At 43.0% G+C, this 71,727-nt stretch overlaps 1 protein-coding gene across 1 annotated transcript; it reads left to right on the top strand.

Annotated features, from left to right (window-relative positions):
* Window positions 1-7,035: 7,035 nt before the first annotated feature.
* STIL (STIL centriolar assembly protein) lies at window positions 7,036-56,311 on the top strand. The gene is made up of 17 exons (XM_051999762.1): window positions 7,036-7,238; window positions 9,667-9,721; window positions 13,580-13,687; window positions 14,985-15,097; window positions 18,761-18,948; window positions 21,663-21,910; window positions 23,735-23,818; window positions 26,006-26,092; window positions 27,930-28,080; window positions 32,087-32,196; window positions 33,267-33,384; window positions 34,001-34,999; window positions 37,682-37,844; window positions 40,193-40,424; window positions 51,259-51,481; window positions 52,086-52,330; window positions 54,545-56,311. Exons 2-17 carry the CDS (start codon window positions 9,711-9,713, stop codon window positions 55,353-55,355), a joined length of 3,891 nt encoding a protein of 1,296 aa, XP_051855722.1. The 5' UTR covers window positions 7,036-7,238; window positions 9,667-9,710; the 3' UTR covers window positions 55,356-56,311.
* Window positions 56,312-71,727: the final 15,416 nt, after the last annotated feature.

Below are 71,727 nucleotides of genomic sequence, written 5' to 3' on the forward strand. Positions count from 1 at the left end.
CAATAACACCTAATTTACTAATTTAGTGCCATGCTAATTAAGCTACCAAGTATTATTTTATAGAACTTAGAAGCATCAATAACAAAATTTCTTTAAAGACAAAAAAGTCAAGAATCTCAAGAGAAATAATGAAAAAAAAATAAAGTAGGATCAGATCTCAAAGTATACTACAAAGCAGCAATTTCAATTTGATTTTTGTTAAAAACAAAAACAAAAACTTAGCAGTGAAATAGATTAAGCACATAATATACAGAAGCAAATGAGTTAGGTAGCCTAGTATTTGATAAACATAAAGATCCCAGATACTATATTAAGAACTCACTATTTGATTAAAAGTGCTGGGAAAGGACTTGTTGGAACCAAAATGGCAGCATAAAGACAGGAACTCACCCAAGTTCTTCCCCAAACCCCTCCGAATCCCTTTAAATAAATGACGTTAAACAAATTTTAAAGTGTCAGAACACATTAAAAAAATGGAGTGGAACAATTTTTCAGAGGAAGACAACAAGGAAGGTCAGCAGGAAAGGTCTGTTGCACCAGGGTGGAAGTCCAGTGAAGCCCCAGCATAGGCCCCACCAACACAGCTCCAGCCCAGTCCCAGCAAATGAGGAATGGGTCTTGGGATTTCTAAATCAGCAGCACTAATGGTTTCCAGCCAGACCTCTCAGCCCAGAAACAGCAAGGGTGACTTGGAGATGGGCAGGAAGGGTTTGTTTCACTAGAGGGAAAGGGCCTTGGGAAACCATCAGCAGTAACAACATGTGGTAGCCAAGGGACTTATCTTCCAGAATTCTTAACCCATAGGCCATAAAAGGGGTTGATCCGAAGGAGATCTTTTTAGCAATACTGATGAAGGACTCTGTTGTTTTTGCACCAGAACTTACAGACCCTCCTCACAATTCCAGGGCAGAAAAAAGTGCTTGTGGTCACTCAAGCACACTTTTTGGATCATACCACCTTGGAAGAACTGAGAACTTACAGGACCCTAGAAGTGATGAAATACAGGATCACTAGGTGGGGCTGGCTGAGAAACCCTTAAGTACTGATAAGATTATTTCCTGAGGCAAGCTGGAAGAGGCACTGATGGGGATCAGCTCAATTTATATAGTCCCACCCTCTGTGGAAATTTGGGTCATCCTACTTTACTATCCAATTAGAAAACCAAGTTATATCAAACCTTTGAGGTTAAATTTCTCCTATGAATCTGTCCATAGCCTATGCCATCTTTGTTTTTGAGTTAGCCCACCACAACATTCTGTCTCATGGTGTCTTTCTCCTTGTTATAGTCAGCAGAGTATTCCCACCTCATGGAATATTCACTATCTCCTGGTAATTATGAGTTCCATTAGGAAACTTGTCTTTTCCAATCTTAATTGTTAAAATCTCCTTCCTAGCTCTCCCAATTCTATTTCATAATAACCACTCCTGGTACCTATTTTACTTTTTCATTTGTCTGTAACTTCTTCTCATAAATAAAACTATCTTTTGCCAAAAAGAATTCACTGTGAATTCATCGAACCCTAACAATAGGTGCCAGTTGCTTTCCTCAAACGGATCAGAAGGATCTCTCAAACAATTGCACAAAACCCATGAAGCCTGGGACTTTAAAGTGACAAGGAATGTGAGGGATGTAGAAGACCCTTACCCAAAATGACTACTCAGAGATCACTCAGTAGAAAGCAGAAAAGTCATTTATTAATAAATTCTCATGAGAATGAGCAATTGCACTACAAGGAGGGAAAGAGAGAAAGCTGTACAGAGAAAGCTGAAAGATGTACAGTTTTTATAGGTTTGGTTACAAAGGATTACATCATAGGTTGGGGAGCATTGAGAAATAGGTACCCTCCCCCCTAATTGAATGTTAAACATTGGTGCCAAAGGCAGATTAGAACAGAATATTTTGTTTCTCTGATTCCAAAAGGAATCATCAGTCAGACCTTCAACTTCAGATTACTGAGCTGATGGCATTTAATAATCTAAATATTGATAACATTGAACAAGGATAAATATCATCATTTTTGGTTAAGTAAATATATCTAATTTTAAGTAAATATTGGCTTGCACACACCATACTTATGCAGGTCACAGAGACATAGAAATAATAAAAAAATACAGAAAAAGAATTTAAATATTCCTGTAAGTTCTTCACTTTATCTCTCCATTCCACACAGGAAGATCAAAACACACACTTAGAAGAAAACAAAGTCAAAGCTCCTACATCCAAAGCCTCCAAGAAAAATAAGAATTGGTCTCAAGCTATGGAAGAGTTCAAAGGGGATTTTGAAAATTAAGAGATAGAAGAAAAATTAGGAAGAGAAATGAGAGTGATGTAAAACAAAACAAAACAAAACAAAAATAAAAACAAAACAAAAAGCTAATGAGGAGAAGAATGTAAAATTGACCAAATGGGAAAAGAGGATGAGGAAAATAATTCCTTAAAAATTAGAATTGAGCAAATGGAAGCTAATGACTTTATGAAAAATCAAGATACAATAAAACAAAACCAAAAGAATGAAAAAATAGAAAATTGTGAAATATCTCATTGAAAAAACAATTTGATCTGGAAAATAGATTCAGGGAAGATAAAAAGTCTTAAGGATATTCCTGATATTCTAGACCTAAGGATGAAATAGAAATTGAAAAGATCCACCTCTTACCTCCTGAAAATAAAATATGCTCAGGAATATTACAGCCAAATTCCAGAACTCCCATGTCTCGGAGAAAATATTGCAAGCATCCAGAAAAAAACAATCAAATAGTGGAGCCATGTGGTATTTTTCTTCTTTAAAATATAATGGTTCTCTCTGGGAGCAGGTTTCTTGGGGAGGTTTTCTGGAGGCAGCCTTAGTTTCAGTTAAGAGTAATAATCACTCAAAACGCAGCCAGGTGCTAAAAGTTCAGATCTTTTATTGTCTCCAATATAGTCCAGTTAGTTTTCTTAGAGGCCTCTCTCTCTTCTTGGTTCTAAGAGCTCTTGCAGCTTTGTCCTTTGCTTCTGCCTCTGCTTTCTTCCAGCCAGCACCAAGGTGGGAGATGGAAATGAATCTCTCTTGCCGCCGAGAGAGGGCTTGTGGGCTTCTTCCCAGAGTGCTCCTCTCCAATCCCTGGCAATGTTCCGAAATAACTCACTAACCAGAAGCTAAGAGCTTCTATATGTATGGTCTCTCAAAGGTTGACTCCTCCTTCTGGAGCCTGCCTTAAAGGAGGTGTGAATTTGAATATCTCATACTAAATCCTGAAATCTCCCAAAGATGTGAACCCCAATGAGTACTTAAATACATTAGTGAGCTAGAGGATTTGCCAAGTACAATGCTAAATTAGCACTTTATAAGGATTCCAATAGAGCTATAGTCAGAACAATATAAGATTTAACGGCTTTTACATTAAAGGATCAGAGACCTTGGAATATATTTCCTAGATCAATGGACTAGGATTACAACCAAGAATCATCTACCTAGCAAAACTAAGTATAATCCTACAGGGGAAATTCAACGAAATAGAGAACTTTGAAGCATTCATGATAAAAAGACCAGAGTTGAATAGAAAATTGGGCTGGGATTGAAGGGGATTATTTAAGTCAGAGGGGAAAAGAGAAAGAGGCAGGGTCCAGAGAGTTAGGGAAAAGTTGGGGAGGGTCCTAGTCAAGAACAAACTTGGATGTGCATTATATCTATGTCAGCAACTGCATGACAGAGCCGGAAGAAATAGGCTGTGCTAATACAGGATAATGAAGTTGCTTTGGTTCCAAAGATTTGTAGGGGAGAATGCGTCTAGAGCGCCTAGTCACAGAAACTGGGTCCCTTCTCTGATTTGGTGAGTTGAGTATGTCTCAGTCATTCCAACAAGACAGTCCCAGGAGTTTGGCCTCCCTTTGTGTGTGTGTGTGATAAGGTTGTCAATAGCAATAGGATGGAACCAGTTAAAGTTTACATTATTCCTGACAATAGCTGCACCATATTCATATCAAAGTCAAATAAAAATGGGGAATCCTCATGAGGATTCTAGTCTAATAGCCACATAATAACTTAGTTTTAAAATGTAACATTATTATTTTTTTTTTAACTTTTTATTGATTGAACACATGCCAGGGTAATTTTTTACAGCATTATCCCTTGCACTCACTTCTATTCCGATTTTTCCCCTCCCTCCCTCCACCTCCTCCCCCATATGGCAAGCAGTCCTTTACATATTGAATAGGTTACAGTATATCCTAGATACAATATAAGTGTGCAGAACTGAACAGTTTTCTTGTTGCACAGGGAGAATTGGTTTCAGAAGGTAGAAATAACCTGGGAAGGAAAACAGAAATGCAAATAGTTTATATTCATTTCCCAGTGTTCTTTCTTTGGGTGTAGCTGCTTCTGTCCATCTTTGATCAATTAAAGCTCTTTATTGAAGAGATCCACTTCCATCAGAATACATCCTCAAACAGTATCGTTATTGAGGCATATGATGATCTCCTGGTCCTGCTCATTTCACTCAGCATCAGTTCATGTCAGTCTCGCCAGTCCTCTCTGTATTCATCCTGCTGGTCATTCCTTACAGAACAATAATATTCCATAACATTCATATACCACAATTTACTCAACCATTCTCCAATTGATGGGCATCCTTTCATTTTCCAGCTTCTAGCCACTACAAACAGGGCTGCCACAAACATTTTGGCACAAAATGTAATATTATTTATATTTTATTGTATTTTTATTTGTTTTGTCAAATATTTTCTGATTACACTTTAATCTGGCTGATTGCATTTGGTAGTGTTATTTGACCTGACAAAATTGAAAAGATGGGTTGGCCAGATGATTGAAGACCTTTTACTTTTCATTTTCATTATTAATCTGTTTGCGAGGTCCGGGTTAGCTCCCTGTTGACCTCAGGATCAGTCAGAGTCAGGATAAGCAAAAGTCCTTGGTCTTTAGGGGGAAAAGTAAAGGAGATGGATGAAACTGTCACAAGCTCTCCACCTACCGACCTCCCTTCACCTCCTTCTCCTCCAAAGTGACTCTGGCTCGTCTTATTCCACCCCTTAATCCCTCCTACAATTCTCTGATACACCAAAAGATCCAGGCAGCACAGAATAGTGGAAAGAGCCGTTTTCCAAGCATATGCTAATAGAGTATTGTCCAAAAGGTAATTAGCCTTAAGTGCTCGGTTGTCTGATTCTAGTGCATCTATTCAGAGTTTCATCCCTTTATGCCTGTTGATTACAGTTAAATATATGTAACACTTAGTTATAATAAAATTTTAGGACAACATTTAAACTACAAAATAGAGTTAAGGAAAAATTTATTATAGACAAGCCCTCAATTTGTAACAATCCTGTTACAATAATCTATTTTAAGATAGGAGGAAATATATTGTCTCTAAGATATATTTGTAACCTTTTCTTCATTTAATTTAGGTAGTTTTTGTTAGAATCAGGGGTGGACAGACGCCATCTGTCTACTTTTGTGCTGCCCAAGAGCTGGGGATGGTTTTTACTTTTTAAAATAAAGTTTTATTTTATATAAAAAAGTAAACTTCATTCATCTCATGACACACACATATATATGTAAAACAAGCAGCAGGATGAATTTGGCCAGGGAAGTAGTTTGCTCACTTCTGTTTTAGATGAGAAGTCACAATCACCCCGAATCGTGACCAAATTGCCAAGATCTTCGCCCGAGGTTGGGCTCTCTGCAAGGCCTAACTTCGTGTCTATTTCTCATGAAACCTTGGACTTCTTGCTGGTTGAGACCAAACTGAGTTTACTGGAAACATTTAGGCAGCAGCGGATGTATCTGCTATAATAGTGTTATGATATCTGTGGGTAGAGAGCCATTGATTGGGGGGGAATTTGGGCAAAGAGCAGAACTTTTCTTGGCACTTCCGGAGCCTGATCCCTCTCTCTAAGATGCCTGTAGGACTTATGACTGCCCTTGATATAACCCAATTCTATCATCTGTAAAGTTTAGTCTTTCAGTTCCTCATCTGCAAAATGAGTCCAGTCAGTATCTTGCCAGAAAAACCCCAAATGGGGTCACAGCAGGTAGGACTTGACCGTATTATTCCATTTTGTCCTCCCCACAAGAAGGGAGAAACCTCATTTGGGGGGTTTTACCGAGGACACACGTTGAGTGATTCGCCAAATCCAAGTGTCTGGTTCAAAGGAACGTCCAGAACTCTCCTTGACCTCATTCGGGGTTTTCTCGGCAAAGATCGTGAAGACGTTGACCATTTCCTTCTTCCGCCCATTTGGCAGATGAGGAACCGGGCACACAGGGTAAAGTGCCTTGCCCAGGATCAGTTACCAAATGTCTGAAGCTGGATTTGAACCTGGGAAGATGAATCCTCTTCGTTTCCAGATCTAGCGCTCTCCGCTCTACGGCACTACCCCGCTGCCTATCTCGTACGCAGTAGGTCCCTAAATCATGCTTGTTGGATGAATGAGCGAATGTAATGTGTCTGTTCGGCAACTCATTCCTTTCATAGCTCGTCATTCCAAACTTTTTTTAAAGAGTAGGGTGGGGAGAGCATTTAAACCGTTTTGTTAGCCTTGTAAAGATACATGACGTCAGGGGTGGAGTCATTCATTTTAAGGAAATCTGGAAACACAAACTTCCGGTCCTTGGAAATAGCCTGCGCCTGCGCAGAATTGTGTCAGGACCCCCTGCTTTGGAATGTTAGGTCAGTTCTGAAAGCAGACGCCGTTTCCTAGGCAACGCCAAGCTGGTTTCAACTTCCGGCTTCCTTTGCTAGGTCACCTCAACACGTTTCTGCGCACGCGCAAGGCGGTCCCGACCGTTGGCAGAAGGCGAGAGTTTAAAAAGCCTCGGCGCGCGGGGGCGGGGCCTCGCCAGAGAGCCCGTCTAGAGGGCGGGGCTGGCTGGCGAGAGAAGGACTCCGGCTGGGCGCGCGGGCCGAGCGGTCTCCACGACGGCTCTCCATTGGCCGAGGGCAGGACAGCCTTCAGCACTGATTGGTTAGCGTGCTCGGGGGCCCGCCCGCCAGCGCCGACGCCGCGTCAGTGTCAGCAGGGCTGTCGGCTGGATCCACTCCCTCCCGGCTTGCCCTCGTTTTGCCGCTACGGTTCCCGCCCAGCCAACGGGTCGAAGCTGGCCCCCCGCCGCCGCCGGCTGATCCAGCGACTGCCGGTCGGGCCGGGGGTGCCAGGAGGAGGGCCTCTGCAGACCGAGGGGGAAACTGAGGTGCGGGGCGGAGTGGCTGGCGACTGGCCGGAGGCGCTCAGCTCGGAGGTAGGTGGGGACGGCCGGGGAAGCGATGTCTCGCGAGGGTCTTGGACCCGGTGTTGCACTCTGCCTTTTTATTTGGTGCTTCCTGTGTAGCAGACCCCGGGCTCAGGGTCTTGCCGAGGAAGGCAAACTTGGGGCTCCTGCTCCCCGGCGGGTCCCTGGCTGAGTGAGGGGGTGGGTCGGGGACCCGGGACGGCGGCTGGGTCTGTGTGGAGTAAATGGGCGGTAACTTCGGGGGAAGCCGGGAGATGAGCAGGGAGAGAATCCTAGGCTTGGGGGACGGGGGGTGCAAAGGCTCGGGAGCTTGAGCACGGAGGCCAGGATCCCGGGACAGCACAAGGGGCACAAGAAGAGACCTGGGGTCTGCCCGCTGAAATGGGGACTGGGGGAAAGGAGCGTGACTAGCCTTTCTTTTTGTCTCCTACTGGATTGTTGGGAAAGCCTTTATAAAGGCATGGGGATTTTTGTATCAATCGGTTAGGGCACTCCCTCTGAGCAATTTCCCTCCACCAGTATCGATCATTCACCTTCCCTCCAGGCAGTCTCTGGCTCTTCCCTTCCTCTCCTGTGCCATTAAGACTCTGCCCTCTTTTCTCTCCATACCCTTTCTCCTATTGATCTTCTTAGGTCCTGTGAGGTCCGTCTGGGTGTAGACCTATATTTACCGCTCTGTTCTCTCTCCTCACTCTCTCTCTCCAAACACTTCCTCTTCTGAGCTTTCCCAGGCTGCAGGGCATCCCCAGCCCACCCAAGGACCACCCACCAAGCCCTGTTAATTCCACCTCAGCCAGGTGACCCTCATCCCCTCTCACTTAGGGAGTGGTTCCCCATCTCCCTGTCTCCCTATTGCATCTGCCACGGAGCCGCCAAAGTGACGTTCCCCTGAAGCTCACGTCTGAGGGTGTCGCTGCCCTGCTCGAGAAGTGTCCGAGACTAAACCCGGGATTTCCTTGCTATAAGAAACACTCAGGGGCAGCTCGGTGGTGCAGTGGGTTCAGCAGCAGCCCTGGACTCAGGAGGACCTGAATCCAAATCTGGACTCGGATAAATGTCAACTATTAGCTGTGTGATCCTTGAGCAATTCACAACTGTTTCACACACACACACAAAGAAAAGAAACTCAGCCAGTGACTTCCTCTGGCAACAAATACTGACTTTGGCCATATGGTCTTCCCCCTTGGGAATGGGGACAAATAGCTGCTTATCACTTTGTTGTTTAACAGGACCTAATATAGATCCTCCCTAGCTTTGTGCTTTGGGAGCTCACAAGCTGAGAGTACTCCTGTGCTAGTAGTAGTAACTGCATGTACATCACAGTACCCCTTCCAGGAGCTTACGTATCTTTTTAACTGAAGATGTCCAGAGATTCTCCTGACTGTCATCAGATTAATGGCTCAGAATCTTCGTGCCTGTCTACTGTCAATCAGTCCCAAGTATCTGATGCCTGCTAAAAATATGAAAAGTAGTTTTTCATAAGAGGCAAAGGGCATTGGCCCTATGGGGAAACCCTAGAGCCTACCCTGAGTTCTACCTGTCAATGTCCTTATGCTCACTGCATTGGACATGTGGAGTTAGTATTTAACTTGGTGTTAGTTCATGCCATTTTTCCAGTGTGGCGCTTCTGTCTTGTCTTGTGAATTTATCCTATAAAATGGGGTTAACACATGCATGTTCACTGATTTATTGGGGAGAAAATACTTTGTAAATCTTTAAAATGCCTCTTAAAAATGTGGAAGCTCCTGTTTCTAAGATGGTTCTATCAAGTAAATAAGAAATATAATAAATATAAACTGATGCTCCCATAAGCGGCATTAAAATCACAACATCTTCATGACATCCCGGCTCAGAATTCTCTTTAGTTATAATTCTCTCTCCCATATGAAAAAGAACTTTGGCACTCTGGCAGAGAGGGCTGTCCCATGGGTGTAAAACAGGGCTTCTTAAACTTTTTCTAATCGTGATCCCTCTTTGCCCAAGAAATTTTTATGTGACCCTATCTCAAATCTGAATTGAAGCATTCTGTTCAGAACTAAGGCCGTACTGAAGTTGCGTGATGCAACACAAGTAAGTGCTGCTAGAAACCTCTCGGATTTTGAATTTTTAGTCATTGTGTTTAGAAACCTTTTGCTCTTGCCAAATTTTTCGACACCCTCACATTTAGTTATGGGATCCCATATGGGGTTGCAACCTTGAGTTCAACAAGTTTGTGGATTGTTTGTGAAGTTTAAGTGATTGTTTATGAAGTTTGTGTGTTGTGGAATTTAGGAGATTAATAGGTTGATTCTTCTGAGTTTTTTTTTTTTTTTTCTTTTAAAAAGTCTTATGTAACAAAATGTTATGTAACAAAATGATGGTTTCATGGATGAGGAAAGAATATTTGTTAAGATGCATCAATGAAAATGAATATCTTGCTTTTTTTTTTTTTCTTTAGCTTTCAGACTTCTGCAACTAATACATGTCCTGTCAAGACACCAGATGAATCCCAGGTAGGTTTATGTGACAGTGCTGCCTGTGATGTTTGTTCTTAGATCTTGTGATCACTTGCTCCTTGTTTTGAGTGGTACCTCCATTTCTGTTCTGTTTCCTGAATTTTGTTATGACTATATATTAGTACTGGTGGGTTTTGGATTAGTTTAAATCTTGCTTTTTTACAAAAGTTTATCAATTGTGTGGGTTAATTCACTTGTACCTTTTCTGAGATTTTCTAAGTAAACCCTTGATCTATCTTTGAATGGGGGAGTTTGATTTCCTCTGCCCATCTTGATGTCTTTTTTTTTTTCCTCTTATCACTATCACTGACACATATAGTACTAGGTCAGATGGCATTGAGGAAGCAGGATGTCTTTGCCTTATTCATATATTGGGAAAGTTTCTTGTGTTTTCAGAGTAAGAGCTGGGGCTCCCTGCTGTGGGAGTCTGCCTATGAATAGTCTCTAGTTCACTGCTTTGGACATGTGAAGTTCGTTGCAGGTTTCTCATCTTGGTTGCTTTTTTGGGATATTTACCGGTATATGGGACTGGAGTTCAAAAGGGAGACAAGGCAAGATATGTAGATCTGGAAGTTGCCTGAGTATTAAACCTGTGGGAACTAAGGGAGTCCTCAAGGGAGAGCATACATAGAGAAGAAGGCCCAGGATTTAGTCTTGTTTTATATCCACAGTTGTTCATCTGCCATTTAGAAAAGGACCAAAGCATGATGTCTTGGCTTGTTTGTGAATCAGATTTAAGCAAGGCAGAGTTGCACGAAGTCACCGTCCTCATTCTCTTTTCTAGAGCCATCACTGTCCAGTGGCAGGATAGTCCAGTTGACTGGTCATGGCTTGAGATGCAGTGGATAACCTTGGTGACTTAGATATCTAACCAAACTCCAAGCGCTCCCCAGCACCTGCTTCATCTGCCTTCATGGCCGTTGGAACAAATTATTCTCATCCACCCATTCCACCAGCATTTATATGCCTGGGATACTCCTCTCCCCCCCCCACTCCCTCAAATAGGGTCTGAAACCCTTTGGTTGCCCTCAGTCTGGTTTAGTCCATCTGCCGAAATGGTTTACTGGGATGTAGCCGCTCTCTGTTTATGCTACAGCTTCTTAGACCACAAGTGAGAGTTAGGTGGATCAAGGGAACACCCCGGTGGAAAGCAGCCCTGAAAAGGGCTCAGCAGCCTTCACATCAGAGGCATTTGTCTTCCCTGACTAGAGTGAACACACTCTACACCCCACCTGAAAGCTAGATGTCATGAGTATGAGAAGTGAGAGAGACAGAATTGGGGGCCACATGGTTCAGAAAGGGAAATATGGAACAATAGCTCAAAGGAATGATGGAGTCAAGTGAAGATTTTATAAGGTGAGGTTGTAAATAGCGGGGAGTGAGCCAGGAGAAAGGGAGAGGCTGAAAATTAGGAGAGGAAGAAATATTGTGGGGACCAAATCAAATTGGTCTCTTGAAGGAGAGAAATTCCTTTTGGTGGGTGGCGAAAGGGGAGAAAGTGAAGGGCACTGTGTTTTGCCAAGTCTCACCCTCCCAGTGGATAATCCCATCTATGGACCTTCTATATTACATATTATCCAAAGACACAAAAATACACATTCTGGGAGAAGTGAGATGCCACCTGACTGCTCTGTGAATGGTCACATTTGTGGAAGCAGACAAGAAATGTCTTTGGACCCACCCTTTAAAGAAATTGAAATTTTAGGGTTAGCCTTGGAGGAAATAAAAGTTTGGGAACTGCCAAATAGAATAGGTTATGTCTGTTTTAAGGGAAAGAGTTCTAACTCTTGGGGGACATTATGTTTCCGGGATTTGTATCTTTAGATGAATGGTAGGAGGAAGACATTGTCTTGGTTTAGGAAGATTTTGTTGTGAATGTTCTCCCTGTATCTAGGCTGGAATTTTTTTTTCCCCTCTGTTTCTTGAGAAAGTAGACCTTTCTGGTGGTTGTGATGAGATTGGCTCTGTCTTACTTTTTTGGGGGGAGGGGGGGAGGGTGATCTTCATATCTATTTAGACCCACAGAAAGTCAGGGAAATACATATAAATTGTTCGTGTCTCTTCAAAAAATCTGAATCATGCCGTGTACTATATCATGCAACCTTCAATGTTCATAAAAGACAACTTATTCCATGTACAGACTTGGATTTTTTTCCCTTTTCTTTTTGTGGGAGTTTTTTGACCTGAATCCAGCTTTGGCTCCTGGACCCCTCAGGTATCCCTGTCTTTCTGGACTCTGCCATTAGCCTTGGGTGGGATGGGAGAGGAGGGAGGGGCAATGCCACCTGTCTCTTGATTTCTCAGTTTGTGGGAAGAGTCAGAGACTACATTGATCAGCTGGTTTCTGGCTTCAGATTCTCTTTGTGCCAGATGTTCTTGGTGTAAGATTGCTGAAACAAGACCCCAGAGGGCTGATCAGCTTTCTGGTGCCCCCTCAACCTCCAACTTCTTCATTAAAGCCCTAATTAGAAGTTCTTGGAAGGGCATCTTTGTGCAGCCCAATTTGTAGTCAATCCAAGCAGCTAATTTGTAAAACAAGGACACTGTGCCAGGTGAACTCTAAGATGCTGTCTCTTCAAGGGTCTAGTGCAGACTAGAAAATGGCCTCTGAGGTGAGTTAGAACAAAGAGAACTAGGCAGATTTGGGCTTACCTGGGTGAATTCTGAGGGCTTTATCATTGTTGGGTTCCTTGATTGCAACTGGGAATTCTATGGAAACTCCTCTGCAAGAGAACCAGAGTTGTTTAGTGATTAGGAAAACTAGAATATTCTGTTGATGTCCCATTGTTGAAAGTAGAGATAGAAGAGCTTGTTTATGGTTTTCCATGTTTTTACCCATTGATCTTTTATAGTCTTTTGATGCTAGCAACTCTTCATCTCACTTTGAGTAACTCGTGGTTTTTGCAAGATTTTTTTTTTAGGAGTTTTATGGGGAAATATCCTACAGACTGAGCCTCCTTATTGCATGTATGGGGACTAATAAGGGATCTTTCTGCTGAAAAGCATTAAAGCCTTAAATGGGAACTTGGTTTATGATAAATTGTGTTTGGCTTGGTCCAGAGCTTGTTTTTGGGGGGTTTCATCCGTTTTAATATGTGAGAGTTGTTTTTCTTGGGTCGGTCAAACTGACTACATCTGAAGTCCTATTTAGAGAGCTTCCCAGTATGAGATTGGCCCTTGTCGGACTTCTCCCACCATGCTTCTCTGCACTTTGCTGTGAGACTGCTGAGAGGAGTTCCTTGAGGGATTCAGGACTGTAATTGTTTAAAAATACTTACTAGGAGGGACAGCGAGGTGATACAGTGGATAGAGTACCAGCCCTGAAGTCAGGAGGACCTGAGTTTAAGTCTGGCCTCAGACACTTAACACTTTCTGAGCTGTGTGACCCTGAGCAAGTCACTTAACCCCAATTGTCTGGGTAGAGGGCAGGAACAAAATTTATTAGGGAAGAGAAAGGAATAGGTTTTTATCAAGAGCCTACTATGTTTCAAGAATGTACAAATACTATTTCACTGAAGCCTCACAAGAACCCTGGGAGGAGAGTGTTGTTATTTTTGTTCTTTTACAATTGAAGAAACTGAGACAGAGGTTAAATAATTTGTCTGGGATTCAATTAAATGTTGGAGGCTGGATTTGATCACATGGCTCTAGACCTAATACTTTACCTACTGTACCACCCAGTTGCATATTATAAATCATCTGTACTTTAGGGAACTTAAGTAGTTTAATCTGCTATTATTTAGTGGCCCAAGAATTAATCCTTGCTCCTAGATCCTAGATCCAAGAATCTCTGACATTTTGAAAAGCTAAGCATGTTTTAACCAAATCTGCATTTATTTGTACTTCAATTAAAAGGATTACTTCAAGCAAAATGGTACCTTTCAGCTTTCCTCCATCAAAGAGAATGCTTTGGGATCCAACCCCAATGGGAGATGTCAAGTATTTGCATCTCAGTTACTACAGGTAAGAAGTGTTATCCTTTGCTTCTCTTGATTGTAATTTGGAGCAAACCAAGATAAAGAGGCTTTAGGTACAGATTCTGACTCTGCTTTTTATTAAAGCTCTCAGCTCATTTTTCATGAATCCCATTGTCTTGTCCTTTAAGAAACCTTTCCGGCTCTCCTGTTGGCCTGCTGCTCTCAGGTCTCTGCTAGGTTTTTAGTACTTTGTACTCTCAAAGCATAAGACATGCTCTCTATTTGAAAGGAACTCAAGCTAGGGAAGGAGAGAATATAAAAGCTGACTTGGGGTGGGGGTGGGCAGTTCATTGTCTCAGCTTCTTTGTGGTTGTACAATATGTGGGTTTTCTGAAAAGAGGAGCATCTGTGAGGAGCTCAGGGAGAGGGTTAGAGTCCTTAGGATTTTAATGAGGTCTTCAGGGAATATGGCATTGGGATAAACAGAGAGGAAGAGGAGGGCATTTCTGACAAGGGGAACAGTATATGCTTGCTGAGCATGAGGCAGTGAGGAGACTGACCTAACTGGAAGGGAGGAGGGAGTGTATTTGTTTGGGCCTGATGGAAGATCAGGAACTTAGATTTGAGAAATGAGATTATGGAATGGAGAGAGCAATGTTAGGAAGGTCAGTCAGGTCTGATTAGTCTAGGAAGGATGGCAGGAAACTGGCCAAGTGATGATTGGAGTACGAGGTGATCAGCAGTGTGGGATGGCAAAGGAGGGAACAGAGAAGAGTGCAGGGGGATGAAGCTGGGAAATGCTTGAGATGACACTAGGATTCTGAGCCTGATCAGTGTAGAGGGAGGGGAAGGAGTCTTCTCCTTAAAAGTGTGGTTAGATATGTTGAATCTGAGGACAGCTATCCAAGTGAGGGACACACTAGGCTGTTGGGGATGCACCAGGCTGTTTGAGATTTGAGACAGGAAATAGAGGTTAGGAAGTCCTCAGCCAAGAAAAGATAGCGTAAACCCCATGAGAAAGAGGAGAAAGGTCAAGTTGGGTCTATTGTGTTGAGGTCGTGGCATGAGATGCAGCAGAAAGGTCAACGAGGGTGGAGACAATGGTTGGGTTTGGCCATGGGGTCTTCTTTGGTTTTCAAGAGAAGACTCAGTAACCGTGGCAAGAGAGAGAAATGGAAAAGAGCTCTTGGAGGGGACAGCCAGGTCAAGTGAAAATTTTTCCACCATGGGGAAATCTGGACTTCACAGTGCCTGAAAATACATTGCGAATTGTGAAGCTCACATAACAGATCTCATTCAAAACATAAAGCCCAAGGTGGCAAATGCATTTCCATATTTTACAGGAATCCGAAGCTTGTGGTGACCGAGAAGGCCTTGCGGCTTGCTTATCGTCAGGCCAAGCAAAATGACCCAAATTTGTCGTGTTTTTTGCTGGGGACTCTCTTAATAGATGAAGGTAACACACTTCAGAACAATGCAGCATCTGGGGCTGTGGCCAGTATCTTTGATGGGCTTTGGTGAAGGTCTTTTATGGTTTGATTAACTGCTGAGCTCAACACCGCCTCACTCAAGTTTTTCTCTCCTCTTGTCTCCTGCCCTTATACTCAGGGACTTCAACACACCTACTGATACTCCCTCAAACGCGGTAATTTCTCAGCTCTTACACTTTGTCATTTCCCATGACCCCCTTGGTGCCCATCTCAGTCCCTATAGAGATGATGGTGCCCTTGAATTTGCTACCATGGACAAGTGTTTGATTCCCATTTTTGTGAATTCTGAGACTGGGCTCTTTGCTTCTCATCTTTTAGCATTCTCGTTTCCTCTCTGCTTTTCGACCCCTAACTCTTACTCAGTCTCCCTGTGAGCTCCATGTTTTCTGCCCCTCAGGCTTTTCCCAGGTGCTCTCCTCCACTCTGGGTATGCTTTCTCCCTTCCCCTGGACCACATTACAAAGCAGCCTGGCTCTGCACTCCATACTGGAGTTCCAAAACGGATTATCTCTTCCATCTGTTGCCTTCCCTCTTGGTCTACTCCTGAGATGGAAAAAAATCATGAAACTGTGCTGACTGGTCCACTGTAATTATGTTATATAATTTCAACTTTCTGTGGTGAGAAATCCATTTACACTTCCCTCCCTGACTGGCCTCCTAAGGCTTTCCTCCTTGGCCTCTCAGCTGAGAAACTTGCCTCCTATTTTACTGAAAAGATGAAGCCATTTGCTGTGAGCTCTCTTGCTTCTTCTCCCCTCATCACAAAGCTGTTTTCTCTCATAGTTTCAACTTTGTCTTATGTGAAGAGGTGGCCTTCTCCTTGCCAAAGCAAGCTCCTCATCAGATATTTGGAATCCCATTTCATCCTGATTTCTCCAGAAGATTGCCCCTTCTCTCAGTTGCACTTGTACTTATCTTCAAGTTCTCCTTGACTATGGACTCTTTTCCTGCTTCTTATAAACATGCCCATGTCTCCCCATCCTCAGAAAGTCCTAACTTGCTCTGCATCCCTGCTAGCTCTTGTCCCATATCTCTCCTTTCTCTTGTGCCCAAAGTCCTGGAGAAGCCAGATATCTACACTACTTCCCTTCTTCTTATTCTCTCCTAAATCCTCTGTTGTCTGGCTTCTGGCCTCATGTTTCAAATAAAATTGCTCTTTCTGTAGTTATCAATAATTCCTTAATTGCTGAATCTAATAGCTCTTTCTCAATCTTTTTCCTTACCTCTACAGGCTTTGAAACTCTTGATTATCTTCTCTTCTTTTTGCTCTCAACATTTTTGTGATACTTCTTTCTGTAGGTTCTTTTCCTCCCACTTTGACCTCTTCTTTTCCATCTTTATTGGGGTTTCATCCAGATCATCCTCACAAACTCCCTATCTTACTCTCTAGCAGGGCTTTTTAAACTTTTTTCACTTGTGACCCCTTTTCACCCAAGAAATTTTTAAGAGACCCATAGGCATATAAAATAGGTATACAAATCAAACACTTACTGGTAATAAATCCTAATTTTTTGACCCCTACCTTTGGCTATGATTTTAAGAAGCTGGGTTACATAGGCTCTTAATTGAGGATCTTAGCAATTCTCATGAATTCAGTGATCCCAGTGCTGTTGAGGTTCAGATTGATTTCTCTAGACCTGATCTCTCTCCTGAATTGGATTATTATGTCAATATTCACCTATTGGACATCTTAAGCCACATGACCCACAGTCATCTCCAATGCAACATGTCCAAAATAGAATTCGTGATCTTTCCTCCCGATATTTCTCTTGATGTTTTGGGTGCCCATCCTCTCACCTTCTCATCATCCAGATTCTAGTCTTGATGTCCAAATCCTAAGTCCCATTCATACCACATATCCAGCTTGTCACCAGAGCTTTCATTTCCACTTTCCCAGTATTTCATCTGTGTCCTCTTATCTCTGATGCAGCCCCTTAGCATCTCCTGCCTGGACTCTGTCAGCAGCTTGCTGGTGGATTCCCTGCCTCAATTCTTACTGCATGACAGTTGGTCTTTGATTCAGCTGCCAACTGAAGTGCCTTCCTAAAGTGCCATACTCGGTTAACTCCAGAGACTTCCCTGTTACCCTTAGTATTGAATATAGAATCTTCTGTCTGGACTTTAAAACATGGTATGACATTACAACACCTTACTTCTCCAGAATTCTCTCACTTTACGCCCTCCCCTAGTATTCTATAATTCACCAACATTGATCTTTTGCTGTCCCTTGAACTCACAGAGTTCTTCTCCATTCTTCCCAGTTCTTTAATTGACCTTGTACCTGAAATGTTCTCCCTTATTTCTATCTCCTACCTTCCTTCCAGTTTTAGCTGAGATCCCAAGTTTTGGTTTATTTTCCCCTGGCCTTCTATTGAATGTAATTTTTATTGCATCATGATCTTAAAAAAACCATATTTACTATTTCTGCCTTTCTGCATTTAATTTTGAGGTCCTTATGTCTTAATATATGGTCAGTTTCTATATAGGTTCCATAAATTTCTGAGAAGAAAGGGTACTCCTTTCTGTCTCCATTCAATTTTCTCCAAACATCTATCATATCTAACTTTTCTAAAATTCTGTTTACCTCCTTAACTTCTTTTTTATTTATTTTGTGGTTCGATTTATCTAGTTCTGAGAGAGCAAGATTGAAATCTCCCACTATTATAGTTTTATTGTCTATTCTTTCATTTCTCTTAACTTCTCCTTTAAGAATTTAGATGCTATACCACTTGGTGCATATATGTTTAGTATTATATTGTTTTGTTATCTATGGTACCCTTTAGCAAGATATAGTTACCTTCCTTATCTCAATTTTTGCTTGATCTGAGATCAGGATGGCTACCTCTGCTTTTTTTATTTCACCTGAAGCATAATCGATTCTGCTCCAGCCTTTTACCTTTACTCTGTATGTATCACTCGGCTTTAAATGTGTTTCTTGTATACAACATATTGTAGGGTTCTGGCTTTTAATCCAGTTTGCTCTCCACTTCCACTTTATGGGAGAGTTCACCCCATTCACATTTAAGATTAAAACTACTAATTCTGTATTTTCTGCCATCTTATTTATCTCAAATTATACTTTTCTCTTTCCTTTTCACCTTTCCCTCCTCCCCAGTATTTTATTTATGAGCACCACTTGCCTCAAGTAGCCCTCCCCTTTAGAGCCCTTCTCCCTTTCTTATATTTTTTCTGTTTTCTTTTGTATTATTAACATACCCTTTCCCTTTTCCCCTTTCCCCACCCACTTTCCTGTTTGGTGAGAGAAGTTTCTCTGTGTAACCAAATATGTCTAATATTCTCTCTTTGAGTCAAATCTGGAGATCCCAAGTTTTGAAAGAGATTCCCCTTTTCCCTCTTATCCCCTCCCTCCATTCTCCCAGCTATTGAAATCTTCCCTACAACATTACCTTCCATGCACCTTCCCTCTTTCTTGTTTATATATAATTGGTCACTGTTTTCTCCCCCACTGTATTGGGAACTCCATTAGGGCAGGAATTGTTTCTGTTTCTTTGTATTCTCTGCATAACACAATGCATGGTAAGTGCTTAATGAATGCTTGATGATGATGATAATGGGAGATGGCAGTTCCATGGATTAGCATTGTGAACAAAAAATTTTGGATTTTTTAGATGAGGAAGGTGTGAAGCTGAAAATAGACCGCTTTGATCCTGGCCGAGAAGTGTCTGGATGTCTCAGAAAAGTCCCCACTGCTCCTTTGCCTGGAGACTTTGTGATTCCATGTACAGTTAACACAGAGGGACTTTGCCCCACAGACATGATCGTCCACAATGCTGAAGACTTTAGCTCAATCTTTAAGGTGAGCCGCCCTTGGTAATATATGATTAATCTCAATTAATTGAGAGAAAGGACCAAAATGGAAACTGGACCGAAAAGCTCTCTGCATCTGGTTCAACTTAAAATGAGGTTGAATTTGGTATTCTAAGTAATTTTCTAGTAAATAAATTGGAAAGAAACAGGGATATCTGATAGTTGCAGGGCTTTGAAAAACTATGTTTAGAAACCATTTTCTGGATCACTCTTGGGGTTGAGGGTGAGGAGGTCTAGTTCTTAGTATGGTCCTCTGATCCCTGAATAGTAACATGGGAGCTTAACCCTTTGAGGTGAGGACTGAGTTTACTAATCGCTGGGTAGCTGGTATCCTATTTCAAATAAAAACCAGCGCTTTTTTTGTCCCCGTTCTTACCATGCACACACTGGAGGTTTTTAAGACATTGATAATTGGTCTTATCTCCTGTAGCACACAAAGCTGCTTTTTTGTAGCTTGGTCTTGTCCATCTAAATAAATACGTTCATCTCCAACTTAAAGGTGGGAACTAGGATTTTACTAGTGTTGCTTTTTCTTCCTGATGCTGATGGCAGCTCTTCTCCTACGTAATTTATGTTCTTTGTGGCTGAGCAGATCTGTCATTTTGCCCCAGTTTTAGTGATGAGTCTCTGCCCTTAGTGTGATGGCCCCTGGGACAACAGAAATGGCCTGTCCCTGATAATCTCCCCAAAGCTTTGACTTGGTTGGTTGGCCCCATTGTAGCATCTGAAGAGAACTCAGCCAGAGTTTAGAGTTTGTCTTTTAAAATGAGTGTGTTTTCAATCATTGGTAATTTAGTGGGAGTGTGAAAGGGCTGCTATCCTTCCTCATGGAAATTACTTTGCATATGCTTACTAGTTCTGTTTATATTTGTCTTGTTACCCCTCCCTTTCTTCCCCAAAGAATATAAGCTTCTTGAGGGTAGGGACCGCCTTATTTTTGTTTCTGTGTCCCAGCTTGATAAATACATTCAGTTAATGAGTGGAATTAATGAATGGAACTAGTCCTCCTAGGAGATAGGATTTCCAAGTTACTGTGGAAAGCACTTGTGGGAAGTGGTGAATAAGGCAAAGAACCAGGCCCTAGTACTTTTTTTTTTGTTTTGTCTTGTTTTTAAACTTAGATTTCTTTGTGTTCAAATCTTTTTTTTTTTTTTTAAATAACTTTTTATTGACAGAACCCATGCCAGGGTAATTTTTTACAGCATTATCTCTTGCACTCACTTCTGTTCTGATTTTTCCCCTCCCTCCCTCCACCCCCTCTCCTAGATGGCAAGCAGTCCTTTACATGTTGAATAGGTTACAGTATATCCTAGATACAATATATGTGTGCAGAACCGAACAGTTCTCTTGTTGCACAGGGAGAATTGGATTCAGAAGGTAGAAATAACCCGGGAAGAAAAACAAAAATGCAAGCAGTTTATATTCATTTCCCAGTGTTCTTTCTTTGGGTGTAGCTGCTTCTGTCCATCCTTGATCAATTGAAACTGAATTAGCTCTCTTTATTGAAGAGATCCACTTCCATCCAAATACATCCTCAAATAGTATCGTTGTTGAGGTACATAATGATCTCCTGGTTCTGCTCATTTCAATCAGCATCAGTTCATGTAAGTCTCACCAGTCCTCTCTGTATTCATCCTGCTGGTCATTCCTTACAAAACAATAATATTCCATAATGTTCATATACCACAATTTACTCAACCATTCTCCAATTGATGGTCATCCATTCATTTTCCAGTTTCTGGCCACTACAAACAGGGCTGCCACAAACATTTTGGCACATACAGGTCCCTTTCCCTTCTTTAGTATCTCTTTGGGGTATAAGCCCAGTAGTAACACTGCTGGATCAAAGGGGAAGCACAGTTTGATAACTTTTTGAGCATAGTTCCGAATCGCTCTCCAGAATGGCTGGATGTGTTGAAAATTCCACCAACAATGTATCAGTGTCCCTTTTTTCCCACATCCCCTCCAACATTCTGCATTATCTTTCCCTGTCATTCTACAGGCCCTAGTACTGTGACAGGAAGCTGAATCCCTGACCAATAGTCTGCGTAAAGATTTCCATTAATGGAGAGCTCACTACCTCACTAGGTAGTAAATTATTAGAGTGTCCCCAAATCATCTTCCCTGTAACTTGTAACTAGTAATACTATCCTGTCTTTGGGAACAACACAGAACAAATCTTATTATTTTCCACTTGAGTGCCCCTCAGGGCACTTGAAGAATGCTGTTGTGTCCTTCTCTGAGTGGAGTAGCCCCAGACCGACCTTTTCCCATTCAGGTTGTCCTTTTTCTGGATATCTTCCAATATATTGGTCTTATTTAAAATGTGGTGTTTCTGACTAACCCTGATCCTCCAGATGTGACCTGACCAATCTAGAGGATACATAGTGAAACCATTCTCTGCTGAACGAGTCAATGTAGACAGGGGCTTTTAGCTGATGGAGTATCTGAGGGAGGTCCTGCTGGTGGCTGGCAGCGCGGGAGACATGTTAGTGTTTATTAATTGCAGTATTTTTGGTCCCAATCCTCCTGGTTACAAGGAAGAAATGACAGAATTGCCAGGTGATAGGCCCCAATCCGTTGGTGTTTTCCTGATTGTGCCGGAAGTCATCACTCATGGCCGAGGAGAAGAGCAGCTCCCAAGTGCCATGGGCTGTTGTCATTGTCTCCTGGGGTAGACGTTGATGGTGTGTTTTCTCACAGGCTCTGCAGCACCATTTGTGTGGCAAAGACTCTCTGGACTTCTGCAAGCTGCTCCCCTTGAGAGCTCGACTCACTTCCAGGGAGCACCTGGACAATCTGCAGTTTGATTTCCATTGGGCCGCAGTGACTCCAGCCAATTCCTTTCGATGCACTCCTGTGAAGCCGCTCCCCATTATTCCAACAGCTCTGGCAAGAAACTTGAACAGTCATTTGAATATTGCTCAAATTCAGGGGACCTGTAAGTGTGGGTAAGTAATAAGTATATTCGCCTGAAATGTTTGTATTGTACAGGCTGCCTAAATAACTGGGGCAGTTTTACGATAGTTCAGCCAACTATGAAAGGTGAAGGGAAATGACCTCAATATGTACAAAGTTTGGTACTTGTTTAACAGTTACTTATTTCATTTTTCCTTCAAGAAAAGTCAGGAATGGAAAAAAGATATCAAATTTTCTCCTGAGTAGACACTGCCCATATTCAGAAAATCATAGACTTAGGATTTGAAAGGAAGCTCAGAAGTTGAGCTGGCAAGTCTCTCTTCCAGAAGGACTTCCGAGTTTATTAGTCCAGTCTTCAGCACCCAACAGTTCAGCCATTATTACTTAGCCTATCTGCCCTGCTTGTTAGTGATGTATTTGAGGTACTTGGACTTGGCCTGTTTGTAAAGGTTTCTGGGCTCTTTGCTTGCTTTTGAATAAAACCAGCCCAGGTCCTAATCTGTTTAGGACACCCATTTTAATGGCCAAACTGACTTCAATAATGGGGTTTTACTTTCCTGAACTAGATAGCTACCCAAGATAGTGATGGGGAGAACACCATTAGATTTTTATGGAAGTGTGTAAACTAGATACCATGAACAAACACCAGAGCTGTGTTTCTATTCCTTGAGATCCAGAACTAGAATTGGGAAGAAATCATCTTGTACCTTCCTATTTGTCTCTGAATCTCCCTATTCTTTTATAGAGGGAAAAGCTTCCTTCAACATAGGGAGTAAGTATTAAGTGCCTACTATGTGCCAAGCATTGTGCTAAGCCTTTAGAAAATATTTGCTCTTTGGATCCTCACAACAAATTTGTGAGGCAGGTGTTTTATCCTCATTTTACAGTTGAGAGAATAAGTGACTTGCCCTGGTCATACAGTTCTTGTGTCTGAAGCAGAATTTGAGTTGAGATTTTCCTGACTGTAGGCCTAGTTTTTTTATCCACTGAACCATCTAGCTGCCTTGATAATTAGAATAGCTCAATGGAAGTTAATATTTCCACAAGAGAAAAAGAAATATTAAAAACAAACAAACACCAAAGATAAAAGATAAAAAATTGAAGACAATGTAGGTATTTACTATTAAAAGAAGAAAAAAACAAAAAACCCTGGAAAACAGATCAAAGAAAAATAATTTAAGATTACTTACATTACGTGAAAGTCATGACCAAAATTAAAACCTGGACATCATATTTAAGAAATCATAAGAAAAATTGTTTAGATCAGTTAGAATCATAGGACAAAATAAAAGTAGGGAGAACCCATTGATCAACCCCTGATAGGACCTCCACAATGAAAATTCCCAAGAAAGTGAAAAGGCCCCCATGCAGGAGCACGTGGTGAAGAGCAGAGAGTGGGAAGGAGAGCCTGGTGACGAAGGAAGGCTAGTTGGCCCAGGCCCCTTCCCAAATGAAGGCGCCAGGAGGGATTCTCCAGGGGGAGAAGGGAGCTACACAGATTGAATGATATTTCAGGGCAAGAAGGTAGCTAAGGCATGTTAAAGGCAGAGCTGAGAGATATCCAAGGAAAAAATACTAGAAGCAGCCAGAAAGAAAGAATTCAAGTACCAAGCAGCCACAGTCAGGATCACATAAGATTGAAAAAGTACCATATTAAGGGATCAGAGATCTTGGAATACAAGTGTCCAAACTCTTCCCACTTACATAGTTTCTTACTGAGAGTGGCTATTTTATACTCTACTTTCTTGTTTACAATTTGTTTCTCTCTAGTAGGTAAGATGTTTTTGTGGATTAAAGTATAGTGTATATCCCAGTAGCTTTCATTTAAAAATGAAATAACTGTCTTTCTCTTTCAGTTATCTTACAATGGATGAAACACGCAAGCTGTTACTATTGCTTGAATCAGACCCCAAGGTTTATTCTCTGCCGTTAGTTGGAATGTAAGTGTTGCATTATTTATGGAAAGCATTTTTGCCAAAACACATATAAGAAGCAGATGTACTTAGAGCAAATAGTGTTTTAAGAAGTGTTCCTGACTGATTTAAAAGAAAACAAATAGCAGCAGGACATCAAAAGATTTTAGTTACCATTTGGATCACTTTAATCATCCTGGGTAGGGTAGGGTTGGGAGATTTCCACAGGAACGTATTTAGGAAAGATTTGTTGAGCACTTACATTGTAGGACCTGTTGTCAGCTCCTATGAGGAAGACGTACAGGAGTACACAAAACACAGTCTTTGCTCTTGAGGTGATTTGTTAATCTAGTTCAAGAGGAGATTGAAAAGAGAATTAGAGGAGACAAACATGGTGTCAGTGGAAAGAGAGAGGGTAGGGCTTGGAGTCAAGAGATGTAGGTTCAACAAGATTTTGCAAGGGTCAGCATTGAAAAATTATCCATGCATATGTTTTGAAATTAAAATGCTTTAAAAAATAAAGAGAGATGTAGGTTCAAATTCTGGCCCAACCACAAACTTTTTCTCTCAAAGATGCAAACTCTATGTCTTTAAAATAGTTAAAATTATTATTAGCTTGAAAACATGGACAAACAGAAGCATTTCCAGACAAAGAAGAATAGAAAAGTAGGATCGTATATGAAACTTTGAATTTCTATTAAGTACAAATTGGGATTTTTGAAAGTATCTATAACATTTAATGTGGTAGTTCTGACACTATACTGCCTGTCTTTTCTTCTTTTTTTTTTGGAGGGCTATCGCTATTGCTTTTCTCTTCTCTCAATAAAAGTCCTTCTATATTACAAATAAGTTTCATCAAACAAAAAAGATTCCTGTATTGACTGTGTCTGATGGTCTGTTTGTCCTTCTGCACTTCCAGCTGGGAGGTGGAAAGCCTAAATTACGCTGTCAGATGTATGAATTGTGCTGGGTCCTTGATCTGCTCAGAGTGTTTTCTCTTTCAGAGTTGTTTTCTTTGTCGGTCTTATATCAGCATATAAATGGTTCTCCCCGCTTCCCTCTTGAGTCATTTCATGCAAGAATTGCCCAGTTTCTCTGAACCCGTGCTCTTCATCAACTGTGACAACACACTCGTGTTCCATCCCATTCATAGTCTCTGCTTGTCTGGTCCTCCCTGAGTACCTGGGTTGCCCATAGTCACAGGAAGCAGAGCCTCTCGAGCTCCTTGGGAGGGAGGCCTCAGAGGGGTGCATGGCTTTAGCAACGGTGGGGCAGTTCCAAAGGGCCTCTCAGAATGGCCACACCCCAAGTGCCCCTGGCCTGTCTGCCCGTATCCACTTAGACCCAGCTCCAAAGTGGGCATAGCACTCACATCACAGACCTCCTGGGGCTGTTTCTATGCCTCAGTGCTTGTAGAAATGCGAATGATCTGGCTGGGAGCATCTCTGGCTAAAGAAGCCTCCTGTGGGAAGTAATGGAGGAGGAAATCTTTAAGGACAGATGGGCCTGGATCTTTGTTCTGAAGGATTTGGGTGAAGAACTGTTTGGGCAGTGTGCACAGCTGCTCCCTCTGGTGGCCTCCGTGACAGCTCCAACTTGTGAGGGCCTGCTTTGAAACTCCTTCACAAAAACAGCCCAGTCACAAAAATGTGCTGCTCAAGTCCTGTTTCTCTAGTTTGGCAGCTTCTTCCTCCCATCCTTGCTCTTTTTCCTACTGGCAGGAGGTGGCCATTAGAGGCTCCCTCTATCCCTCCCTCCCTCTTTGATCATCAGAATGGGGTTCCAATATTTCCTTGTGTTAACGACCTGTTGGGTCTTTGCTACTTTAGGATCAGTGGTTTTTTGTGTTGGGGTACTCCATCTGTACGTGGAGCGGGGTTTGAAAATGGCTGTGACTGAATAATTCATCCGCAGTCAGCCAGAGTAGTGAGGCTGCCAGGTGGAGGTCAAACAGTGTGCAGTGTGATTTTTATTATTGTTATTTATTGGATTCTCTTTTGTAAATGTGTGTGTGTGAAAGAGAAAGGGGAGAGGAGAGCAGAGACAGAGAGATACTCTTCCCTTCTGTGTTCCCTCCACCCCTCACGATAAAGGAAGGGGGACTATAGCTTATTTGTGTCCCTGGGCGCATAGCCGAGTGCTTTGCACATCCTTCCGGCAAAACAAATGCTTGTTGTCTCATAAGAATTCTTTTTGCCCTTTCCCTTTTCACAGTTGGCTGTCTGGTATCACTCACATCTATAGCCCCAAGGTGTGGGCATTTTGCCTGCGCTATATGTTCAGTGCTGCAGTTCAAGAGAGGTAAGTGAGGTTTTCTTGGGATCTGTTGTCGACAGAATTTGCTTTGGAAGGGACCTCGGATCATCTGGGCCACTCTGTACTTGACCAGGGCCTGAGTCACTCTCTCTATACAAACCTGGTGCCAAGCCCTGAGAATTCACTCCTTGTGTTCCTCAATCCAATGTGTGGATAACATGGTAGGAGGAAATTTTAGGAGAGAAGTTATTGATCTCCTTTGGCTTTTGTATTGGAACCAGGTGTGAGATGGCAGACAGGTGGGGCTGATGTAGAATGTCATTTGAAGAAACCTGCCAGATTTTCAAACAGGCGTTGGATGCATGTTTGGCAAAGAAGTTGTATGGCTAATTCGTCGCTTTTTAGGCACTTAGGCTCCTTGCTCTGGATCATTGCTTTTCATTGATCAAACGTCTATGTGAAATTATTATCATCAAAATCTGTTTTTTCTTTCACTCATTTCTTTATTTTTGCCACCAATAACTTACTTAAATTGTTTCAGATAGAATTATAGTAGTTGTGTGCCAAATCTTTTCCTTCTTTTTAATTCTTCTAATTTCTATCAGTTTTTCTCTTTGCTCAAACAAGTTACAACAGTGTAACCACACAGACTGTGATTCCAGAATGAATCCCACATCAGGAACCTGTTGTTTCCCTCTCTGTTAATAGATTCACTTTGGGGTTCTTTTGTGTGTGAGATGTTATTCAGTGTTTGCTGTGTCCAACACTTGGAATTCATTTCTTTTTTTAAAATTAATTTTTTGTTATAGTTTAAGTTCCAGACTGTTTTCCTCTCTCCCTCTCTACCCCGAGCTACAGCAGGCCCTCATTTGCCGGGGCAAAGGATTCTTTCCCAAGAGACTGCTCGCGAGGTGCCTCTCTGGACTTATTAGCCAAGGTGGTCGTAGAAGTGCATTTAGTCTGTTGTTAGGAGCATACATCGATTCAATTCCATCTATTTAAATTTGCCTCAGTGTATCCTCTTATCCTATATTATTCACATAGATGGATGTTCTGAGTTAAAATGATTCCTTTATTGGTAACTAATATCAGTAACCTTTATTGGTAATGGGCCTGCAGTTCCTTTAGTTTGTCAGTTCAGAGAATTTGGGAGCTACAAAAGATCTTAGAAATAACTTAAGCCCTTTCATTTTACAGATGAAGGAGCTGAGGCTCCAAGAAGCTTTAAAAGTAATTTTTATATTCTTTTAATCACTTTGTTACTGGAAATAAAGAGATTCAAAATAAATTATAATTAGGTACATGAATGGTATTTCTCCATCTCATCATCATAAATTATTATATCTCTTACTAGGTTGAAAACCATTAGAGTAATGTGTAATTTTCTTAGGGTATGTGATGTTTGGATGTGGTAGGGGTATGTCTCTGAACACCCAGTAGGCCTAAAAAGGCAACCTTTACATTGGGAATGTAAAACAGTTGTTTTTGTTTGTTTGTTTGCTTGCTTGTTTTTTGCTGAGGCAATTGGGGTTAAGTGTCTTGCCCAGGGTCACAGAGTTAGGAATGTTAAATGTCTGATGTCAGGTTTGAACTCTGGTCCTCCTGGTTTCAAGGCTGGTTCTCTGTCCACTGCGCCACCTAGCTGCCCCCATTTAAAACAGTTTTAAGTTGCTGTTATTTAGCATATTTTAAGGTCTGTTGAATAATGTCAGTTGAATAAATTAATCATGAAAAGTATAATAAAGATATAAAAATTCACTTTGAGCTTTAATTAATGACAGTATTCAGTCATTCTTATTAATTGGGTAACTTTTTTAGAAGATTTTCCTGTATACTTTAAGCATACTAAGTAAGTTCTAATCATATGATATGTTCTTTGCAGGGTTTTTTCCGAATCTGGGAGTTTTGTCATCATTCTCTACTCCCTGACACACAAAGAGCCTGAGTTTTATGAGTGTGTTCTCCAAAGTGGCCAGGGAAGTGACCTGCGCTTTCAATTACTAACCAACAGGGAGACCTTACACCTTTTCAAAGTAAGTGGTTTGGTTCCTTATCATTGATGTTGTTCAGTCCTTTCAGCCATATCTGACTCGGTGATCCCAGTAGGAATTCTCTTGTCAGAGATCTTGGACTGGTTTGCGGTGTCCTTTTCTAGTTCATTTTACAGATGAGAAAACTGAGACACACAGGGTAAAGTGACTTGCCCAGGGTCACCGTGTCACTCAGGATTTATGGTAGTAGTTTAGCGATCTTACACTTGATGTTTGGATCTTTTAGACGTATCTTTGGTATTAAATCAGTATCCTTGGCCAATCAGGACTCATGCATCATTATTAAGTCTCCACTTATATTAGGTTTAATAGTCCTTCAGGGAGATGGTTGTGACCAGAACAAGAGCATCCTTGAGGCTGTTCTCATGGACCCCTGGCTTGGCTTTTCTAAAAGCCAGGCCAGTGACACATATGTGTCTATGACATTGTCTGTTCTGTGGAGAGGACAGGCTACAGGGCCTGTCCCATCCTGCCCTCCTGCTGCTCTGATGGTATTGGAATACTTTCTGTCAACATGAAAGAACTGAGGTTTTTTTTCCCACTTGGGTCAATGTGTTATTGAGCATAATTTAAATCCACATAGATCACAGGAATATCTAGTTAGAGCATGTCAGGTGGGCAAGGTGGCAGCAAGTGCCAGCTTAGAGAAGATTTGCCCGGCACCTTAGCAAAAGTCCTTGCTTAGCAAAAGTCCAAATATGGCCCCCAAACCAATGAGAAGCTGCAGCAAATGACTTCTTGGGTCCCAACACTGCACAGAAAATCAGCAAGCAATCCATGGGAAAGTAGAAAGGGAACAACTAGCAGATTCAGTGCCAGTACAGGCAAGCAAACCCAAGGGAGTCCCATCATCACTAGGGAAGACCCAGAGTTCTCTGGGCCAGAAGTTGCCAGAGTAGAAACTCGGGAACTGTTGGGAAGTAGCAGCTAACAGGGCAGGTATCATGAGGGCCAAAAAATTCTGCCCTAAGATACAGTAGAGGCCCTAAAAAGAAAGTGTTTGCAATCTCAAAAATCTGAGTGGTGGGAGTCTTCCCAGGAGCTCAGGGCACCCAAGATGAAACCAAACAAGTGGACATCCCACCCAAAAGCATAATAGAACCTGTCCACGGCACAAAGCTCCCGAGCCAGAACTAAAGCTGATGAGAAGAATAGCTCCAAGCAAACACTGTCCAGCATAAAGAATGATTGAAAACTTGGACATGTTCAAAACTGGGGAGGATGACTCCATAAAAACTGCCCAAAGAGACTCAAGAGAATGGAGATTATCCACAAGAACCACACAGATCCCTAGAGCAGATGAACCAAGATAAATACTTGAAACTCCTAAAGAGAGCATGAGAACTGCTTAGGGAAAAAAGTGGGGAACTTTCCCCAAGTTATGGGCTCCTGGGAAGTGAGACTAGCCCAGAGCAGCGGCTCCATGCAGAGGCAAGCTGGGGAGACTGAAGGAACTATCTGTTAGTAAAGAGCATGCCCGGGGACGTGTGTCTGGGAGAGAAGACTCACATCAGTGGCCTTCCTGGAAACTAAGAATTCACATGCTAAAGTTGTCAGGATCTCCCAGAACCAGAGGGCAAAGTGAACATAGAAAATGTGCAAACACGTGCACACACTTATACACACACAAAGACAATACACACACGTAGTGTACGCACACTTTATCTCACTTCTGAGCTCATCCCTCACTAAGCTAAAACTGCCATCTCTAACTCTAGAGATCTCTTAGTTTCCAGATCTGGTAGACTTTTCTTGACCTTTCTGTATCCTTCACCACTTCGAAGAGTATCTCTCTGGGTTTTTGTTGCAGAGATCTCTGTCTGATCAGTCTTTCCCAGGCTGTTTTGCTGGCTCACTATCCATATTCCACCCCAACCCCAAGATTCTATCCTCTCCCCTCTTCAATCTCTCTTGATGATCTCATCTGCTCCCATGGGTATAATTATCATCTCTCTGCACATGACTTCTAGATCTCTGTTTCCACCTCACTTCTTTTTTGTGAGTTCCAGGCCTGTATCACCACCTGTCTCATGGAACTTTCAAACTGAATGTTCCATAGGTACCTGGAAGTCAGCTGGTCCAAAACAAAACTCATCTTTCCTCCAAAGTCGACCCCTCAACTGAATTGCCTCTCTCTAGCAAGGGCCTCCCATCTTTGTAAGCTCCAAACGTCCAGTCATCCTGGATGCCTCACTCATTCTCCTTCACCTTATATAAATTGCCAGATGTTATTGAAAGTACATTTATATTCTCTCTCTCTGTCTCTCTCTCTACCCCCCTCCCCCCACTCCCACCCCCCGCTTTCTATACACATAAACACAAAACCCCATATGTATATGTAGTTTCCACCCAAGATATTCTTGCCTGGACTTTTTTTTTTTAATAGTATTTTATTTTTACAAATATATGCAAAGATAATTTTCAACATTCACCTTTGTAAAACATTGTGTTTCAAATTTTTCTTCCTTTCCTCCCCCAAGATAGCAAGCAATCCAATGATAGTTTAAACATGTGCAATTCTTCTAAACATATTCCTATTTTTGTCATGCTGTGCAAGAAAAATCAGATTAAAGAGGAAAAAGCAGACAACAACAACAACAAAAAAGGGTGAAAATAGTATTCTTTGTTCACATTCAGTGTCCGTCCCTCCCTCCCCCCCCCCCCACATCCTCTCCCTGGATACAGATGGCTTTCTCCATCACAAGTCTGTTGGAATTGGCCCGAATCACCTCATTGTTGAAAAGAAAGTCTATCCCTGCTGCAGATCCTTATATTCTTGCCTGGACTTTTGTATGTGTCTCCTCATTTCTCATCTTTCCTCCTTTTTCAAAGCACAGGTCAGACCTTGTCACTTCCTTGCTTAGCCAAGTTCGGTGGACTCCTGTTACCTCTAGGATCAAATGCAAACTCTTCACCAAGCATTTAAAGCTCTTCACGGCTTGGCTCCCTGCCACCCATTTCTCCAGGTTGTTTCTGGTCCTGAATTCTGGATGTGACCTCTGGGGTCTGGCCAAAGTGGCCTCCACTCCTCCCCACGTGACATCCCCACCTCTGCCCTTTGCCCGGGCTGGCCTTCCTCATATCTGGAATGTATTCACTCCTCACCTAATTTCTGTCAATGCTCCCCTCAAACACTGCCCTCTCCCCACAACTATTAGAATCTCCTCCAAGAAAGGACCTTTTTACAGACTTGTTTACGTCGTTGTGTGCCCCAAGAGAATAAAGGTTTCTTTTTATCTGGAATCTCCAGGGCCTGACACGGTATTTGGATCTCTTTAAGAGACTTCTCTGGGGGGATTCTTGGTGTCACGTCACAGAACATGTAGGAAGAAATTTGGAACCTCCTCAGTGGTCAGGTGATGGGGGATAGTTTTGAGTCCTGGTCATAGGCCATTTATATTCACATTAGTGACTTCTCTGTAGTTTGAAGTTCTTTGTCATTTATATGTGCTTTTCTTAACCCTGTGCTTGCTGACATGTAGCTTTAGAATTATGCAGATCAATTGTCGTTTTAATAGTTGCATTAAATATAGGCGTTTATCATTCTTGGAGCAAGAATCAATCAATCACTCTTGGATCAAGAAAAGAAACGCCCAAGTTGGGTCAGTTCCTTTCCCTTGCTTCTTTTCCTCCTTTGCTCTCCCTCCCTCTCTCTGTTCTTTCGCTGTCATTCTGTGTTTCTCTTTCCCTCTCTCTGCACTTTGTGTCTCTCTCTGTCTCTCTCTCTGTCTCTTTCTCTCTCTCTCTCTCTGTCTCTGTCTCTGTCTCTCTTTTCCCTTCTCTCTGTCTCTCTCTGGGTGTCAGGTACTTGATTGCTTTTGGTTTCTCAGATCCAGACCAAGCCTGTGACTGGGTGGGTGATGAAGAGGAACACTCATTTCTTTGGTGGGAGAGCTCACCCCCATGAGTCATCTGTGTCCCAGTCATAAAGCCTAAAGGGGGCTGTGACTACGTTTCTGTTCCTCTGACTCCTGGCTTTTCATTTCAGAATGTTGAGCCCTCCCAGAAGAATGCTCTGCACTTTGAACTGAGTTCAGAAAACCCAGCTGCAGAAGCAGCGTTCTTTAACCAAGTCTCCCGGAGTCATGCTATGAAAAGGTAAGGGAAGAGTTTTTAGTGACCATGATATTAAGATTTCATATTGAAAAGTTCACGTCTCAAATCTTTCCCGTAAGCTTTTTTGATGAAAATGCTCCCATCACCTTATAGCTGTTTTATGACTATGAATATGAATATTCCATCTTTGTATACAGCAAGAGAAACCTTGATGGTTTGATGGAATATAAGCTTCCTTCAGGCAAGCTCTGTGATTGTGAGTGAATGCTCGCTAATGGATGGATGGATGAACTGACTGATAAAAAGTCTTTTCAGTCTGCCTTGCTTATCATAATACACAGAAATGACTATTTCTTGACTTGAATCTTTTGAACACTTCCCATTCCTACAGTGCTACCAAGTTCCCAAAACATTTTCCTCCCCACAGACTTGTGTGTTTTATAGCGGGACGATGAGATTGACGACGTGGCCATGATCACAAATCAGTAAGAGTTAGTTTGTCTCAGTCTCCATTCAGATTTCAGGTTCTTCCCCCTCCCTTCCCTTTTTAAAAAAAATAATAATATTAAAATATATTCTTTCAGTTTGTTTGGGAAATGAAGAGACGATCCATTGCCTAATTCTTTATAGGCACCCAGTCTCTGGCATACAGTAAGTGTTTCATAAATGCTTGCAGTATTCCATTTCTCCTGGTTACCAGAGAGTTCCACTGGGGAACTTTTCCACTGTCAATTGTTAAAGCCCCTTTCCTTGCTAACTATCTGCTTTCCCAAATTTCTTTCATACTTAACCCCTCCTGGTATCTGTCTTACCTCTTCATTTTGTCTGAAACTTCTTCCCGTAAATAAATGTACCTTTTGACAAAGAAAAAAAAAATAAGCGTTTGCTGACTTGACTTCTTGAGCAGGTTCTAGAAGGTCTGGTAAGGCCTTCCCCACTTTTCTTTCAGTGTAGCGTCCAGCTGGCCCTAAGGCCCCTCAGTACTACCCTGCTATTTACAAGGAACAATCATCGGTGAGGATTTCTCGCTGCTTGTGTGATCGGGCTCATCAGTGGTGCCCAGAGCACCTCGTGTGTGGCTGATTAATCTTTCTCATCTCCTTCTCCTGCAGAGCTTCCAAGAAGTTATCCCCGGGGCAGCAGGTCTCTGTAAGTGACCATGATTCTGGTGTAGAAGATGAAGATTTGTCCCCAAGACCTGTCCCTAATCCTCACCCAGTGAGCCAGAAGGTATTCTAGCCTGGAAGGGCAGCGGGGCTTCCCTGGGGAGAGCCTTAAAGCAGGGTCCTGGCCTTTGTTAGGGCAAAAGCTGCAAGGCTTCTGTGTCCTCTCTCCCTCCTAATCTCTGCAGTTCCCTTTATTAAGCAAGGCTTCTGGGCCACATAGTCTTTGTGTTCCTCAGTTTCCTCTTCTGTAAAATGGGAATGGTAATCCTGGCACTAACCGTGTCGTGTAGTTCTTTGAGGAAAACTACAAAAATGGAAGCTGGTCAAGTTGGAGAGGTGGAGGGGCTCTTTGGAGAAAGTCTTGGGGCATAATCCCCACTGGCAGGGGGGGTTAGATTAGATTACTCCTGGAAGAGGCTGGATCTGTTCCTTCCTTCTCAACAGCACTGCCCTGGCTGCCACTGCCTTGGCTTTGATCAAGGTAGGGGGTGATACCCAGTGACCTTGTCTGAGGGAGGGCAGACATGCAGGGCCTTTAAACCATGTTAACCTCCAACCCTTGAAGATGTGCTGCCCGGAGTGTGTGTGCTTATTGCTGACCATCCTTGAATAAAGTGACTGAAGAACTGACTAATTCTGGCTCCCCTCCCCTCCTCCCTCGCTCCCCTTGTTATTTCCAGGTATCTGCCATCCATCCTTCAGTTCCTGAGCTCTCTCTGGTTTTGGACGGTAGTTTTATAGAGTCAAGCCCGTCACCGGGTGAGAGAAAAATGGCAAATTGCAAAACCAGTCCTTCGTCGCTGCAGTATCCAGGACAGATGAGCTCATTTCCTCAGCATTGTGACCAGAAGCAGAGCCCCATGCGTGAAGCCGAGGAGCCCCTTATAGGCCGGCTCCCGAGTCAGTCCGGCCCGGGAGCCCCTTCTTTGAAGGCACTCAGAGAAAAGCAGTCGCCTCCCCACAGACAAATCGGGCCCCCAACCAGGAGTCCCTCGGGGCCATCGTGCTCATCTACACCTCCCTCGGGGCTCTCCAAACCGTTGTCTCCCGAGGCATCGGTGCAGAAATCAAAACAGTCCCCGGAAAATCATAATATTTATTCCAATGGAAACACATGCCAAGGGGCCCTTTTGGCACCGTGCTCCCCACTGGATTCCAGGCAGGCCTCTCCTTCCCCACAGTGGCTCCCCCACGGTTTGGTTCCTTCACCCCACAATTTTGGCAGGCCCACCGAACTTCAGGTGCCCGCTCCTCCATCTCCATCTTACTGTCCCACTAATGTCTGCAGCTGCTGTCAGCACCACGGACATCTGCAGTGTGGTCAAATAAATGTTTGGTCAGGGATGCATAAATACGGGCCCTTCCCAGAAGGCCAGAGCAGTGCTTTTCAGGAGGGTAGCCGTCCCTTCCATCCCAATGCCTGTCCGGCTCTGTGCCATAATTCAGTGAGTTCTTCAGGCAGCCCCATGATACTGAGACAGCAAGGGAGTATGGGAAACTGTAGCACTTCAGACTTATCACCTGCGGGAAGGCTTGGGGCCTATGCCAGCACTCCACAGTGTTGCCCTACATGCATGTCCACACCCAAGCAAGCCGATGATGGGATGATGGGATTATCTCCAGTTGCCTACAGGTTCCTTCAAGAACAAAACCGACAACTGAAGTTAATTCAGACTCAGGTGGGCTTGACTTTATTTATAATCAGCTTTTCTAGAAAATGAATGCACCTTGTCCTTTTTGTGTTTTGTTTTTGCTTTTTTTTCCCCCTGAGGCAATTGGGGTTAAGTGACTTGCCCAGGGTCACACAGCCAGGAAGTGTTAAGTGTCTGACTTCAGGGCTGGTGCTCTCTCCACAGCGCTTCCTAGCTGCCCCTTATGTTTTTGCTTTTAAGGGATACCAAACTCTGGCCTTGCTTAAAAGTGTTTGGGAATTGAAGGCAAAATGTTTTAAAATTTGTTTCACATTTTGAATATTCTAGCTTAACATTAACTCTTTTGGAAACATGTCCTCCCCGTAGCTGAGAAGCGACAGTATTGAGAGGAGACCACCTGGGGTGGTCAGGGTTCTGGAGCTTGTGTTTCCTAGGGAGGAGATGAGAGAACTGGGAGTGTTTTGCCAGGAGAGAAGACTGGGGACATATGATAGCTTTAAGTATTTGGGCCTTTTAAAACTGCTTCCATAGTCTGTGCTGGGGATGTACGTGCAAAAGGCCCTGCCCTGTAAGAGTTTTAGGTGCTACGGCACCTGGAGGGATGACGGCCATCCGAGGGAACTCTGACTTGTTGGCCCCAGGTACTGTAGGGAAAGGCACAGGGCGGTAGGCTGCCATGCCATCGCCAGTTATGATCATTTAGTTGGGTTATTGTTCCTTGAGCAGGAGATAGAAGGGAGAGTAGGATGGGAGGACAGGTGTGAGGTGCCCAAGCTGGACAAGCCCCGCTCTTGTGGGGGCGATCCGGATGAAGCGGAGCCTGGGCTGCCTAGAGAGAGCAGAGTTGGCTCGGGTGCCTCTTGCTTGGGCACTTCTGCAGCACCTAAGTCCTGTTGGTGAGTGGACTGGGTTTCCTGGGATGGGCAGATAGGGTTTCTGAAGGTCTAGGTCTAATTCTAGGTCACCCTTTCTGGGAAGGAACATGGGTAGTGGCAAAAGAACACATTAAGGTTTCTTTCCTGGATAGTATATTTGCCGCTGTATAGAAGAGGGATTAGATAGGTATGTTGGCCCCTGAGTATACAGCCAGAAGTAATAGATGGAAAGGAAGGGGACAAACATTAAGTGCCTGTTGTATACCAGGTACTGTGCTAACACCTTACAAATAGTTCATTTTACTGGGAATTGACCAAGTGATAGATACACGTTTGATGATCTGATAATCTGGCTTATAAGAGCTGCCCAAAAGTGCAATGCCTCCTGTTCCTTCTGTCAGGGAGCGGTTGTGTCCTGGTGAGAGTTAGGTGAGAAGCTCCTGCATGACCCCTGGGGAGGCTGCTTGGAAAGGAGTATTGCTCAGAGATGTGTTGGACTCTATGGAAGCGTCTGGAGTCTCCCCTAAGCTGGAGAGGCTGTGCTTCCGTGTTGTTTCTGCAGTGAGTGTGGGTTGTTTTCCTCACAGGTTTGGTTTTTGGTGGAAATCCAGAGGAAGAAAATAATAAAAGAAAGCTTCTTTAAAGATTGACATGTGCCAGACTGGATTTTGGCAAAGAGAAATCTATTTTCAACTTGAAAAAAATTAATATTAATTATCCAAATTCATCCTATTAAGGATGAATTAATATAATAATCCATTAAAATCATTAAAACAAAAGTCTCACCAAGTCTAGAAAGTTTTGACATTAGTTAGTCTTTCTGTAGCCAAATTCACGAGAGTATTAACCGTCTTGTTGGTGGCACGTGTTGGTGCTGCCGTCTCTGGCTCCTGGCCCAGGGTGCTCTTTCTCCTCTCCTCCCCTGTAGGATCCCTAACTGGGCCTCGGCCAGTTTGGGGTCTTGGCTTTGACCTGCTCGAGGGCCTCGGTCTGCCCTTGCTTGGGGGCCTCAGCCTGCTCTTGCTTGAGGGCCTCAGCTTGCTCAGGCTTTTCCTGATATTGCAAAGAGGAACTTAGTCTTGATGTCAAAATGGGAGCGATTACAGAAGTCAGTGGCCAGCTGGGATAGGGGAAAAAGGGGAGAGCAAGGCTGGGTTTATGCAGAAGTTGGATGACCCTTTGTCAGATATGTTGTAGTAGTAGGGATCCGTTTCAGGTGGGGCTTAGCCCAGAAGCTGCTGAGGACCCCTCCCACTCTCTGAATTCTGGGATCCCCGGTTATTTGCACTTTTTGGCATAAAATCACCTTGTATTTACTAGCAATACATCATCTTATTCCTTTAGCTGAATCTGTCCATCAGGACCTTGGTCCAGTGTAGATGGATGTTGCTGCAACTTGGATCTGCCGGAGCCCCAAGAAGTTGGGTACTGAGGGTGAGAGGCAGGACTGGGCAGGTGTGCCTGCCTCTGAGGTAGTTCTTTTCCACAGTTCCCTTTTGGGTCAAATAAGGAAAAACACTCAATTATTTGCCATTCCAGCCTTTCCGTATAACTTGTTATGGAGGAATTTCAACATGATTATATTCTCTGGTTCTTGAATTTTTTCTAGGGGGAAAACATAACAAAAATAGTGATGAATCCATAGTACTGAGTTAGACTGAGAGACAGCTTCCTGAAGTCAAAGGATGTCTCAGTGAATGAGTGTTTCCTGGTGGGCCCTTCTGGGGATGGCTGTGCCATCTGAGAAGTGCTCAGAGCCTCAGTTCCCTTTTAAGTCATCACATTCAGGTAACCTTGCTCCCCAGTTAATTAGTCTGTTTTCCGCTTGGTCCAGATTCAGCGTCTGCTGGAAGCTCAGTCTCTGCGCCCCAGCCCCCAGACTTCCAGCGGCAATGGCACCGTGCAGGTGGAACAGCAGCTCGAATTTGTCTCCCCGGAGGCGCCGGTTTCTTCTGACCTGCAGCTGAGGAAGAACGTGAGCATCGCTGTGAGCACAGGTAACTCCTGTTCCAGGTGCAGGAAGAATTACTCTGAGGTGTTTGCACAAGGTGCCATGCTGAGATTTCTGGGTACGGAGTAAGAAGAAGATCAGAAAGAACCAAGGCAGGGCTTGTGCCCAGGGCTACTGAGTCACGGGCTTGTTTTGTCTGAGTGAGCCTCCTGTTGTCCAGTTTACACTTTATAAAGGAAGGTTAGACTTCAGGCGTCTGGATAACAGCATCATTTTAATAGTAGGTGCTTAATAAATGCTGTGGCTTGCAGCTCTTCTCTGAAGAGCATACATGGGGTGCTCCCCATTGCCGGAGCCCCAGGGCTGGCCATAAAGCCTTCCTTACGGGCCACTCTAAAGCATAGAATTTCAGTGTTAGAAGAAATATCTCCAGGCCCACCTCTACCTGTATGAGAAACCTCTTTCAACTTCCCCATCAGTCGATAAACATTTATCAAGCACCGACGGTGTGCCAGCACCTGTTGTGCTAAGTGCTGAGAGAAAGGAAGAGATGGTCCTCATTCTCCTGGAACAACTCATAGTGGAATGGGGGAGGCAGAAGGACGCCAGCTGTGGAGAAATCGGACATTGTTGCTCTTTGGTCATTTCAATCCTGTTCAGACCCCATTTGGCAGAGTTCTGGGGTGATCTATTGTTTCCTTTTGTGGCTCATTTTATAGATAAGGAAACTGTGGCAGACAGGGAGAAGTGACTTGCCCAGGGTCACACAGCTAAGCTAGGCCATGTCTGAGGTCAAATTTGAGCTCAGGTGGAATTTGAATTGCTACCACCTGTAGTGCCACCTAGGGCTCAACTGGGCAACAGACAGGATAAGTTAGAGAAGGGGGAGGGGAAAAACATTAAATGAAGGGGTGACAGTCCTTCCTGAATGTGCTTTAGGGGCCTCTAGGGTGGGGGGAACATTGACCACTCACCCCTCCTACCTGGCTGACCTTCCTCTTCTTCTCCACTTCTCTGCTTCTGCTCTCCACTCTGCTTCTCCTCCTTCAGTGTCCTCCTCTGCCCTGGCTGTAGTCCCCACTTCTAGGCCTGCTCTGGCCTTCCCCAGAGCCCCCAAACCTTTCTTTCTGCTCCTCCGAAGCCTAGTTGGCCCATGGGCATCTCTCCCTAGATCTGGGGCCCTCCCCTTTCCCACATGTGTGACTTTGGGCAAGTTCCACTCTTAGGCCTTGGTTCCTCCCCTCCCCAAGGGCCTGGGTTCCTCTTGTCCGCCTTCCTCACCAGCTCTTCTGTGCTCCCGATGAATTAAGTGGCCCTCCGCCCCGGCAGCTGTGGGGGAATCACGGAGATTAGGGGGGCAGGGGGTACCTGGGCAGGACTTAGTGTGAAAGGGATGACGCCCAAGAAGTCTGAGGTGGGGCGAGGCCTGTCGGTGATGAGCCTGGGGGCTCTGATGTCCCGGCCTCCTGATCTCACCCACACGCGTACGTATGCTCCAGGGGCCGTGGGTACTCTGCTCCTGGTCAGCCCGGCAGGCTCTGGCTCCACAATGGGCAGGGCAGGTTTAGGGCCTCATGGCTCAGGCTCAGGGGACCACAGCCAGGGCATGGCTGAAACACAATCTGAGCAGGGGCGCTGGTGGTTGAAGGTGCCTCGTGGGGCCAGAAGAGTCTTATAGCTGAGGCTGGGGAGGATGGCAGGAAGGGGCTGTGGAGTGCCTTCTCCCCTTCCCCCGGATCTGGTCAGTGACCCGGGGGCCTTGGCTCTGCTGTTGAGCACATTCTTCTTGGGGCATACGGTCCTGATGAGTCATCGGTGAGAGGCCCTGCAGGCCCTCTCTCCAGGATAGGGTATTTGGGAAGGATAACTTAGAGGCTGCTGGAGGCACACCTGTGGTCAGAGCCTCTCTGGACTTAGAAGAGGAAGACTTAAATTCAAATCTCACCTCAAATACTAGCTGCCTCAGTTTCCTCAACTGTAAAATGAGAATAGTAATAGCACCTACCTGCCAGGGTTATGTATAATTATCATTAGATAAGTTTTTCTGAAAGTTGTTCAGAATTTGTTAAACAAAAATCCAAAATAGTAAATTAAGTTGAGCACGTTTGTATTTGCTTTCACGACTACAACTGTATTGTTGCATTTTCCTGCTTGGGGCTAGTCTTCTCCTCGCTAATAGAGCAATGGTCCTTAGGACGCCATGAGCCAGCAGCGAGGTGGGAGAGTGACTGACCTGTTGTCACTGAAAACAAAGACTCCACGTTATGTCCCGCAGGCGTCATTTGGGCCTGGCGTGATTTCTGTGTACTCAGTGTGATTACATTAGAAAGATGACACATTGAGGAAAGATGTTCAGAGAAGCTCTTCTCGGCCCTTCCTCACTTTTGTTCCCAGGGGCCAGCTTGTTTTGGGACTCGCCCGCTGAGAATCAGGAGCCGGAAGCTTCGCTGAGACAGGACGATTCCAAGCTTTTGAGTGAAGACATCCACTTGTCCGTGGACATCAATAACGAAGTGACAGATCGCACCAGTATTGCGTCTTCGTTAAAGGCTGTCGATATTCCGAGTTTTGACGAGAGTAGCCGCGTTGTCGAAGAAGAAACGGGCCCATCCTTGGCTTTCTCCAGGTGAGGCCCTATATGCCTGTTTCTAATCCATTGCTGGGTGTTGAATACTCTCCTTTGGTTAGTGCCAGCCAGAGACGGGGCCCAAGAGGCCGAGGTCTGGGGAGGGAGCAGGAAGAAACTCGAGGGGGGCACTCGTCACATAATCTGAGTTACTTCACTCTGCTGTGGAATACCTCAGTTTCCTTATCTGAAAGATAGCCTTATAGTATCTTATTGGTCCAAATGTGAACTCTCAAGACAACCGACATCATATTTGGTCTTTGGGGAAACAATGTATACAGAAATGAATAGGGATGGTCATAATGGTGAGATCTAAAATGTAGAATAAAATTGGCAGAGCTCTGTCAATGCATTGTCTTATGTGATCCAGCCGCTCTCTAAGGTAGGTCTTATGCCCATTTTGTAGATGAGGCTCACTGAGATTAGCTGGGTTGTCTATGACCACATGGTTAGTTTGTTCGAGGAACAGGATTCCCATTCAGGACTTTGTGCCTCTGAGGCCAGTGCTCTGCCCACTGTCCTCCTGTGCATGGGGACAGCCAAGAGCTACAGCCACGTGGGGAGGAAGATTTCACTTTGACGTGAACTGGAGTGTGGATCAGAAGGTCCTCACGGAGAGGAGCTCCTAAGCTGGACCTCAAAAGGCTTTGGTGCTAGATGGCCCTACAGAGGACACAGCCCCCCGCCTGCCTTCTTGCCTGTGAGGTTCTTGTCAGGTCTTTCCCATAGACTCTTCTGTGAGTGTTCCCTTGGCCCTCAGGCCCCCCCCAGTAGCCCATAGCCTTTCTTGTTGAGGGGCATGTGCCAGGGCTTATGTGCAAATGGGTACAGCCTGGAAGCTTTTGGGAAGGCACTATATTTGTATGAAAAGAAACAAGATGGTTTTGATAGTTAAACACTGCATTTGTTGATTCTGATCATTCAGTGAGGATGAGGGGCAGCTTGTGTCCGAAAAGGAAGTGAAAGGAGATGCTCTGGTGGGGAGGGGAAACCTCTTGAGGCTGACTTAGTCCAGTGTGGAACCCTCTGGCACCAAGTCAAAAACAGATGATTTTGCCTTCCTGTGAAGGCTAATCTTCATGTGGGTTAATTGGATGGGTTGCCCAGAAGAAAAGATTTTCCTGTCTTCCTGTGCTGGGCTGAAGGGTAGGTACTCTGCTGTTCTGAGGCCATAGAGACCAGCCCCCTCATTTTACAAATGATTAAGAGCCTCCAGGCCTAGAACCGTAGGCCTCTGCCCTGGAATCCCACCTGCTTCCCAGTACTGCCCTCTTCTATCAGCCTGCAGCCCTTGGGGCCCAGGAGCCCGACTCGGAGACGGGAAGGTGGAGACCCTGTAATAGACTCCCAACAGATAAGTAAGCCATTTTTTAACAGGATGCTTGCTTGTAGCAATTAGATGCACATATCACATTGGGTAACTGGGGACCGCAGCTTAATCATTTCACGACCCTCTGCTGAGAGCTGCCTCCTCCTAGCAAGCAGCAATTTCCGCCAGAGCCTGGGGGTCTCTCATATGTGGCATAATATGTCTATGGAAAGAGTTCACATTAGCCTTATTTATCTTACCTAATTTGATCCTATAAGCCGTAGACCTTTTTCCAAAAGAAGCTAAGGCAATTCGTACTCTTTAATTTGAATTATATGTATATATGCTTTTTTAATTTTAGAAATCTGTCCTGTAGTCCCATTAATAGAATTTAGTTAATTAGTTCTTAGGAGCAATTAATCATCTGTATTGATTTCTAGCAGTACACTTGATATAAATCTAATCTTCCCCAAACAAATGCACTGATGGGGATCCTCACCGTGTGCCCAATGTCTCCCACATTGGTTTTGGAGATCCTCGGGGAGCAGGCCCAGGTCTGCGGTATTATTCATTCCTGTGGTTTTCCCTGCTATGTATACATAGATGGCACCTGGATATGTGAGCTCCCAGTGACCCCCCTGTGCTGCCTCTGTCTTCCTGATGTGAAAGCAGCCTCTGGAGGGTCAATTTTTCCAGCTGAATGCCTCAAAGCTTGATTGGTTATCGATTGCATTGTCCCAGTGGAGCAGCCTACATAGTGTTTAGAGACTTTTTCTTTCTCATTTTCTTTTAGAAGCCGTGCTTTGACAAACATAAAATATTTGCCATCCTTGGGATCACTTTTTGAATTTTTTCATTTTAAATTCTTTGGAGATTTCAGATATTTTCATTTTCTGATTCTTTGCTTCTTTTTTGTCAAACTGTAGCTTTTGTTTGCCAAGTCATCCTTTTGGACATCCTTGAGGGTGTTTTGTCACTACATTCAGAAAGCCATTAGACAGTCTGTACCTAAATGTCGAAGGTGCTTCTTGTCCCCATCTCATTATGTCCTCAGCAAGCCAGAAATCCCACTCCTGACATGCCATCTCTGCTGATCGCTGTGGGTTTATAGCTCAGAATGCAACGTTATATTCACAGTGCCAATTAATGCTTCCTTACGCCGTTCCGGCACAACTTGGATTGGGGGATGTAGTTAGTGGTCACACTTCACTTGGAAACGTTGGTTGACAAGGGCCTGATTAAACCACCACAGGTTGGACTTGTGTCCAGCTGGACTCTTCAAGAGTCCAGATTTTGTCATTGTTACCTTCTCCACATGAACTAGTTAACCTAATTTGGAGAGAACATAGAGTTTGGATTATTCAGCCAAAGTAATTCATAGCTGTAGCTGCATTGTTAATTTGGGAGTGACGAAGATGGCTAATTTCTGCTTATATTTCCTTGAGCTCTTACTGTAGTCATTTTGCTGTCTGAAAATCTAACGTTGGTGGGGTGGTGGTGTAAAACAGATGGCAGAGCTCATCAGTGACAGTCAGTCTTCCCGTGACTCTTAATGCTGAGACTGGCAGAGCATTCACTCACTGTCATGTCTGATCCTCAAGCTCCCAGTCAGGCTTTTAAGATGAGAAGTTAGCCAATGAACGCTGTGTTTTTAGGAAGTTTTCATGGGACTGACTTTTAGCAGTCATAATGCAGTTCTTCTCAGCTGATCTTTAGGTTATTTGATCTTGTCTTTTGATTTGCTGGCTGGGATTGTGCTTCTTTTGTGTAAATTGGGGGCTCTTTATCGCTCAACTTATAATTTTTCTTCACGTTCTTTGATGCTGATGAGTCTAAGTTGAAAATTTAAATCACAGGATAAAACTGTAAAAAAGTTAAGTAGGTAAATTACAAGACCGTAGATTGTAGACCCAGAAAGGTAGACATTTAGTTGAATCCCATCATTTTACAAATGAGGAAGCTGAGGCTAGGAAGTGAAGTGCCTTGTCCAAAGCCACCGAGCAGGAGCAGAGGCAGAAGATGCTGGTTGGCTTTTACGGCCCTGCCTTCCCCGCCCTATCCTCTCCCGTCTAACCCCCCAACAAATCCTCCCCAATCAGTAACTCAGGCCTCCTGGCTGCTCCCCAAACCTTCAGCTCTCTGCCATGGCTGTCTGTCTGTCTATCCCCATGTCTGGCATCTGTGCCTCCTGGCGTCCTCGACTTCCTTTAAAGCCTCAGCTAAAATCCCTCCTTGTCCAAGAAGCCCTCCGAGTCCTCGGACCTTCCCTCTGGTGGTCATGTCCTTGTCAGTCCTGTCTGGAGTTTGTTGGTACAGAGACCTGCCTGCTGGCTGGGAGCTCCGGGGTGGGCAGGAGCTGGCACATAGTAGGTGCTTCACAAATACATATATTGACTGCTGACCCAGCCAGTGCCAAATCTGCTTTTCTCTCCACTCTGCTACACTGCCCCCTTGTGGGGAAAATGTTATTTCTGTGACAGGTTTTAATATGCTGAGCTTACCCACTTTTAATAATACTTTTCAGGGCACATGATACATTTCGGAAAATAAACATTTCTATTTTGAGTCAGACCAGCCGTCCAGCCAGCCTGGTTGGCCTCTGACGGCACACGAGGGGAAGTTTGCTAGACACAGGCCAGAATTGTCTGAACGGTCCCAATTTCCCGTTTCTGTGCCCTCTTATGAATCTGTGAATCCTGACTTTGTGAGCCTTTGAATTTTCAGCCTCTGTAATCTAGTCCTGTATATAAGTACGTCTTAGGAGGTCTTCCTGGTCTTCTGGGCCAGTTCAGTTTGCCCGATTCCTAGGCTGGGGCTCAGCATTGGAGACATAGAGATGAAAAACCACAGCCCTTTCCCAGAGCTCACAGCTTAAAATAATGGAGGCCCAGGCAAGAGCCAGAGGGCCCGCCCTGGGACAATCTGGGAAGGTTCATTTTACATATGACAGCTGAGCTGAGACTTTAGGAGGTGGAAATGTCCAGGGAGTTTCTTCCAGGAGTTGACTTGCAGGAGTCAAGCCAGGGGGCTTGATTGCATGGCCAGAGGCTAAGGGAGCTGGGATAAGGAAAGAATAGAAGCATTTATTATTATGTGCCTTCTGTATGTATGCCAGGGGAAGGAGAAAGGAACAAACATGTTTTAAATGCCTATTATGTGCTAGGCACTGTGCTAAATGCTTTACAAATATCTTTTGTAATCCTTAAGACAACCCTGAGAGGGAGGTGCTGTTCTTAAACCCATTTTACAGTTGAGGAAACTGAGATGGACAGAGGTTAAGGGGCTAGCCCAGAGTCACACAGGTAGTAAGTGGTTGGGACTACTAGACCTCAGGTTTAACTCAGGTCCATTGAACTAGCTTTTGTTCCACCAACTGCCTCCTGGTATTTGAGGGCACTGGGCTGGCAGCGCTGCTGTTCCCAAGGCCCTTGGGCTCTCTCTCTCAAGCTCAGAGGGGATGGTCAAGGTTCTGGGAGTTTGATTTGTCAGGTTGCCTCCTGCCTCCCCCTCAGACTCCCATGTTGCTTTAGCTCCATTGTCTTGCTGTCCTGTGAGTGGCAGGTTGCTGACAGCAGATGGGAATGAGGGGTTTCTTCTCTGTAGCTGTTCTTTCCCATGGTGGCTGTGGGGCCTGTGTTAGAATCGGGATGCCCCTCCTCCTGAAACTCGGCCTATATGATATTGGTGGCACTAGGTTGGAGGGCTCTGTTGAAGGGTGGATGGAAAGACCTGGTGGTCCTAAGGATTGAAGGGCAGGGAAGGAGGCAGAGGCCATGAGTCCTTAGGGTGCCTGCCCAGAGTAGACATCAGAGCACTTATGTCTGGAGTTTACAGTGCACGGACACCATGATGAGGCACCTAGGAAGGCCTGGACGTCTTCCATCTTAATGGAAAGAGTAGAGTTCATCAGAATGGAGTGATTGGCTTCTCTGCCTGCTAGTGGGAAAGAACAGTGGTGCCCTGGCCCACAGATCTTGGGATGGGCTTGAGGATTGGGATGGAGCTGCATCCCATGAGATTAGGAAGGAGATGATGGCAGGAGATTCCTGATGGGGTTGGGAAGGGCTAGGGCAAAGGAAAGAGAGATTGGAGCCAGACTAGGAAGGGCCCAAAATACTAAGCCAAGGAGTTGTCTATTTTCCTGTAGAGAATAAGAACCTGCTGAAGTCTTTGGAACAGGGAAATGAGACTTTCACATCTGGGCTTTCAGAAGTGTGGAAAGAGCACTGATCTTAAAGGTCCAGAACCTGAGTTCAAATCAGATGGGGAAATTGAAACTCATTTTATTTATTTTTTATTAAAGCCCTTTATTTACAAAACATATGCATGGGTAAATTTTCTTTTCTTTTTTTTTTTTTAAGGTTTTAAAATTTTTATTTAGATGTACATGCTGAGCATATACAATGCTATTTGAGGTCTAATAGGGAAAAGTTGTTAGTGATTGGGAATATTAGGGGAAACTTTGTGAAGAAGCATTTAAAGATCATAAATTTAAAGTTGGCTGAAGCTTTGGAGGTCATGTAGTCAAAACCCCTGATTTTATAGACAAGGAACTGACTTAGACACTGATTTTTAAGAAGAAAGGACTAGATTCAAATCTAGCTCCTTTGCCTATAGATCTAGTATTCTTATATCAAATTGCTTTTGAAAGTTTGACAGCAATTTTGTGGTCCCTCCTGTCTGAAGCCAGGTATATTATGTTTCATCCCAACTCAAGGGCTCTTCAGTACTCTTTTTTATTTTATTTTATTTTATTTTATAATAACTTTTTATTGATAGAACGCATGGATAAATTTTCAACACTGACATTGCAAAGCCTTCTGTTCCAAATTATCCCTTCTTTCCCCCTCCCCCCCTCCCCTAGATGGCAGATAGTCCAGTACATGTTAAATGTGTTAAAATGTATGTTAAATCCAATGTGTGTGTGTGTGTGTGTGTGTGTGTTATTTATTTATACAGTTAGCTTGTTGCACAAGAAAAATTGGATCAATAAGGGAAAAAAAAACTGGTAAAGATAACAAAATGCAAACGACAACAGAGAGAGTGAGAATGCTATATGGTGTTCCACACTCATTTCCCATAGTTCTTTCCCTGGGTGTAGATGGCTCTCTCCATCACTGAACAATTGGAACTGGCCTAAATCATCTCATTGTTGGAGAGAGCCACGTTCATCAGAATTGATCATCATATAGTCTTGTTGTGGCCATGTGTAATGATCCCCTGCTTCTGCTGAGACCCATTTTAAATCAGGGTGGGGTGAGGCAGGTAAACTAGGAACCTTTAGGATCCTTTCCAGTTGTAAATTCTGTAGAGGTAGGAAGAATTCTGTCCTGTGGGCTCCCTTAGTGTGCCTCACTTACAAGATAAAGTAAAGACTTTGCTTCTGTCTGACATGTAAAGCCATCTTGAATTGTTCCAACTAACTTTCTTTTTTCATCACATGCACCTCCCTTTCTTACACCCTACAGTCACTCAGACTGGCCTTCCTATTTTCCGTCTTACACACACTTTTGGACCGATGTTCCCTAATGCCTGGAATGTCTGTGCTCTTTCCAGCTCAGTTTAAGCACCCATGGAAGGTAGTAGGGTAAGCCAGAGGCCAATAGCCTCCTTGAGGCTTTCCGGGGTTTATTTTCTGTTTCCTTGTGTTGCTTCTTCCCTACTGGAATTGAGGGTTGGGACTCTTTCAGTTTGGTCTTTATAGACTTATTATCTAGAACTTGGAACAGTTCCTGGCATACATTAAGTGCTTAATAAATGTGGGGCTAGTTACTTAATCTCACTAGTTCTGTTTCTGAGTCATTTTCAGTTGTGTCTGACTCTGTGATCCTTTTTAGTGTTTTCTTGGCAGAAATACTGGAGTGTTTGACCATTTTCTTCTCTAGCTCATTACAGATGAGGAAATTGAGGCAAACAGGGTTAAGTGACTTGCCCAGGGTCACACAATCAATAAGTATCTGAGGGAGATGAGTCTTCCTGACTCCAGGCCCGGGGCTAGCCACTGTGCCATCTATCTGTCCAATTCTCAATTTATGAGATGATTTTTAAAAAAAAATTAATAGTATTTTACTTTTCCCAACTATATACAAAGGCAATTGCAATTTTTAATATTCATTCTTACAAAACTTTTGAGTTCTAAATTTCTCTCCTTTCTTCCCTCCCTGCCCCTTTTCCTAAAACAGTAAGCAATTTGATTTAGGCTATATATGTATAATCAATGTTAAACATTTTCATATTAGTAAAAAGAGGAAGCTGACCAAAAGAAAAAAAAATCCACAAAAAATTTAAGTGAGAACAGTATGTTTCAGTCTGCATTTGGAGTCTATTATTTCTTTCTCTGAATGCACATGGAATTTTCCATCACAAGTCTTTTGGAATTGCTTTGGATCTTTGTATTGCTGAGAAGAACTAAAAGTCTCTCAATCATCACACAGTGTTGTTGTTACTGTGTACAATGTTCTGGTTCTGCTGACATCACTCAGCATCAGTTCATATAAGTTTTTCAGAAAAACTGGATTTTTCTGAAATCCACCATTTCCTATAGTACAGTAGTATTTCATTATATTCATATGCCACGGTTTGTTCAGCCACGATGGGCATCCCTCAATTTCTAATTCTTGCCATCATAAAAGAGCTGCTATAAATATGTTTGTGCATATGGGCCCTCGTGAAATGATTCTTAAGACGTTCCCTGTTCTAAAATTCTGATCCATGAAATTCTGCCTTTAGAGAAGATAAATGACATATGCTCCAGCAAGCATATTTTATAGATGTAAACTGAAGCCCAGGGATGGGAAGAATAATTAAAATAACCATAATAATAACTCTACAGTTTGGAACTATGCCCAAAAAAGTATAAAATTGTGCATACTCTTTGATCTAGCAGCGTCACTATTGGGTCCGTAACCCAGAGAGATCATAAAAGAAGGAAAAGGACCCACAAGTGCAAAAATGTTTGTGGCAGCCCTTTTTGTAGTGGCAAGGAACTGGAACTGGAACTGGAGTGGATGTCCATCAATTGGGGAATGGCTGAATAAGTTATAGCATATGAATGTAATAGGATATTATTCTATAAGAAATGATGAGCAGGCTGATTTCAGAAAAGTCTGGAGAGACTTACCAGAATTAATGCTGAGTGACATAAGTAGAACCAAGAGAACACTGTAGACAGCAACAATAAGATTATGTGATGATCAACTGTCATAGATGTGGCTCTTCTAAGCTATATGGTGATTCAAGGCAATTACAATAGACTTGGGATGGAAAATGTCATCTGCATCCCGAGAGAGCACTATGGAGACTGAATATGTATCAAAGCAGTGTTTTCACCTTTTTGTTAAGTTTGTTTGCTGCTTGTGGTTTTTTTGGGCTGATTGTTCCTTGCACAACGTGACAAATATGGAAATATGTTTAAGAAGATTGTACATGGATAATCTATATCAGATTTGCTTGCTGTTTTGGTGAGGAAGAAAAAAATTGGAACACAAAATCTTACACATTTATTTTATTTTTATCTTTTGTATATTTTTTATTTGTATTTGGGAAAATAAAATACTGTTGAGAAAAAATAGTAACTCTACTAATAATAAATGTAATAACCAGTAATAAAAAGGCAGCATTTATAAAATTTTGCAAAGGTATTTACATAGCACTCTTTAAGAGAGACACCGTTATGATCCTCATTTTACAGATGGGGAAACTGAAGCAGAGGTAAAATGACTTGTCCTGGCTAACTCAGCCAATAAGTTTCTGAGGCAGAATTTGAACTCAGGTTTTCCTGACCCCACATCCAGCCTTCTGGCTCTTGCACCAACATTTCTCACAGAACTCATGACCTCACTTTCCATTCTAGTATACTTTGTTCAAACACTGTTGACATCTGATGTTTCCTCCCTATCCTGTTCAATCCCCAAGCAAGCTGGGACCTGCATTTGGTCGCCTTCATCATGCATTAATCCTAGGGCTCTTAGCGATCATCAACCTCCATCTCATTTCCTTTGGTAAGAAAGAGCTTGAGGTAGAGCCATGTTCTACTTTCAACTTTTTGGTGCTAAGACACCAAAAAGAATTGATGTATTTGACATAGAGCTCTTAGTTCTACTACAAAGTCAGACTTTGATTCTGAGAATAAGGGACAGAAAAAAAAAAAACACCATCTTGGTGTACACTGGAAATCTTCCTCAGTTAAGTGGTGAAAGAATTAGATACAGGTTCATAAGACCTTTTATGTACAAGGTACCTATCTTAAAATAGATGGTTTGGGGTATTTTTTCCTCATCTTGTTCCCCAACCAATGACTTCCTCCAGTATTTACTAGGGGTATATATATACCCACAGCAGATAAAAGAGTCCTTGCAAAGCCCAGAGGAGGAAGTGGGATGGGAAGCTCCTCAGATCCCTCTCTACTCAACACAGAGCAGCCTCAGCTCCAGAACTGCTGCTCTGGGCCAGAGACCACTTACTTGCTGAAATTTGGCCTGGCATCTTTTTTTTTTTTTTTTTTTTTTTTTTTGGGTGGGGGGAGGGAAAGAATAAGATAAGTAAGCAAATAAAAAATAAAACAAAATCAAAAATAAAAAAAAATTCTCAAGGGAAATTATTGTAGCAGTGAGTATGTGGACTCTATCTCTGGCATATTTTATTTTTATTTTTTATTCTTTTTTTAAATGATATTTTTTTCCCAAATACATGTCAAAGATAATTTTCTTCATTCACTTTTACAAAACCCCATGTTCCAAATTCCCCTCTCCTTCCCCCCCTCTCACCCTCTAGTCTCCTAGATAGCAAGTAATCCATATAGGTTAAATGTTCATTTCTTCTAAATATATTTCCATATTCATCATGCTGTACAAGAAAAATCAGATCAAAAGGGAGAAAGTGAGAACAAAAGCAAGCAAACAGAAACAGACAACAAAATATTCTATTTTGATCCATACTCAGTTCATGCAGTTCTCTTTCTGGATGCAGATGGCTCTCTCCATCACAAGTCTATTGAAATTGGCCTAAGTCAACTAATTGTTGAAAACAACCAAGTCCATCATAATTGATCATCATATAATTTTGTTGTTATTGTGTACAGGGTTCTATTGGTTCTATTCACTTCACTCAGCATCAGTTCCTGTAAGTCTCTCCAGGCCTTTCTGAAATCCTCCTGCTGGTCGTTTCTCACTGAACAATAATATTCCATAACATTCATGTATCATCACTTAGTCAGCCATTCTCCAATCTATGGGCATCCACTCAGTTTCCATTTTTTGCCGCTACAAAGAGGGCTGCCACAAACATTCTTGCACCTTTCCCTCCTTTATCATCTCTTTGGGATACAGGTTCAGTAGAGACACTCCTGGATCAGAAGGTATGTAGAGTTTGGGCATGGTTCCAAATAGCTCTTCACAATGGCTGGATCCATTCACAATTCCACCAACCCAGACATTAGTGTCCCGGTTTTCCCACTTCCCCTCCAATATTTATCATCATCAATATTTATCAAGATCCCTGTATCTTATGTCTTCTCTCTTCAAACAGTGTTTCCCCAGCAGCAAGAAAAGAGCCCGACTTACCACTGTTTCTTCCAAATTCTGTACTGGGAGAAGGCGTTAGTGGGAAGTTACTGTCAGAACCCCCAGAGGACACTGACAGTCGATCCTCAGCAGCAGCAATGGGTGAACCCCAAGCCGAGTCAACCCAAGTGAGGGAGCCCTTGCTGCCATCTCTGTCCAAGGATCAGAAGTTTTGCCAGGAGTTATTGGTAAGAACAATATCGAGTGCTGTCCTATTTGGGATGGTAGGCGCTTGAGACAGTGAATAGCTCTTTACTTTGGTAACTTGAATAAGTGACCGTGTTCCTTAGTTTGGCTGCGAGTTGGAACAGTTCAGCTGGCATCGAGCGGCCTGCATTTTTCTGACCATCTGTGGGTGACGAGTCACTGATGATATTTATGCTTTGCCTATAATATATACTGGGCAGCTAAGCTCAGGAGCTTCCTCCCCATAAGCATATTAGTTATTGGGACCATATCATTGGAAATACAGGTTTGGTTCTAAAATGAGTTTGGCTTTTATAAGTCTGAACCTAATTAAAATGCAAAGCTAAGGAGGACTCATACATTTATCTAAGCTACTCAAGAAACTTGCTTGCTGCGAATTCTTGACTCAGCTTCTCCAACTGTAAAATGAGTGGACAACACTGGCTTCACAGGGAGGACCTGTTACCATTGCTTTTATATTGGAGGAAGATAAATGCTCTCAACCTGTGCAGGCAAGTGAGTGAGCAAGGGAACACCACCAGTGGTTTCTCTTAACTTTTTTTTCTAACACCACTTTTGAAATCAGTTTTTATTTGTTTTTATTAGGGGCATGTAAACCAGCTGTTAAGTACTTCTTCCAAAGACACTGAGCCCACATCCACAAGAGGAGCAGCACTTCCCAGCAATGGAACCCAGAATGAGAGGGATGGAAAAATCAAAAGACCTGACCCCAGCCGGACAGACAAGGATAGCGTCCTTCACGCCACCATTAAGCAGCTGAAAAACCTTGGGGTAAAAATTGACTCCCCAAGTAAAATGAAGAAAAATTCACATAAAGTGGACCAAGCCAGGTAATCTTTTTGTGTTTCTGAGATAAATGGACACAAGTCCATGGTGTAGCAGTCTTGGGACAGAATATGGTTATTCTAGGGATTCTGATATTCTAGGGATATCATGACAATCTCTTTAGAACTTTATAGTCCAGAGCTCTGGCCAGGGGCCCAAGTGGATCTGATACTTCACAAGCTCCTTCCACCGTTCCCTCTCCTCCCATCGAGACCTGGCCATACTCAGTGAAAGGACTTTGAGACCCGACAGCTACTTTTTGTAGCCTGGCTCATTCACCATCCTGTGATAAGACCCATGGGATGGAAAGTGGCCTGCATTTTGGTAATCAGCTAAGCCCTATTTCCAAGACCCTTCTGTTTCCCGGAGCGTGGTTTAGCCTTTTGGGCAGGAGACAAAACCTCATAGATGCCTTGGCATGATTCCAGTTCTTCATTGCTTCCATTATACTCAAATGTCTATGCAGACAGGAAATAGAGATGGAAATTCCTAGAGAACCTTTCGGTAACATCCAAAATGGCTTTAGTGACTTTCTCAAGGAAGTAAAAATGGAGATTAGAATGGATTCAGGGTGCGGTTTCCTGTATTTTGAAGTGAGATTTTCTACCTTGTGATAGTAAATTATCCCTTGATGGGATTGAGGTTGGCAGGAGATTCACAGCACATCTAAAAGGCAGTAGGCCTGGCTTAAGTGTGGTTTTAATAACCTTGGTGAGAATTAATTCAGTGGATTTTGTGTGTTTGAGAAACATGTTTTTAAGGAAGTCGTTCCCTTTTCATTTGGCTGTAATGGTCTATCATTTCAGCATAATCCTCTGAGATGCTTCCACCCTTCAAGGCTCAGCTCTCGCTTCTCAACCCTCAGACAAGTTCCCAACAGACAAGCCTTCCTCGAGGCTTTCCCTAACCTGGAATGCTCTGCTCCCCTTCCCTCTCCTCCATCTCTGGCCTCCCTTCTACTTCTGTATGAATTGTGTTTATATCTATGTACAAGTCACTGTGCAGGCCTTTTCTTTTTCATGTCTGGCAAAGCATTTTTATCTTCTTGGGACTTAATTTTTTTACCTGTAAATGGGCTTGAATGAGTAATTAAGAGTACTGCTGGTTCTCATTCTACATCTCAGAAAAATAGGCATCATAAGGCTAAAGTGAATACGACCTGTGCAGAGTAATCATTCAGAGGACACTTGGGGAGGCAGGGCCTTGATAGCTTTTTGAAGGATTGGGAAAAGCTTCACACACAAAGTAGGAGCTGGGCTGCATCTTAAAGGAAGAGAGGAGTTCTCAGAGGCAGAAGGAAAGAGAGAAGAAAATGCATGTGAACTCTACTTCTAAGCTACCTAGGGTGACATTTTGGGGATTCCCTGTGGAGGGATGCATTATTCCAGGACTCACTGCTAAATAGCTTCTGAACTAAGCACTGTCTAGTCATGGAGCGGGCTTTCCCAGAAACGGGAGCAGATTTTTCCTCACTAGAGGCCTTCAGCTGGAGACTGGATGATCACTTGTTAGAGTCCAGTACTAGTTAGACCAGAGACTTCATGTGTCCCATCTGACTTGAACAATTTAGGAATTTGGATTCCTGAGCTTTTGGTGACAGAAAGGAGAAGGGATACAGATATCCCAGCTGTGTGGGGAAGAAATGGAGACTTGGGGGCCTCATGGCTTGTGTGAAAGAATGAGTTCTTAGTTGGTGAAACCATTGAAACCACTTCTGAGTTCCTGCCTCCTGCCCATGAGGATTCTCTCCCCTCCCCTCAGGTAGATCTGTGTGGTTCTAAAGGCTGAGAACCACGGTTTCCCATGGTTTTGTATCCTTCTTCCCTCAGCAAAGAGTTGTTAGATAGTGAGACCTTGTATGAGGAGCCATTAAAGATATTAATCCTCTGTCTACAAGGGACTAAAACCTAAACAAAATCCTATTAACACACACCTCTGCTAAGTAAGTTCCTACTTTATGTACTTGTAACTTGTCTTTCTCTTTTTTTGTTGTTTAATAAATGGAAAATATATTTTTTTAAATATTTATTTTATATACATTTATATTTCATGTTCATATTTATAACTTATACAAAAATGTATTTTAAAATAAAAAATGAAATATATATGCTTCTCTTTGGGGCTGGTGTATATTAGTCGGGAGATGTAAACTCCTTCAGCTGAGTTTTTACAGTTAGGCAGGAGGCTCAAACTCAATCTTGTTCTTCTGTGTCTTTTAGCGTATTGGCGTGCATCAGCCCTGAAGCGGTCATCTCTGGATTAAACTGTATGTCCTTTTCTAACGTGGGCATGAGCGGCTTAAGCCCCAACGGTGTGGATCTGAGCATGGAGGCCAATGCCATTGCTCTCAAATATTTAAATGAAAATCAGCTGTCACAGCTCTCCTTCAATCGAGCAAACCCAAATCTTCCCGACTCGTCCTTCAGCCTTCTCCATATCAACACAGACAAAAATATGGTGGGGCTTAGTTTGATCTCCCCAAACATGTCATTTGCCACCAGGAAATATATGAAGAGGTACGGGCTGATGCCAAGCAGTGACAGTAGTGAGGATGAGGAAGAGATCCCAGATGCGACAGAAGTCACCAAGAGCGAACATTCACTGGATCAGACTTTGGCGTCTGGCCCCGAGCAGTTAAGCTGTCACAAGGATGGCCCTGGAAGAGACTGTGAAATTCTAGATTTGAAACGCTACAACCAGGAGGTGGTGGGTGCCCACTGGCTGCCGAAGCCCGAGTTGCCGGCGTTAAGAGACGTCACAAATCAAGAGGCCCGGCCAAGAGCCGCAAGCTCACCTGAGGATGAGTCCTCTGCCTTCATCCTGAGAGACTTAAAGAAAAATCCCTCCATCAAATTGCTGACTGTCAAGCCTGAGTTTACTCAGCATCCTGAGAAGGAAAACCAAAGAGACATTCAGGTGTTGCCCGAAAGTTTGCAGCCTTCTGACCCGCTCAGAGAGATGAATAGCATGAATTCAGTGGGTACCTTTTTAGATGTCCAGCGTCTCAGGCAGCTGCCCAAATTATTTTAGGTATTTAAATAACTGCTCACCTTTTCTGGATTGAGGCAGAGGCTTGGGCTGGGCCAAGGGCTTGGTCTTTGGAGAGAGTGAGTTGGGCCACTGAATTGGGTAACTGAGGTCATTGTAGAGTCCATCTCTGCAGTGGTCAAGGAGCCAGTAGCCTACTGCCAGGAAATGGCAGCAGTTCTGGACAGAGCTCTGGTTCTGGGAGCCAGTACTGTAGTCACCAGAACAATGAAGGTGGAGTCCTGGGGAGTGAATACTTACCCTCATTCTTAGGGTCTAACATTGGGAAGAAAAATCATTTTAGCCACTATCTTGGTAAAGATTGTTTACTGTCAACTTGTGTTAAAGTTGATTTGGTCTCAGCCAGCTCCCCTCTCTGCACATGAAATAAAGGACTCAGCCTTGGAAAGAGGATTATTACCCTTTTAGAGCCAGGCAATTTGACTACTTTTTTCCCCCCAATACATTTTTCTAAAATACATTTTATTTAAGAACTTTTTATCTTTTTAATTAAGCTGCTTATTTGTTAAAAATCTTGAGGCAATTTAAACTATTGGGATCCTGCATGATTGAGGCTTGTGTGATACTGTCTGTTCGTTGGGTTGCTCTGACTAATCCAAAACAATTCATTTATTGTGTGTGTTTTATAAACTTGGGAGTGAGTTTTTCAAGTGTTTGAATTTAATAAAAATGTGCAGGCTGTCTGCCTTGACCACCTGCTAGTGTAGCCTTATAGATCTCTTTGTTGGGAAATAACATCCTTCAAACGTGAAGGAACATTCAACATTTTTGAATTGGTCAGTGGAAAAGTTCGTTTTTGTCATGAGATGTTTTCTGTTCTTGAATTAAAAGAAAACTTCACTGTACCTTCTGGAAGTTTGATGACTGTGTCCTGGAGAGAAGAGTTCTCCCCTATTCCTCCCTTAAAAAGAATAAATTATCAAGTAAAAGCAACATAACTGCAAGGCTCTATAAGCTTTCTATTTTGAAGGGCTATGGTTTGACTGCATAGGATTTCGGTGGATTAAGGCCATGGTAAAGACACCTTTCCAAAGAATGTCACCTGTTGGTCCAGGGAGACAGATATGAGCCACTTAAAGCTGAGCATCGTTCCCTGTGCACAAGATGATGATATGGTGGCCTCCACAAGCCTCCATCTCCTCCACCTTCTTACACTGTTTTTCTGTGGGATGGGTTTTTGTTTGATTTCACTTCGTAGAAATCTTCATGAGAGATTTCTGGGAATCCCTCTGTACTTTAGTGGAATGGAGCTCCTTGTGATGGTTGGGGTATGTTTTGCTTAATTTCAGGCCCAAAAAGAACCTGTTCATTATTTCATGAGTGTGGGCTCCATGTGCAAAGCTAGGAAATGCCTTAGAAGAGTTTGGAGAGAAAAACAAGCAAAGAATCTGACAATCCTGTCTAGTAGGACAAAAGCCCTTTGAACGTTTTGTGCCAAGCATGACCAGTTAGGACGGAACCTCAAATCTTCCAAGGTTTGACTGACCCGAGGCTGTCAGATCCAAGAGATTTGGGGCTTTGGGGCCACCCAAATCATACATGTCCCCAAAGCCTACTTTGACTGGGGATCAAGTCAGTGGGTAAGTTAAGTGTTAAGTCTTAAGCTTTGGATCAGAGAATGTTTCTGCTGGAGTCTGTGATGGACCACTACTGACCATTCCCTCTCATCACCTTCAGAAGACTCCTAGTAGAACACCCCGGTGCTGTTCCCAAAGCTGCTTCCTTGGAGGCATCACCATCAACTTTTGGAGCAGCTGTGTCCAGTAGCTCTCCTGGCCAAATGGAATGGTCACTGCAGCCCTTTTTCTTTCATGTAAATTCATTTTCTTTCTTTCTTTTTTTTTTTTTTTTTTTTTGGTAAATTCAATTTTTTACATATTTCCATATGAGTCACGTTGGAAAAGAAAAATCAAAACAAAAGGGAAAAAGCAAGTGAAAGAAAAAAAAAAACAAAGAAAAAAAGTGAAAACAATATGCTTCAATCTGCATTCAGTCTCCATGGTTCTCTTTCTGAATGTGAATGGCATTTTCTATCCAAAGTTTACTGGAATTGCCTTGGGTCACTGAATTGCTGAGAAGAGCTAAGTCTGTCATATTTGCTAATAACACAATTTTGCTATTATTGTGTACAGTGTTTTCCTGTTTCTTCTCACTTATTCAGCATCAGTTCATGTAAGTCTCCAGGTTTTTCTGAAATCAGCCTGTTCATTTCTTACAGAACAATAACATTCTATTATTTTCATATACTATAACTCATTCAGTCATTCCCCAATTAATGGGCATCCCCCCCATTTTCAATTCTTTGAAACTACAAATAGAGCTGCTACACATGTGCGAGTTGCACTTGTGGGTCCTTTCGCCTTTTTTATTTACTCTTTGGAACACAGACTTGGTGATGTCATTACTGGATCAAAACTCTTTGGGCATTCCAAATTGCTCTCCAGAATGATTGGATCACTTCACAATTCCACCAACAATGCATTAGTGTCCAGTTTTTCCTCATCTCCTCTGTTACAAACACAGTCTTGACACTGAAAATCAGATCTTGAGGAAAATTTATTAAAGAAGAATCTTAAGGAATTGTCTTAATGTTTCTGGCCAGATGTGGGCTCTACTCCTCTTCAGAAAGAAGGAGCTCTGAGCACATAAGTGAGAGAAGCTTTAGACTTGTTAGTTTGGTGCAGTCCCTCTCTTCAGAGATCTCATTGGTCCATATCTTCTGGGTTACAATCTTTCTGATGTGCCCTGAATATGTCCTCCCTCCCCCTGATTCATCCCATGTTCTAAAATGGTGGAAAACTCCTACGGGGTGCATTTAATATTCATTTAACCTATTAAGCAGGCACAATGGTGATTTGTCCAAGGCAGATCATTGATCCCAATTAGTTTGAGCTGGGTCAACTATTATCTCGTTTGTATCTTGTATGTATGTAATTGTTTGCCTATTAGACTAATGTTCCCTGAAGACGGGTTATGTATATTTTTTGCCTTGCTTTTTGTTCCCCATGCTTCATTATGGATGCTTAATAACTACATGCAGGCTGACATACAGATAAACATTAGTCAATCAGGGTGGTGTTCACTCCACCCCAAACTGGGAGGGTCCTGCTACTTCCCCAGTGGGATGTCCCTTAGCTGAGCCTCCCAAAAACCCAGGGTTCTAAGAGTCAGAGATGAGGAGAGGGATCCCTTCCAGACATAGTGATAGGAAAGGAAATGCTTTATGTGTCTGATTTGAATTAAACAAGTTTAGCTAGAACCTGGAGTATGTGGAGATTTAACATGACATCATGACCCTAAGCTGAAGACTTTTATTCTAGAAAATTTATTCTATTTATATTTATTTTATTCTGGAAGTACTAGTGAGCCACTGAAGATTCTTGGGTAGAGAGGTACCATACCTGCAGAGAATGGGCTGGATAAAGGAGAAGCTGAGAATGAAGGAACTTTAGGAAGGAAAATGCTGCTGTCTCAATTTCTTCAAACAGGGATTTCTCCTCTAGTATCCCTCACTCACAAGGGATCATTCTACCTGTCTGGCCACACTCGGTGATGAGGGAACTCACTTCCAAGGTGTGTCCCATTTTATTCTTGAACAAAATAGGAATTTCTTAAATTGAGCTGAACTCTGCCTCTGCTTGTGTTTCAAAGTGGTTTCATCACTTTAGGCACTTCCTCCAATGCAAATCTAAACCTGGCACCTTAATATATACTTGTAAATAGTAGCCAGAACACAAATCTCCCTTCTATGGCCTTAATAATAGCTGACATTTATAAAGCACATCAGCTTTTCAAGGTACTTTCTGCATGACCTTATTTGAGCTCCACCACAAAGCTACATGGGGAATAATCCAGACAGGATTGCCATTTCATGGATGAGGAAGCAGCCTCAGATGCCTTAAATGATTGGTTCATGTTCACATAGAGTCAGAGGCAAGATTTCAATCCAAGTCTTCCCGCTTCTTAGGTCCAACACTGAGGTGCTCCTTCCTCCTCATAACTTCACTAACCACCTACTCACCGTGTCAACTTGAAAGGGATTTCTTAGATGAGCATGACGCAGTATGATGCTAACTAAAGAACACCTCCATGTTCTCCATGTTCTAGGTAGCCTGGGTGAAAACCTCACGCAAACCAACCAAGGTGTTCTGCACACGGATAAATGGATGATCCATAGCATCTAAGTTGGAAAAGACCTAGTGACTGTACACGAGTTGGACTCTTCAGTGTACCCAGTACTTAGCTGAGTGCCCAAATAGATGCTTAATAATTGTTGATTGAACGAATGACTATCCACCCAGAAGGTCACTCAGCGACCTTCAGTAAGGGGGAAGCCATTCTCCTCCCAAATGGCACACACCACTTTGAGGCAGCTTATTGTCAGGAAGCGTTCCCTTGGCTCAAACCAAACTTGGCTCTTTTACATTTTCTTTTCATGGGGGTACTATTTTCTTAGCTCTGCCTCTAGAGAGGCAGGGAACAACCTTTCTAGTACTTGCAGATAGTGTTTCCAGGCCAAACGTCTACGTCTCGCTTTTTTCAGCTGATTCTTAGTCACTGGCCTAGTCACTCTCAATTACTGTCTTCAGTGTATCACTTTCCTTTCCAAATATGATAGCCAAAGTAGAACATGAGACCCCCCAAATATAGTTCAACCAGGACAGCAAGATTACCACCCTCTAGTTCTGAGTATTTTTAATGATTAAAATTACATTCATTTTATTTTGAGGGGGCCGGGGATTGCTATATCACACTATAAACTCACATACCTTGCAGTTCACTAGATCTTAATGACTAAAATTACATTCAGTTTATGTTTTTTGTTTTGCTTTTTTTTTTTTTTTTGCTACCATATATTGAAACATCGGCCTTTTTGTTTGCCTTTTTTTTAAATTTGGGCTACTTGAAAAATTGATTTTTTTAAACCTAAGTAGAAGACTTTATTTTTATCCCTGAACATTTCATAGGAGTCAATTTCTTTATGAAAAGATCCACTACAACTTTAAGCAGTAAGATTTCCCCATCTAATACTTCCAATTCCAACTACTTCCAGAATATCTCCACTTGGAGATCCCATTATCAGTGCAAATACAATATATCTAAAATCCATCTCCACTTCCTTCCTAAGTAGACCTGCCTTTCTGATTTCCCTATCTCTCTTGATGGCACCACCAGGTTAATTCACCAACTTGAAAGCTCCGAGTTATCTTCTAAATCTCCCTGACTTCATCTGTAACATAACTACCACTTACATAGCCCTTTAGAGTTTGAAAAGTACTTTGGAAAGATCTCTTGGATTCTCACAATAATCCTGAGAGGGGCAGTGCAGTTATCCTTTTACAGGTGAGGAAACTGAGGTCCAAAGAGGTATCTTCCCAGGGCCACGCAGCCACTGACTGAGACAGGATGTGAATTTCATTCTTCCTGGGTCCAAGTGCAGGGCTCTCTCCACTTTGACACGTAGCTGACATACAAGTTGTCTCTGTGCTCATCTCTTTCTCTCCATTACCATAACTATCACCTGGTGCCTGGATTGCAGAGAAGCTCCAGCAAGTCCCCTGGCCTCCTCCTTCCCCCCCTTTTCATCCTGCACCGGCTGCAGACTAATCTTCTTGGAGCACCCCTGCCATATTGCTCCAAATCACGTGCAAATGCCTCACTCTGACTTTCAAAGTCTTTCGTGGTTTTGTTTTATCAAATCTTATCTCTCACTGCTTTCCTAGGTACAGACCCTCTATCCAGGCTGGTTTCCTTGTTTTTTTTTTCACACCCAGAAGGAGAGACTGAGAGACAGAGGCAGAGAGAGACAGACACGGACACACAAACAGAGACAGAGAGGAGAGAGAAAGAGGGAGAAAGAGACAGACAGAAATGAGAGAGAGATGGGGAGACAGAAACAGAGAAAGGCAGAGGAGGAAGGAGAGACAAGGCCACACACACAAGCACAGAGACACAGAAATAGAAACACAGAGATGGAGACAGATGAGAGAGGAGAGACAGAGACAAAGACAGGGAGACAGAGACACAAAGAGAAAAAGGAGGAAGGAGAGAGTGTGTGAGAGAGACAGCACAGAAAGAGAGAAAGAGAGAGATTCCCACTTTTCAATATTCTTTAATTCCCTTCCACATAATCTTCCCCTATCCGCGTCCTTACTTTAACTCCAGGAAGTCTTGGCTGACCTTCCCAGCCTATAGTCAGCTAGTTTTTCCCTTCCAGACTTCTCTGTATCATGTATTTGGGTACTTAACAATCATTTATGTCATTCTATTCTGTTTGTATTACTTTCTAACTTGTTCAGACCATGTACCTGTTTCGGGGATGTCAATCTTTTGTCCCCAAAGATTCCCCTAAATTCCACTTGGCCGGGCTCCCCTTCCACTTCTGTCCTATTCAGCAAGCCAATCAACATTAAGTACCTACTTACTGACCCAAAGGCAGTGAGAGAAGGGAGTGTGGATGCCCCAGAACAATAGCACTTCCTGTTCCTAGAATTCTTTGAAGTTTGCAAAGCGCTTACTAGGTTAACTCATTGGATCCTCAAAGCAACCCTGGTAGGAGGTAGATGCTACCATCACATTATATATAATATATATTATGAAACCCGATTTGTAGATGAGAAGATTTAGCTACAGTTACCCAACTAGGCCAGACACGAATTCTGTAAGTAGCTTTCTCAGTGGCACACTTGGGCTACTAGGGCAGGGTGACACATAGACAACTAACATGAGAACGTTGCTTAAGGAAAAGCAGCCTCAGAACTGGCTGTAAGACCTACTTCTGATACATATTACCAGTATGTCTCTGGGCAAGTCACTGTTTGATGGAGCTGTGAACTGATCCAATCATTTTGGAGAGCTAACTGGAATTATATCCAAAGAGCCATAAAACCGGATCCTTTGATCCAGCAGTATCACTACTGAGTCTGTTTCCCCAGATGAATAAGTAAAGGAAAAGAACCTTTATGTTTGAAAATGTTATAGCAGCTCTCTTTGTGGTGGAAAAGAACTGGAAATTGTAAGGTTGCCCTTTTCTTTTTCTTCTCTCTCTTTTTTTTTCCTTTTCTTTTTTCCTGAGGCAATTGGGGTTGTGACTTGCCCAGGAGTCACACAGCTAGGAAATGTTAAGTGTCTGAGAACAGATTTGAACTCAGGCCCTCCTGACTTCAGAGCTGGCACTCTATCCACTATATCACCTGCTGCCCCAATACCAGGATTTCTTCAACTTTTTCCACTCATAATCCCTTTCTGTCTGAGAAACTTTTGCACAACCCTGGGTATATAGGTATGGAAAACAGGTATGTGAACCAAACATTTGGTGATAAATCACAAATTTGTGACCCCCACAATCAGTTAAGTCAACATATATGGGGTCTTAAGCACAGTTTAAGAAACTTTGTTCTGTAACAATAAAATAATTCAAGGGGGAAAAAAGTCCAAGAAAGAACTTTAAATAAAGAATTGGGGGAATTAAAAAAGGCTTCTTAAGGAGGTGGCACTTCCCAGATGATCTGAGCCGAAAGGGAACTCAGCCATCTTGTCTAGCTTGGAACTGAATGAGAATCCCCGGATATGATATTCGTAGCTCACAATAGCCTATGTCTGTGGCACTTCAAAGTTTTCCAAGTACTTTCCAGCTCTTTCCCCATGTGGGCTGCCTTGCCAGTATAGCCAGCAAGTGATCAGGCAGCCTCCTCTTGCAGACCTTCAGCCATTATCCCCCTCACTTTGGGGGACCCATTCCACTTTGGGACGCCTTCGGTTTTTCAGTTTTTCTGTATTTCAGGTTGAGTTGGCCTTTCTGTAATTTCTCCCCCACGTGCAGCTAAGAGGAACGGGTCTTATCCCCACCACAACATATTGAGATACTTGAGGGCAGAATTCTCGGCTCAGGAGTCTTCTCCCCATAAAATATCTTCTACCGATTCTTGTATGAGATGAGCGCGAGGCTCCTTAGCCAACGTGATCGCCCTCCTTTGGATGCTCGCTTATCGCTATTCTTCTGAACTGTGTTGTTTAGATTTGAAACTCGTCATTCAGATGGGCCTTGGTCAGGGCAGGGTCAGTCCCTCAGTTCTCAAAACTACAGCTCTTGGTGCAACCAAGATCATCCTGGGACAGCTAGGTGGAGCCATAGGGCAGGGACAGCCCGGCCTGGAGTCAGGAAGATTCACCTTGAGTTCAAATGCGCCCTCAGATACTTCCTAGCTGTGTGACCCTGGTCAAATCACCTCACCATGCTTGTCTCAGGTTCCTCATCTGTAAAATGATTGGAGGAAGAAATAACAAGATACTCTCTGCAAGAGAACCCCAAATGTCATAAGGGACATGACTGAAAATGGCTAAAGAGCAGTTTCTATAGGTAGCACTTTAAGGTTTGTGAAGCACTTTATAAATATTATCTCATTTGATCCTCTCAAGAATTCTGGGAAGTAGGAGCTATTATTATTACCCCCACTTTACAGATGGGGAAACTGATCCACCAAATCAGTGCATAGTAAGCACAGCGATGAAAGGGATCCCAGAAGTGTTCCAGGGGTAACATGGAAAGAAGCCAGTCAAAGACGCAATTAATTTAGTTTTCTTTGTAAGATGGGGGTGATGAGATTGGACAAGGTAGGGGGATCTCCAAGGGTCCTTTGAGCCAACTCTAGTCATCTCTGAGCTCTACTGGGCTTCTCTGGGTCCTGGGCTCTTCAGTTTTTCTGACTTCAGATCTAAAATACTTTTTAAACTTCCCCAGGAGATGTTTGGTACTTTGGGAACTCTGAGGGAGCTAACTTGTGGGCTTTCTTGGGGAAATCAGGGCAAGAAATAGCTCTAGAGAATGGGTGGCATTTGGATAAGCCAAAGGGAGGAGGGGGAAAGATGCTTTTAGAGAGTGACCTGGTACTGATGAAAGCTAGTGCTGATGTCACCTGCATTTCCTGACCCCCTAGGCTCCTAATTTAGGATTATGGCTCTGTGGTGTTCCTATATCTCTGCCCATCCCCCATTGTCTCCACCAGAGGGGCCTGGAGCTCACCACCTCAGAGGGAGAGGAAAAAGAGAGAGAAAGGATGATGGTGAGGAAATCCTGTTTTTCCATTTCCTGGCTGAGGGAAAGTTTGCCAAAATAAAAAGAACAGGACAGTAAGGGGTTAGTGTTAGAAATAAAGGAAATTAGTTTCAGATCCTCCTCTTCCCTGAGCTTGTGGGGGGTGGAGAAGGGAAGAATTTGGAAAAACAAAGAGCATCAGATCTAGGGATCTGATATGTCAAAGTGGGGGAAGATTGTGGAACCATTGACCTTGGGGTCAAGAAGACCTGAAATTAAATCCTGTCTCAGATACTTAGCTGTATAACTTTAGAAAGATTAGAGAATCTTTCTCAGCCTCTGTTTTCTCATCTGTAAAGTGGGGATAATAATAGCATCTACTTCACAGAATTGTTGGGAGGATCATATGAGAAGATATTTGTAAAACACTTTGCAAACCTGAAAGCCGACGATAATGGTCATAGCTGTGTCAGAGGAGGAAGAGATGTTCAAACACAGATCAAGGAATAGCAGATTCTCCAGAGACCATGAGGTCACTTTTCAACAGTCGTTTGCTCAAAGTTGTCCAGTGAGAGGATAGTAGAGAAGAAATTAGGGGCAGCTAGATGGCGCAGTGGATAGAGCACCAGCCCTGAATTCAAATCTGACCTCAGACACGTAACATTTTTTAGCTGTGTGATCCTAGGCAAGTCACTTAACCCCAATTGCCTCCATGAGAGACAGAGAGAGACAGAGAGACAGAGAGAGACAGAGACACAGACACAGAGACAGAGACAGACAGAGACAGAGAGACAGAGAGGGAGAGAGGAAGAGGGAGAGGGAGAGAGAAAGGGAGAGAGAGAGGAAATTAGAACTCAGGATTCTGTGTTCTCAGTTTTGGTCTCATTCCCCTGCACACCTTGCAATGTTGGCCCGGGAGGGATAAACATTGACTGTTACTTTCATTGATACAGTATCGATACCAGGCAGTTCTGGGAGATACAGTTTAAGAGAAAGATGAACTATTGTTTTGGAGCTCACAAACACGTTTTCACACATATACAGATACTTTGTGTCCATAGATTATCCTGTCTATTTTGCGATGGAGAGAGCCATCTCTGAAAAGGGAAAGCACCACAGAAGATATTAAGAGACCCTTTCCACAACCCTGGTCACTCAGTATGCTCAATTTCTTCGAGTCCTAGATGTATCTCAGTTGTGGGAATTGCTAAAAAGAGCCATCCGCATCCAGAGAGTGGACTGTAGAGACTGAATGTGGATCACAACGTAGTATTTTCACCTCTGTTGTTGTTTATTTGTTTGTTAGCTTGTTTTTTCGCTTTCTCATTTTTCTCTTTTGATCTGATTTTTCTTGCACAGCATGATAAATGTGGAAATAAGTTGAGAAGAATCGCACATGTTTACCCTCTATTGGATGACTTGCTGTCAAGAGGTGGGGTGGGGGGAGAGGAGGGAGTGAGAAAAATTTGGAACACAAAGTTTTGCAAGGGTGGATATTGAAAATTATCTTGCATGCATTTTGAAAAATAAAAAGCTATTACTATTTTATTTATTTATTCTTTCATTTATTTATTATTATTTTAAAAATAGAAATCTTTAATTCTAAATAAAATATCAAATCATTAAATCATGTATCTATCCAAGCACACTGATACCAAGGATGTGTGCGCAGGTGCACAAAGGCCCAGACACTCAGTTCTAGCTTTGGAGACGGACCTCATTGTCACAAAGTGGCACATCGCAGAGGCCACAAGATGGCTGAAGAAAGGGACAGGAGATCAGGATGGGTGGGACAGGCTCATCCTGGAGGCCTCTCTGGAGGGGGTGAAGTTGGAGCCTTGGGCAGCTGTGGTTTAGGCAGAAAGTGGGGGCAACTGAGTTATGCAATGGGAGGTCCCTCCCTCAGTGCTCAGCACAAGCAAGGTCTGACCCATTAAAGCTACTTAATAAATGGTAATTGACTGACTCCCTTCCAACATCTCAGGGTGGGCTCTCCTGGGACCTCACCTACTTCTTTCTGGAATAACCATCCCTATCCCTTCCTCCTTATCCAGACCATCCCAGGACAGGAACCCCAGCACCTGGCCAAGCCAGTGTCCGAGCTGCTCCAGGAAGTTGCAGAGACTCCTAGCTTGCATAATCAGCTTCTGTGACCCTTATCAGCCCTTCACTTTGCCTCAAAGGATGCCCTCCATAATAGTGGGACTGCCTTAGAGGGGAGGGAGGGAGCCTCTGAGCTCAGGCTGCCTGCTTCTCTGGTGACTTTCCCTCTGTTCTTTTTCTCTATTTCCTTTTTTTCTTTTTGTTTTTTCTCTTCCTTCTTTGTTTCTCTATCCTAATTTTTTCTTTCTTTCCTCCTCTCTGTCTGTTTCTATCTCTATCCCTCCCTCTGTCTCTATCTCTGTCTCCCTCTGTCTCCCTCTGTCTCTGTCTGTTTCTGTCTCTGTCTCTCTCTCTGTCTCTGTTTCTGTCTTTTTGGGCCTTTATGTGTGACTTTGTTTCTTTTCTCTTCTCTCTCTGTCTTTCTGTCTCTCTCTCTGCATTTCTATCTCTGTGCCTCTATCTTTGTCTCTTTCTGTCTCTGTCTCTCTCCTCTCCCCTCCCTCTGTTTCTTGGTCTCAGTCTCTCTGTCTCTGTCTGTCTCTTCTCCCCTCCTCTGTCTCTCTTTCCCCCTCTCTCTTCTCTTTCTGTTTCTGTTTTTCTCTTTATCTCTGCCTTTAGACTTCTCTGTTTTACTCTGCCTTCCAGTCTATTTCTGAGAAGCAGAATGAATCTCAGGGTAATTTAGTGGAATGTGTAGCTAAACCTGAGCCTCTCTTCAGCACTCAAACCTGTAGGCATCCAGCCACTATTGAAGACCCCAGAGATGGAGAACTCACTCCTTGCTGAAGGCAGTCCATTCCACTTTTGAGAAGTTGTTATTGTGAAGTATTCTTTCTTCCTCACCTCAAGCTTACCTTGATTCCTCTCTCAGGGTCCCCATATCGTTCTTGTTTCTGCTCTGAACAAAACAAAGCTAACCACCCTCTGCATCCCAGTCCTTCGCGTATTTAAAAACCACCTTAGGTGCCTTCTTAGTTTTTCCTTATTCAGGCCACATATCCCTAGCTCCAACTAAATATACATCTCTCCCTCGGTTTTTCTTTTGTCTACCTCTCTGTTTCCTATTCTGGGCCAAATAATTAAATTTATAAAATGTGCTTAACACACACAAAAAACCCCAAACCAAACCAAAAAACAAACAAAAAAGGGGGCAGCTAGATGGGACATTGGATAGAGCACCAGCTCTGAAGTCAGGAGGACCTAAGTTCAAATCTAACCTCAGACACTTAATGCTTCCTAGCTGTGTGACTCTGGGCAAGTCACTTTACCCCAATTGCCTCGGGGAGGGGGGGAGTAGTTATACAATATCTGACACAAAGTAGACAGAAAACTTACTTACTCTCTTCCCCTTTCCTTGTGTGTCTTTATGCCTTTCTTTATATCTGTGTGTGTGTTTCTTTTTCATTCCATTTCTGTATGAGTATGTAGGGCTTTTTTTTAATTGGGGGGAAGAGGGACAATCATACATGTATGTGAATGTCTATGAGGGTACAAGTCATATCCGTAAAGCAATAAGATAAGTTTCCTGTGTGGCCTGTGGCCTAGGCCTGATCCCTTTATAGTCACAGGGCATCTGCTCAGCTGCCCCTCCCGTGTCCCATGACTGTGCGTGGATGGCATAGACTAGCCCTGTCCATGATTCCAAGGCAAATATTGCCAACATCCGTGAGCTAAACCTGACCGGAGGAATGAAAATGTGGGGAGACCCACAGATGAGATAGGAAGAAAATAAGGAAACAGACAAGGGAGAGAGAGAGGAAGTGACATCAAGAAGATGGAGACAGACAAGGAGAGAGAAAGAAAGTGAGATAAGGAATAGATAGAAAGAGAGAAACACAGGAAGAGAGAAAGAGAGATGAGAAGGCATAAAGATGGAGACAGAACCTGGAGATGGGAAACAGGAATACACAGAGAGATGGAGAGTTAGGGACAAGTTGGAGGCAAAAAGTGGAGATAGGTAAGAAACACACAGTTAAATATCCTGGAGAGAATGAAAGATACAAAGAGAAAAACATGGAGACAACATGAAGGCACAGAGGAGCTGAGAGACATTAAAAAGCAGCAAAGAGAAAGAAAGGGACAAAAACTGAAGAGAGGAAATGGAAACAGGAAAAGGAAAGCCAGGAGAAATATACAAAGAGATGGAGTCAGATAAATGGCAAAGAACAATGTTTTGTTTTAATTTTCTCAGCAACACCAAGCTTCTCCAAGTGCCAGTCTCTCACAAAAAACGTAGAAAGTTGTAAAATATTCAACATGAGAACAAGGAAGAAAATGTAAAAAATATAACTTAGGACAAAGACTATTAGACCCGATAGGAACTTTAGACACTGAATCCCATTATTTTACAGATCAAAGAACTGAGAAGAGATTTTTTTAAAGTCACCCAGACCATCCTGGACTCTTACTCCATCAGTGTTGGAGTAATCCCATTCTATCAGCTTTTATTTGGTGCTGAGCAAACAGTTGGTCAATTTTATTTTTAAATTTAATATTTTATTAAAATTAAATTTTTTTTTGTTTTAGTAAGAAGACACAAACCAAAAGAAACTCTCCCACAAAAAATGAAAGTTAAAAAATAGTATGCTTCAATCTTCATTCAGACTCTTTATCAGTTCTTTCTCTGAAGGCAAATAGGCTCCTTCATCATGAGTTCTTTGAGATTGCTTGGGATTATTGTATTGCTGAGAGGAGTTAAGCCAATCATAGCCAATGATCATCACAACATTTCTGTTACTGTGTACAATGTTCTCTTGGTCCTGCTCACTTCACTTTGTATCAGTTCATCTAAGTCTTTCTACTTTTTTCCTGAAATCCATATGCTCACCATTTCTTAGAGCACCCTAATATCATGTTTGTATACCATAACTGGTTCAGCCATGCCCCAACTTATGGACATCCCCTCAATTTCCAATTCTTTGCCTCTAGTAAAAAAAAAAAAAACCAAACTGCTATAAATATTTTCACGAAAACAGAACTTTTCATCTTATCAAGGAACATTTGAAAAGTCACCAGAATACGACTAAAAGGAACTTTAGAATCCATTCATTTCAACCCTGTGATTTAACAAAAGAAAAAGTGAGACTTGGGGAGAGGAGACTTGTCCAAAATTGAGCAGGTGGTAAATTAGGATTTTAATTTAGGGCCTCTGATGGCATATCCTATGCTTTTCCAAATATGTGGGAGCATATTCTCGTACTTTCAGGTAATTCTAATGAAGAGTTATCATTTCAGTAGATTCGTTGTGGCTTTGCAGTGACAAGCCAGCATGTCACCATCCTCATCATCTGCCTCCTTTTATTCTGTGCCCAGGACAGAACAGTATACAGCTGTGGTACAAAGTTTTGATGGTACGGGGCTCCCCTTTACCCTTCTCTGGCTGCTGAAGTCCATAGAGATGAATGGAGCCATCCCTGAGCAGGTTGTCCTTGTGTCCTTTGTTAAATGACAGGGTTGAAATGGATGATCTTTAAAATCCTTTTTAATTGTATTCGGGTGACTCTTCAAATGACCCTTAATAAGATAAAAGGATCTGTTTGTACAACAAAAGTATTTATAGCAGCTTTTTTTTTGTAGAGACAAAGAATTGGAAATTGAGGGGATGCCCATCAGTTGGGGCATGGCTGAACAAGCTGTGGTATACAAACATGATACTAGTGTGGCCTAAGAAATGGTGAGCAGATGGATTTCAGGAAAAAACTAGAAAGACTTAGATGAACTGCTACAAAGGGAAGCGAGAAGAACCATTCATAAATGAGATATTACTCCTCTTCTCTATTCTTATCCTCCTAATCATCTATCCGTATTATGGCAATGGCTTCCTTGAAGGTCTTCCTGCCTCCATTCTCTCCCTCCCCCCACCCAGGTCTTTCTCACCTATGGACCCAGTCATGTCCCATTTCTGCTCTTTATAGAGAACTGAAAACTTCATATGGTATTCTAAATTTTCCCAGTAAGTCTTCAGCCTGCCTGTCCCTGCAGGATTATGGCCTTGCCTTCCTCACTACATCCGTTAGCCAAACTAGAGCCTGAAAGTGCCAAGGGCTGATAGGTGCTGGACATGGAGATAAGAAGTCCTGAGTGCAGATTCAGCTTGCCTTTAAAAATGATTTTTTTTTGTTTTAGATTATACAAGTACATTATTATTATTATTATTTTTACACATTTCCATATGAGTCATGTCAGGAGAGAAAAATCAGAACAAAAGGGGAAAACCACAAGAATGAAAATAAAAGGTGAAATATATGCATTGATCCACATTCAGCTCCATAGTTCTCTCTCTGGATGCTGATGGTATTTTCCATGCAAAGTTTATTGGGATTGCCTTGAATCACTGAATTACTAAGAAGGTGATCACTTCCTAGCTGTGTGACTCTGGGCAAGTCACTTAGTCCCAAGTGCCTCAGCATTAAAAAAAAAAAAAAGAAAAGAAAAAAGAAAAAGAAAAAGAAAAGATCAGAGTTGATCATCATACAAACTTCTTGTTGCTTTGTACAATTTTTTCTGCTTCCATTTGCATCCTTCAGCATCAGTTCATGTAAATCTTTCCAGACTTTTCTAAAATCAGCCTGTTCAGCACTTTTTATACATTACTTTCATATACCATAACTTATTTGGCCATTCCCCAATTCATGGGCATCTACTCATTTTCCAATTGTTTGCCACCACAAAAAAGTCTCTGCAAACATTTTTGCATATGTGGGTCCTTTTCCCTCCAGCTTGTCTTTTACTAGCTATGTCACCCTGAAGAAGTCCTTTAACCTCTGTCTGCCTCAGTATAAAATGGGGATAATAAACAGCACCTAACTCCCTGGACTTTTGTGAGGATTGAATGAGATAATAGTTGTAAAATGCCTGCCACATGGTATTCACTTAATAACTGCTTGTTTCCTTCCTTCTTCCCTTCCTCTGGGCCACCCTCACACTGTGTCTTAGGACTGGGACAGCATCCTTTGGTTTTTTTGCTTATGGCATTCCTACCCTTACATTTCAGCGTAGCTTCTCCAGGAAGCCTGCCTTAATCCCCTGGTCAGTAAGAACTGCCCCCCAAGAACTGATGGGACAGTTTATTTGTGTTCCTCTGGGGCACTTCTCTTGCAATTTGTTTTCTGTTGGCAAAGGATGGAGGAGGATGGGACCCAGTTATATCTAAATTGCAACTTTTGCTTTTGTCACTAGAGAGCTCTGTGCAAAAGGGGCACTTAAATGTTGATGGAC

The sequence above is a fragment of the Antechinus flavipes genome, chromosome 4, assembly GCF_016432865.1.
Source record: "Antechinus flavipes isolate AdamAnt ecotype Samford, QLD, Australia chromosome 4, AdamAnt_v2, whole genome shotgun sequence".
Lineage (NCBI taxonomy): Eukaryota > Metazoa > Chordata > Mammalia > Dasyuromorphia > Dasyuridae > Antechinus > Antechinus flavipes.

Excerpts from the sequence above, each read along its gene's own strand:
- STIL (XM_051999762.1), top strand. Across the intron at positions 21,911-23,734 it reads CAGGGGACCTGTAAGTGTGG|TTATCTTACAATGGATGAAA; the intron begins GTAAGTAATAAG and ends TTTCTCTTTCAG. Across the intron at positions 40,425-51,258 it reads CCATCCTTGGCTTTCTCCAG|TGTTTCCCCAGCAGCAAGAA; the intron begins GTGAGGCCCTAT and ends CTCTTCAAACAG.